We start from the raw sequence: 69865 nt of genomic DNA, 5'->3' as shown, positions 1-69865 counted from the left end.
AGTTCGGTTAAAATCCGATTCAGAACGGTTCCAGTTGGATTGGCGCTAGCTTCCTGCACAAACTTTATAGCAGTGGCGCAAAGTTTTAAAAATGGTTATGCTTGGTTTAGCGTAATTTTAACAAGACTTCTCGGAGTTCGTTGGACGCTTACGGTTAGAAAAGCGTTTAATATGCTAACGAGCAGTATTTTTTGCTGTTGTTGTGTGAAAACACTCGTTTTCTAGTTGGCAAAAACAATTCTTCCTTGTTAGCAGCCCAGAAACACACTTCCAGGATGCTGTCGGGTCGTTGTTACACATGAGCGTAATAAATATTTGCTACCTTGCCATCGGGCCTCGGGCTATGACGGGAATCATCTGCCCGGCAAGCCCAGAGCCGATGCATGTTTAATAATGTGAGATGATTGATTTCCTGTCGGCCCTCCCGAGACCGAGTGCGCTTCTGCCTTTAATCAATCCTGTGGTCATACTTTCATCTTGATGCACAAACTGGCAAACATACCCATACATCCTACAGTACGTGGCGCAAAAGATTCTACAGCAAAAAGAACAAGCCTAAACTTTAGGTTAAGTTGTCACTCACTTCGGGAGAAGACCGTACTTGAAAAAAATACAATCAACAAGCATATAAACACAGCAAAACTACTCACTCAAAATAATTAAACCTTTTTATGCTAAAAATATTTTAATGAAAACTACATTTATCAAGCTTGGCGTAAGAGAGGTGTATTTTGCCAACGCATTATATCTTCAATTAAATTTTAACAAACATAGCCTAATATTGCGTGACATTTTCGTCACGTGCTATTGCAACACCGCAACAATATTCTACACTTTGTGTTTTTTATTAGATATGAAAATGTTCAAACATTTATAAATGACCTAAAATCCTGTACGCGATATGTAAAAATTGCTCGTAAGTTAAGCATGTTGCCTAACTTTAGGCGTTTTGTGGCGTAAGTTTTAAACACTCATCGAATACTTATTGGAACGTTTTAAAAATATGTTAACGATGATAACAAAAATCAACCAGTAATGAAAATTTATATTCAGGTTAACTTAATGTAATACTACAGTTAAACTATCCAGATTATCCAGTTAGGAGTAAATAAAGTCAAAGAAAACCCAAAATAACAGGCCTAGAGCTCTCGAGGTTATTGTTGCATTCATATATTTAAAGATACATTTTTTTATTTAATTTAGACATTTTTACATCGAGCTAATCAAGAAATAGAAACGGAAAAATGTGCATTCGTAAGTAAACAATAACTTAATACAACCCTTCGAAAGTGTTACTATCTTGAAACCTAACATCCAATGCTCTTGCTTTAAGAGTATTCCTTAAACCTTAACACTGTGACGTGTGTACAATTTTATCCGCCACTGTGCAAAGGGTGCAGCAAAAATTTACATTACCTATGCTCTTTCACCGGACCGAAAATTTGCCGAAAAAGTGACTATCAATATTTTAACGGCATTAAATATGGATCCGTTTCTCTGTTTTCTCGCAACCGCGTTGATCACGTTCTTATTTTCCCGAGAATGCTGATCCTTCGGTGCGTTCGACTAGCTTTAGTTTTCTCCATCGACAAACCGTTGCATTTGACCGAACGCGGCCGGGTGAGTAATTTCATGGTTGTGCGATTCATACCATTTCACCGTTCCCGGTGCCGGTTGTAGCATGCTAATAACTCATTCAAAAACTCAATCAACCGTTCACGGGGAGCAGCTCCCGATCCCGAGCACGAATCGATCCATAGTAAAATGAGATCAGCAGTCTACGCCAGCTCAGTGTGTGTATGTGTTTGGTGTTACCGGGAATGTGTGCGAAGCGGGAACACTTTTTTGTGGCAGGCGGAAACAGATGGAGGCACCAACAACATTCATCCCTTGACCATGGTTCGCGGTTAAATGTGGGATGGTTTGATATAAAATTTACACCGAACAAAGCAATAAAAAATGTGCTGCCCAACAACTGGCCGTAACCGTTGTCGGTGGGTAGGTTTTTGGTCGAGTGGTTTGGGCAAAAATCCTCTCGTTGCATTTTCATACATCGCATTCGTTGCATGCGGGAGCTACGGGAAAGCCAACCTTACCAAACACATTCCCGTAAAACCGACCGCCATCACCACGGCCCGTGTGGCCCTTTTTGGGCATGAAATTCTAACGTTTGCTTCTTGTTGTTTTTTTTTGGTCATGATCATGATCTGGCACGATTGAGACCACCCCGTCCACCATCGTTGGAAGCCCAACCACCCAGTCACACAACCCAGTCAACAACAAACCCACCACCGACAATAATTTTCATTCAGATATTGATCTGTAACTTCTCATCCCACCCATACTTTGCATCCTTCAGCCAGGAAGAGGGAAGAGCAAATGGAAAATAAAGCACAGCATCCCTTTCTAGTTGCAAACACAACCACTAACACAAGCGTCCAGCTCGAATAACACACACGAGCAACTCCAAAGCACACAAACACTTGCAGCCGGCTTCTGCAATTTGAATGTATGCAATCCGCACCACACACTCCTACGCGCTCTTGCAGGCAGCAGTCAGAGGGTCGGTACAGTACCAGACCATTTTATTGCTCCCGTCCCTACGTTGTTGTCCCTTGTCCGTTTGAGTTTTTCTTACCGCTACCTCCTTGCACTTCCTTGCACTCCTCCTCACCACTACACCGTGTGCATGGTTTGCTGCGATGCAAGAGTGTGAAAGCAATTCCCGCAACGGAAAGAGATAACCAGCGATGGAAATGTTGCATTTCAGTTTCACTCTCTCTCTCTCTCTTTTTCACACATTCTTTCACAATCGATTTCTTCTCTCGCACATACACACATGTTGTTGGTCCTTTTCCGTCCACCCTTCAGAGGGATGGAAAACTCACACAGCCGCACATTCAGCAACAGTTCAGCGCCTGAAACGCAAAAGAGGAACCTCTGCCCAGCACAATGGCCGGGCCCGGCCATACTACGGGTAGGGAAATTTTCGACTTTTCCCAAATTGTTCACCCAGGAAGAATGCGAAGGAATTTATGTGTCGTTTGTTTTCTATCTTTATTTGCACATTTCTCTTCTTTTTCCGCTTGTTTTTCCACGAGGCAGAGAGTGTGTGGTAGAGGAAGTCCAGTTTTATCCAGTTATGAAAGCGAAAAACTTTCACACTACAATGGGGCTACTTAGGGCCATTTGACTTTCTATTATTCTTCTCAAATTGTTTCACTCGTCGCCATGGAGTGCAAATACAGGTTCTTTTTTCTTTTACTTGACGTAAAATGGATCGCGTTTATCATTCGTTCGACATTCGGATGAAATATCTTATCTGCGTTTGATGTTGGTACATTGGTAGAAGCGCATAATAAATCTTACACGGTATGCAACCTTTTTGCAAATCTTTATAGCGGGTGAAATGTAATGAAAATGCATACAAGTTATTTACAACTTATTTTAATTCCTAAAAAAAAAGTTGAATTTTGAAAATACTTGTAAAATGTGATTTATTTCTATTTCTTGCAATGAGTTGCTAGGCTGCCACCCTAACAAATTATCTTTGCACCTTAACATGTGTTAGTCAGCATAGAAGTTCGCTTAAATATAGGCAATTAATTCTTGTGCATTCATTTAGACAAAAAAAAACTTTAAATCAAACAAAGATAAGTTTGATTGATTGAATCTTTGACTATTTTACAATATTAAAAGTATTTTTACTATTATTTTCAATAAATCGATTAGGACTTACCCAAACAAGTTACAGAAACATCTTCCGATACCCTCATCATCACAGTCATTCTCCTAAATATAGGCAATTCATTCTTGTACATTGATTTTTCAATAAAAATGTTATCACCAACAAAAAAGTTTGATTAATTATGTTTTGAACTGCGTATGTTGAATGTCTTTTTGCTACTATTTTCAATAAATGTTTAGAGGCTAAGCCAAACAATTTATTCAAACATCTTCCGATACCTTAGTCATTATAATATCTCAGTATTGCATTTCATGGTACTATTTCGCAAATCTTTCAAACCTTTCTATTACAGGTGACTAAAAGATTAGAGATTTGATAAGATTTGCTGTTAGGCATCGCTTACTTAATTTTCCTACTGACACTGGAAGGAAGTTTATACTCCTCGAACTTATCGAATAATGCTAATGCATTGATTAACAACCATATTATACCTGTTTGTTATCACTTAGATGTGATTAATTTAATATCGCTTAACCAGTGCGCTGCATTGCGAATACCATAAAACACTTGAACGCTTGCACAAACTGGATGATTGTGCTTCAATAACGATTAGAGGGCAATATAAATCAATGTTAGCTCAACTGGCCCGTAGCAAACGCATTAGCTTTCTATTGCGAATTTCCCTCCCCTTGCCGGAAGCTGTGAAATGAAATAATTTTCACTCAACGTTTTAAATGCCATGCACTCCACCGTGCGTCGGGGGCTCTCGTCTCAAATCTGATGTACGTGATCTTTCGACACATACCATTAGCAGTGTAGGAAGGCGTATGGAATCGATACAATCTGGTATTTCCGGCATCCGGTGGGTATTATGATGGTACGAGGCACCATTCACCAGTGCTTGCCGGCTCTGACGTGCATGATGATGCACCTTGATGACTTTTCCGAACCGATAAACGAACGATACACGGTTGCAACATCCCTTCTGCTATTCTTATGTTTATTTATATAGCTTCTACCACTCTCTATCCCTCTCTCTATTTTCCTTCATCTTTCTCTCTCTATTCTCCTTTACTCTTTCTCTCTCTTTCTCTAGCATATTTCTATCGGTTCAAGTGTATATTTTATTGATTTATAATCATGAGCTCGAAACGTGAACCGCATAAGCGCTGTGTGCATATAAATGAGTAATGTGATCTCATGCATAACTGTACTGTGTTGATTTCTGTGAAACATAACCCTTGAAAGCTTGGTCCAGTTTTAGATTAGTATCGCTATCGTCAGAGCACACTTACCAGCAAGTTTTCACTGCGATCGTTGCGGAAATAATTCCACGAACGATGTACACTTCACAAAAGTGAACCAGCTTTCAAAAACAACTGCCACCAGTTTTGTGATATCTACTCGAATTGCTCATATGTGGGAAGAGTTTAATAAAAGAAAAAACTAAAATACACTTCCAGTGAAAGACTCATCAAGGGTTTACTTTCTATCCTAGCCAAGATATCATTTGCAGGAATATTTGATCCATTTTTCACCCAATATGGATCGAAACCCTGCTAGGCGTATCTGTTCAAATCAATGTACCTCCTACCTGGTAAGAGGAATGTATTAGGCCGTCGTAAGCAATTGAATCAAACAGTCAAAAAAAAGTTCAATATTCGTAGAAACATGTTGGTTTGACTGACTTTTAGAAGGCAAAATAAAGATTCATATAAAAAAACTCGCTTAAAATGAAATGAAATGAATTTCCACTATAATTTACATGCATAGCTTCATTTATTGTTATTATAGTGCTTTAAGACATAAAACATTTAAATTATTATCATTACTTTATATCGCTACAGCAAACATTGTTGGAAGTCTTATCGTTAAATAGAACGATTTGTTACGATGGTATTTAGTTTTTAATGAACATTTGACACTGTAATTACATTCTTTTCCTTTCACTCTGCTGCACTAGTTTTGCATCACAATTGTTCGAAACTTATCGCGGTAATAACGGTTATACATCAAACCGCTCGTTCTGTCCACCCGTTCGGGTGGTTTGATAAATTATTTAATGACTTACCACAACATCACGGTCCAATGAATGTGTTGCATCATGTAGCAGAGGAACAACTACAACAAAAAAAACCCGAAACAACCCACACCAAATACCGTCAACCGAAACAGATTCCCATCCAACCAACGTCAAGCGTGCATAAAATGCATGCAACCAAATCATCAACGGCACCTAACTGACCGCCATCATGTCCTATCGGTGTGGGCGCGGTACCAGGGCCACCATCAGAAGTCACCGTTTTGTGATCATGATCGCGATCACACACACACACACACCCTCCCTCAGCAAATGGTAACATCAAACAAGAATTGGTAGCCAAAAGCAACAAGAACAAAAACTCACTTCAATGTTTCACCATCAATTGGTTATAAATGTGCGGCACACCCACCGCCCACCGTGTGGTCCCTCATGGGCAGGAGCGTAGCCGTGAGGATAGCAACAGTGGCAAACACCCACAAAAAACCCCCCCAAACTGTCCTTTCACACACTCGCACTCTCGCTCTCTCCCTTCATCTATGTCGCCGAAGGGAATAATGGTGGAAGCATCGTAAATATTTTCGTTGGTATCATCATAACTTTGCTCATCGAGTGTAATGAGATAGGTGTGGGTAGATAAAATGTGAAAAAAAGGCTACGGAGCAATGTGCAGTGCCAAAAACCAAAACAACAGCATCATCATCAAACCCCAAATCGCCATCGCTGGGGCCAGAAAGAAGCAGCGGATGAAGAAATGTCCAGCATATAAAAAAAAACACTGCGTCGGAAAACTATATTTGTGCACTCGACTCCCCCCAAAAAAAAAACCCTCAACGAATCCTCAAACATACGTGCACACACACTCACACAAACCTACGCGTAGATAGCGCCATAGACCGGGTCCCAAGTATGCCATGGTATGGAAGCAATCTGTAGTATTTTTCGATGGAGACGCCTGGTCTCTCATACCCGCTGGTACTTGCATGGAGTCGCCTGGTAGCTCACTTCATGCCGGTGGCTGCGTACGTGAAATGGATGTAGTCCATTGCTATTTTAGCCTTTATGAGCAACATTCACACACACACACACATACATACATATATAAACCAAAACACCTACTCCGCACGCTGTCGATCGGTACATCGTTCGGCTAGGGCAGAAAGTTATTCTTGCTGCATCAGCTTGATGAAACGAAATTTATGAATGTTTTTCTTTTCCTTTCACCATTTACCGGCCTCGTACCATCGGTATGCTCGACCCGGGGAAGCCCACAGCCTTGCCGCTCCGTTCGGATGCTTGAACGGTGCAGTCGAGTTTTGCTAAATGTCGTTTCCTTCCCATTTTGCCCAACACCGTGCACCAAACCGCCGGGTTCTTCTGCTACCATGAACCAACAAAACGTTAACCGGTCGTTAGCGCATTGTCTAAATTCAGTGGAAAACTTTCCGAGAATGCTTCTATATGTTTTATGTATTCGACAAATAGCGTCGATGGTGAATACCTGAGAGCATTCGATTCGTGGCACCAGTTCGGTAGCAGCCATTAGCGTTTTGGTTGGGTTGGTTTTCGCTGGTACCGTCGCATGGGAATGGGGGGGAAAGGGCGTAGGCGGGCCTTTGATGACAAATTTTGTAGAAATCGTCCTGTGAAAGGTACCACCCGTGCGAAGGTTTCCGTCGATCGTGCGAGGGCGGTATTTGGGTCAGACTTTTTGTTTAGCGGTGCATGGTTTTGAAAGCTTTTTCTGCTGCTGATGATGATGATGAAGTGCAAAAATACGTTGAAATACCGACTGGGGTATTCATGCAATGCAGTTGATACAAATTCACCGAAGGGAAATAAATCAAGACGAGTTTCAGTTGCACATGAAGCAAATTTTGCGAAATATATTTTACATTTCACAATCAATTTAGAATAGTTTTTCATATGTGGTATTATTATTTCGCTTTTGAAATCAGATAAATGAGTCTGAGATGAAATTTCTCAAACCTCTTTTCTTCCCACAAAACGTTTTGTTTCTTAGATTAAGTTACCATCCAGAAAACAACAGACTCCTCCAAATCGTTGACCAAGCATGTTCAGTTACGCTTCGTCGGGCGTTACTCGTGCACCTTCATCGTAGTGATGCGAATTGTTCTTCCGTCTTTCCGGTGGTGGTTCACGGAATATGGCATGCTGCACCAAACAACCGTCCCAAGCAACTCGAGCAAGTGCAAGGAAAACCGTGTGCAACCAGCCGGTAATGTACATACCGAAATTTCTCACAACAACACAACCATCCATGCATTCGCAACCGAATGGGTTCACCATTTTTTGACGGTCAGTGCCGCAAACAAAAAAAAAAAAGATGCCAACCGTTTCGTCAAAAGCAACGTTTTGCAGTGTTTTGCGTTACGGTGTCGTTGCCGTTCCGGACACAGGAAAAGTGGGAAACCCCCATTCCACTGGAGCTTCGGCTAAGAAGTAGCAAACAGGAGCAACAGAGACCGATTGCTGAAGAAACCGAGCAACGGCAAGCACGCGAACAACGACGACAGGTGGTGAAAAAGTTGAAAGATAAAATACATCCGGATGGATTTGCATTTCATTTTTCGAAGCTCAGCGAAAAAGCTTGCACACTTGGATTATTCATGATTCGCCGAATCGCACCACATCGCACGGCCGGGATTGTGCTTTCAGTCGAATAATATATACAGCGCAACGGCTCCGTCCACAAACACTCAACGGGGAAAACGCATGAAACGGGAAGCAACAACAACAACAACTACAACAACAAATTATATAAATCCCTTTTCCCTCTCCGATCGTTTCACATCTTGGTGGGCCGGGTGGAGATTTTCCGTTTTACTCCGTTCGGCAACAAATCTTTTGGCCACGAAATCATTCAAATGTTTCATTAAAGCTTGTGCAACTTTCAAGCATACGGTATCGAAGAAAAACGAACACGGTACGATGAACGATGGTTCTGTCAGGTTCGCACTTTTATTGGTTTTTCGCGAGAACAATAGCAAAAAAAAAACAGACACACACACAACACAAAACTCGACGTGACGTGGTTGCGTAAATGGGAAACGCTGTAAATTCGATGCCATCTTAAACAAACGAGCCGCTCGTCGTACGTACCGGTCTGATCCGGGTCCGTGTTTGCAATGCTTCATACAAAATTGCTACATTTGTTGCGAACGGCGCACTGGCAGCCTGTCAAACTGTGCAAAATGGAACGTACGAATTGCCGGTTTATTAAAAATTGTTAAAAAGAATTGTATGACAACACAATGTTTTGTATTGGTAATGAGTTTTTTTTTTTATATCAGGGTGACTCGGTGATGTATTTGGTGACGATGTCAGTCTTTCACACGACATAACCAGTAGCAAATTTCATGTGAAGTAGCAAGAACTGACAATCCGACTGAGTCTTGCAAAAAATAAGACATGCCGAACGTAACGGCTCGTATGGAAAATTAAGATTGTTAATTGCTCATTATTTAATTTATTTATAATTTTTACTACGACATTACGGCCGTATTATAAGCTAAAGAAAGTACAACTTAGTCTATAACCTATGTTAGTCTGATATGTCATTTGCTATCAGACTTGCAGAAGTGTTTATCATTCATCAACAATCTTCTTGCCGGTACGAATGATTTATTCTTAGCTTCTGCGAGCGTCAAGTTACAAGTAGTAGGCGTTGATATAGCAAAAATGCTGCGGCAATCAACGCACACGCTGATTGCCTACCTTTAGGCGCTTATTTTATATATCGTACGCATAATGGTATTGTAAAAATCACAAAATAATCGACTTTAAAACACTTTTAACGTCGCAACCCGTTGGTGTATTTGATAAAGGCACTGATCACACACGTCAGGACTGAAGTAAAATCCCGTACGGACCGTTCCCTCGCAGCTTGGATTGACTATTCGGCTACTTGGTTAAATAAGTTGATAGGCCGTATCAACAGTTCTACTACAAAAAGAGAAAAGAAGACACTTGTATCTTCGCGCCTGTATCAAAACGCGCTTAACTTAAGGGAAAACATTGAACTAAAAACATAAAGACAATAAAGGATACTGCCAGAGACGAGAAATAAATTCAATCCTCAAACTCGTCAGTTGTTCGCTTAAAGGGCTGCTCGAACCCAATGGTGCCTACCCCATCTTGAGCTGCAGATTAATTTGGTGCCCCTTTTCGGAGCGTTCCTTCAGACGTTTCAGCAACGGTTCACAGTGAAAACACTACATTTCGGGCGTGAAGGAAGGGTGGAAAATATAGACCCTCTTAAAGTGGCCCAAAGATACGACGCACAGCTAACACCACGTGCGGGAAGAATATTTTGGCTAGAGAAAATGTAAGAAAAAAGCTAATCCACCCACACACAAACCCGGGCTGTGTTGCGAATACCCATCTGATACGGAACGGAGTAACAAGAAATGCTTAGAATTGTGAGAAATATGGCACGGGTGGGTCGTTTTACTGTTTCGTTTCAACATTTCTTAGATCGTTTATTTCCCAGCGTATTGCTTTCCTCGCTTCCTTCCCGTGTGTTTCTCTCTCGTCAACCATATTTTTTTATTTTATTTTGGTTCGTTTGCCATTCGGCGCAAAAGTTCGGTGCACGTTTCGCAGCGAACTTAGCAGCGAGCATCCCGCTCTCTGACCGAGCCCGTTTGCGACCGGTGCCGGTTTGGAGGGCACACAAGAATTGCAAAAGAAAAGCAATTTAACTTTTCTTCTTCTCTACCGGGGCCACCGGGGTCGTGCTTTTGAGTGCGAGGGTGAACAGGTTCCGAAGAAAACCAGTGAAAAAATGAGAGAGAGAGAGAGAAAGAGAGAGAACAAGACAATCCTTGCACAGAACAAAAACCATTTTGAACCCAACCACCTCGCAACGTGGTGGTGATGTGTGGTGTAGGTGCACCAAACGAAAGCTTCCATTTTTCCCATTATGTGTGTGCCTTTTTTCTTTCTGCATCACCATTTTTCGAACCAAAGCCGTTGGCCAGACCGATGTTTTAGCTTTTCGGATAGAGGTGCTCGTTTGGGGCTGTTCCCTTTTTTTTTCTTTTCATTCGGGCATTTCTCTCCTATTGGGAAAAGGCGTTGTAGCTTTCCTTCCATTTGTATTTCACAGTTTCAGTTTGCACTACACCACTCCCTGGCCAATCCCGGGGCAACACACACTCGCCGAGCTTACGGGTTTAATCTGCAGTCCCGGATGGAAGGATTTCTTTTCCTTCAGATGGATATTTTTAAGGAGCAAAGTTATGTGTGTGTCTGTGTGAGAGATCTCTTTTGCTCGTTTCTTTCTTTCGGAGCCAGCATCCCGAGCTGGCAGCTCGGAAATAGGAAACAGATGTTAAACGGTATGTTTTATGCTAGCGTTGAATTGAAGAATATATTTTTGATAGAGTTTGATAGCAGGCGAAGAGCAAAGAATTGATCTACGCGAGGATGGTGCTTTATGGTGCGGGGAAATTTATTAATTTTCCAACTCAAACGATGAGTAGAATGTAATTTCCAGCGAGAATGGAATGAATGTACCATTGAAAATAACTCCAAGATGAAGAGCTTTTGTTGAGGATTTGATAGCGCAAGAATGTATTATACTGAACGATTGCTTAACACCTACGAGGTATTCTGCTTTACAACATATAAAAATACAAAAGAAAAGTTAGAGCAAAAGAGTATTTTTTAATTGCTTTAAAATGTTCATCACTCATAAACTGCAAAATGAAAACATATAAAATAAGAAAATATTGAAAAAGTGAATTATTATTATTAAATAATCAAAAGTAAACAATGAGAAAGTAAAAACAAATAATAATATCATTAGTAATAAAAAAGCGTTTAAAAATCGCAATATAGAAAATATAATTTACTACATTATTTACACACGAACAACTTCGAAACTAAGTCGATTTGGATTATGCAGCAGAAATGAAACGGTTTGAATAGTTTCTCTTTGTTTTTCAAACTAAACGTATTGCCCCGATAAACCCACACAAGAAGCGTGCCTGCCGGGTAAGCTTTGCAAGCTCCATCCATCCATCCATAAAAGCTCCATTCATCAACTGGCGTTAGAACAATGGCAGCACACAATGCAATCCATTAGCAAGAGGAGAGACATTTGGTGCCGAACGAACCCAAATATCTACCGGCAGTGCTTGGGCACGCAACGTGTGGCCAAACTTGTACCGGGGGCAAAATGCTACTTGCAATGTTTGCAGCACGGCTTTTGAGAGGAAAATTTATCACTCACCAGGTCGTTCAACTATCGCTATCTCGAACACATTCCGTAAACGGGTACATGCTTAGACTCGAGGTAGAGGCAGTTATTTATTGTAAGACTAATGGTTTGATCTTTTTCTTTAAAGGTAAGAGCAATTGTATTTTTCTATCTTGATGATGCATTTCCTGCGTAAAGCAGCAATGTGTTATCTTGTGTGAACTACTAAATATTTTTAAAACCAAAGAGGACCAGTAGGACTTTTTAAGCAAACAAAATGAAACATTATAAACCATTCAACTCACATACATAGCCTCGTGAAATATTCCACCAGTCGAAGGAACCAATAAAACCAAACACAGAATAATCCATGCGATTACGTACTGTCCAGAAGCAAGAGAAAAAAAAACCCCAAACAAACAAACCAAAAATGCTGATTAAAATAAAATGCCTTGTAACGAATAAATCAACACCCCGAAGCATGATGCACAGCGGCCGAAAAAGTGCATTCATTCACGCTTCGGTTCCCTGCACGCGCGCCACAAATGAATAATGGGATTCAGCCGTTTATCATTCCAAGCTGGACAGTGCTGGCAGTGCGTGGACCGGATCGGACGCGAACCCGTCCCGTGCCCGGCGGGTGAAACAGTTGTCCGGCGGAAAAATGTTCGTGTACGCGTGAGCAGTTTACCAAATCCCGCTGCCGAAAGGAATTACACGCACGCAAAGGAATAAATTTTCCGCTCCGATGACATGTTTCAATGCGCCCATCTTGTGGGGTTTTCCATTAACCGATCGAATGCGAACACGGCCATCACAGGAAAGGGCAGGTTTGGAGACGCAAAAAAGGTCCGCAACACATATACAACAGCAAGAAAAAATACCATTGCTCAATAAAATATGCTCCACTAGCAAAACGCACAAATCCGTTTGTTATTGTGCCGGGACTATGATTTAAACTGTGAAGCTATCGGTGGGCAGTGTCGGCAGTGGATTAGATCCCTTTAGATCGGGGCAGGTTAAAGAATGGCACGGCAAGTGTACAGGAAAGATGGACCCAGCGAGTCCAGACCAAATCTAATTTCGTCCCACAAGCCACCACTGGAAGATGGTAGTGGCCACCCTCAGGGATGGAAAGCAAACATATCCTTCCCAGCAGTGCACAACAGTGACGCACCAACTTTGCCCTCCCCAATTGTGAAGGGAACCACCGAAATGGCGGAGCGAGACAAAGAGAGAACGAGAGAGGTAGGTTAAGCGCTGTTTGTTGTCGCTTCCGTTTTGCAACTGCTGGTTGTGTGCTATTTTCTGCTGACTTTGCATACGAACAACCCGAAACGGGTTGCGGTAGTGTAGGCGTAGTGCACGGCGGTAGTACTGACGCCATAACGCTGTGCACGCGCATGAATAAAATCGCAAATTCAACCCGAATGCAAATTTTGAAATAAATTTACAGAAAAATGTGTACCTTGCTGATGGTTGGGCCGTTCGGGATGACCGGAAAGGGAAACCCAAACCGTAGCGCAAAAGTAGGCAGGAACGAAAACCAAAAAAAAATAAAAACCATTTCCAAATTTACCCCACTGATGCTGATTTGTTTATCCTTTTTTAACCACACGGAGCTAGGCACTGATCGGAACCCTTTTTTCATGGCCACAAGCAGAATAAATATTTAAATCAAGAACAATAAAATAGCATAAATGATATGAGCTGCACCCGTCAATTCATGATGGAACTAAATGTGAAGAGTATAAAAAAAGCATAAAGCAAATAAAATGAACAGGAATTTAAATGTAATTTCAATGTTTTATGCTGATTGTGTACCTTAATGTCAAGTTAAGCCGAATCTTCCCTACACAAGAATGAATAAATGTAATTGATTCATTCAATATGATAATATTTGCTCTTATCGTGATTTATCTAACAAGTAAACGGAATAAACGAACTCCTTGCGCCTAAAAGTATGCAATCATATCAAATAAACGAATCCCAATCGGATCAAATCCCAATTGCAGCTAATCCTAACCTGATCGAGTCCCAAAACGATCGAATGCTACTTAAATCTGTCAATTGCGATCTAACCTGATCCAAATTTGTCCAGGGATTGAATCTTTTTGAATCGTTCTACTCCCGAATATCTCAACACCAAAACAAACAAAAACACTCGATCATACACCAACTACGATCCGAGTTGATCAATACGGAAGTTGTAGTGAATAATAAAGAGGATGATTGGACAAAACGTTTTTTACAACGCAAGCAGCCTTATGGAGATCGTTTTTGTGTTTTGGTTTTTGTGCTTCGGTAAAGAGTGAATTTAAAATATATTGGATATTACCAGCTGTTGTATACACCCAAGACGTTATATAATGCACAAATCATTCGGAGGAAAATTTAGATATCTAGACAAACTATTTTCGATTCGAGCAACTCTTCTTCTATCCTAGATTAAACTTCCTTCGGAGATAACACAAATTTATGCGCCTAAATATATGCAATTTTGTGTTTTATGAACAATCTTAATCCATGCAGTTTGTTATACGTCTTCATTATTATTCTATACAAAAAAAAAACATTTTCGTAAAAAAGATTACGCTCTTCCGTAAGTATCAATTCTACTCCACATTAAAGATTTTCACCATAACCACCTTTAACAAACAGCCGTGGCCATCGCACCATCTCAGAAGGCAACGACCAACGGTCATTCATTTCGGTAAAACCGGTTGTCCATTCACCATCAGCATCAATCCATGTTCCAACCGATGCTGAACATAACCGATGCAAAGTGACTGACCAGCCCCCAAGTGCTTGGGTCCAGTGCACAAAACAGGACCAGTCAACCGTAGCAGTTGTTACCAACGGAATACTTCCGGTGCAGTGTGCTGTTGTGCTTTCCGTCTCCCTGCCACGAACCATGGATGTTTCTTGCCGCGTGCAGCATTATTGGATTCGAAATTCCCGTGTTCCGGGATGCACCGCGACATCGGTTTTTCTGATTGTTGACAGATAGGCCGGACGGCAGTATTGTTGTGAGGGAGGAGATGCAAAAAAACCCCGTTCCAGTTCTCGCACTCTTGGTCATGCAATTGCGACCGTCACTCAAATGGCATCGGGAAGAAATTTATGAGCTAGCCGAGGAATGCTAGAAACGGGTAAAAAGACGACACAACATCAACGGATGGAGGAAGAAAAACAGAACTACGGATGCTACGGAGAGTACACCCACCGGGGGGACACTTGGTTCGACTCCATCGTTGCGCTGTATGTACCGCTTTTCCATGCTTCTATTTTCCATCCAAACCAATTCCCTTTAGTCGGTCTTTGCGCTTGTTGGAATGTTTCCACACCCATTCTCGAAAAACGAGGGAAAAACTATTTCTGAATCTGATTGTATGTAAATTTTTGCTTTCGGAGCAAGACTCTGCAAAGTTCCGGCACACTGGACAGGGGGTGTGTGTGTGTGTGCGTTCGGTGGTGGTCCGAACCTCATCAAATGCACTTGGAATCGGTCGGATCGTTCATCCCATCGTTCGGTTCGGTGGAAATCCTTTGCGCCTCTTGAGCGATAGACGAACTTTATACTGCGTCTGCACCGAAGAAGAAGGTGACTGATTTTGTGTCTGATTGCAGAAGCTCAAGTTTGATATTTCCATACGGATGAGCCGGTGACTGATTGTGCAAGCTGTCACAGCTGCCCGACGATGGGCGGAAGCATTAGAAGAAAGAGAAAAAAAACACACACACTCCACACTTTCGATGGAAAAAGTTATAGAGTTCGTTCGCCACAGTGCATGATGTGTTGAAAATTGAGTTTTCATAGGATACTTCCACTATCGTAAATGTATCTTTTATGACAGTCGAACATAGTCGGACGATTCTTATTGGTTACTGATTGGAAAGTCAATCTTTCATAACAATGCAATAGGAACGGCTTGATTCCGAGTATAAATTAGGGATAAGTTGTTTGGAATTTCACTTTGTCCTCGTGTTTTCCGTCAAATATTGATCGTTCATTTCACATTAATATTGTGCTGCGAGGAGCGAGATATTGCGAGTACAGAGATAATAGAATTAAATTTTAAGGACTAAATACCAATACCATACCATTTGCATTCTTGGAAGAAAAATAACATTACATTGCCTATATTTAGGCGTAGAATGTGTATTATGCTTTATTTATTTGAACAATGAGCGCTTTAAGCCTTTGTGCTAATTTTTTTAGTACTCGCTTGTAAAACTATCTTTTATAGATCGACTTTTATTGAACCTACTTTGAAGATAACTCAATATTGATAAAACAACAACTAAATAATCAAAATGTTTACATAATCCTATAAGTTTTGACGTAAATCGAATAAAAAGGTGTACCGTTTAGAATCAGTACGATAAATCAACTAAGACAATCTACTCCACACGCTACAATGTAAAGATTTTGATGATCGAGACTTTCACGGGAATGGGGTTAACGATTTAAAGTGTACGTAATCTAAAAATCAAAATAACATATTGCATAACTTTAGGCACTGTTAACGTAAGTAGTGTTAAAACCAAACCTATTCCTCTTTGACATTTTCCTTAATAATGCTTAATTTAATACACCATTCACAAAACCTTAAATAGAACAATGCTGGAACAACAATGGAATGCTTGCAGATTCGCTAGCATTTGGTAAATTCCGATATCAAATGCTATTAAACATGCATTTCAAGAGGCGCGATTCTTTTTTTTCCCGCTCTAAACAGCCTGCACATCACCCTCATTAGTAGCGATACTAAAGTACTTTGAACGTTTTTCCTCGATTCTCGATCTACTTCATAGCAGTTCCGAAACCAATGACGACATGCAATTAGATTCTAGCACAAGCAATTCCCACTGTCAGCCCGAAATCTATCTCGAAATCTGGTGCCTAAAATTACGATTACTTCCTTCCGTTCGCATTCCTCCCACCAAAAACGACATCTCCTGCCCGAGCTTTGCCGGTTTGCTTAATTCGATAATCAAACTTCCATTCATTTACGTCGAATGGTGGCATCCCAACCGTACCGATTTGGGATGGAACTCGGGGACGAGCAGGCACGATCATGTACGGGCGCTCGGTAGCGTCCCGGAACAAAGCACGCGCAACACGTCGCCTAATCGCATAAGCCTTTCGCCTTCCTTGCCCTCTCACATTCGATAATCCTTTCGGGCAAGAAATCAGAAACCTCCAAATCCACCAAAACACACACAACGGCTTCCCGTGAAGCTTCCCAACTGGATGTGCATAATTTGGTAGCAAATGAGATGTAACGGGTGGCTCCACCCACGGTACCGCTGGTTTATGGTAATGGGTGCATAATTGGGCCCAGGCGTTCATCCAACCGTGCACGCTAACATTGGTATTTGATGGATGGAAATGAAACATTTCCAATTTCGGTCGCCGGATTCGAAAAACGAGAGTGCTTAGCAAAAGTGCAGATATGGGTGTACGCGAATTTAGAACCACATGAACAACCATTTTGAGTATGAAATTTGAAATAATGTATTACAAAAAAAATATCTAACTCAAGCTCAATCACAATACAAAATAAAATTGAACAATCAGAAAATGTGGCATTATTAAATATTCTTTTGTCAGTGCCTTGATTATACATGTCAATAAATTCCTTTTTTTACACAAGATTCATAATTTCTAATACTAATTTTACTGTATTTAAATAATACCAGAGGAAGTTGTGCGCAAAATTTAAATAAGCCGCTTATTTGTACTAAAGCGTCAATAGTGATGTCGCCTGGGAATTAGTACAATGCTAGTGGCGCCATCTGTTGCGCGGTCATATCAACTATATAAGCACAGTGGGAAATTTGCGTTAATATTGTATTTCCGTTACTTCGACTATCTGCAGTCATGTAATATTCTTCTACTCTGCTCTTTCTCTCTTAACGCGTTTTTTTTAATTAAATCAGACTTTTTATTTAAACATTAGTAAGTTAAAATATAAGAGGATGTTTTAAAAAGGTTAATATTCTTAAAGAGAAGGTTGAAACTAATCGCATACCGGCGCGGAAAGCCTTGGGCTGGTTGCTTTAAACATGAAAATTGTTATCAAACAGGTTTTTTTTATATTATACTTTCTACTACCATTCCGTAATTCACCTGGACTTACTTGTCCTGATAGAAGAAGTGGCTATAAATTCCAAAGAGCAAAACTATGCGAAAAATTATCTTCAAACCTTGCGCGAACTTTGCGACACATTAAGTTCCCTTAGAGCCCCAACCAAGCTTATCAGCCCAATTAGGGTGACAATGACTATCGCCAAATGCCAGATTAATTGAATATTGAATATTTGAATTTCGAATTGAATTTCGTACAACTCAAACTGAGTCCATACATAATTCGTGATTACTTCAGCCTTTCAATTGTTTCACTCTGATACATCCAGCACATGACTCAGTATGTCCTCGATCAGCTCGTTCGCCATTCGGGAAATTTCTTCTTCCTCCTCCAGTGCCCCTTCACCCTCCACCAACCCATCATAGTCAAGCGCCGAGAAATCGCTTTCAGCCATCTCCTCTTCATCTTCTGGCAGCTCTTCCACTTCATTCTCCGAGTACGCAGTATCAACGACCGGTGGCTGCAATACGGCTCTATCGATTATACCATCGAGCAACCCATTGACTACCCGTCTTTCCTCTGGCAAACACTCCTCTTCACCCTGCACCGGCTTTGCTTTCCTTTCATCGTCAGCCTTCCGTCTCGGTCCCTCGTCATCCTTCCGGTTGTAGATTAACTCGTGCACATTTGCCAACGCAGTTCTCTGTTTGAACTTAATGTTTTCTCTTGCCGCGCGACGGAACAGATCGGGCAGAAGCATCTCATCGCCGAGCGATCCTACGATACTCCCGAGTACCTCGCGGTTTCCTGCCATGATATCCGCACCGGTCATCATTAGCGAACTACCATCACTGCGACGATCCGCTTCCTCGTCAAACTTGCGCGCCATATGGTGAATCTTTTCACGCATCTCGTCCACATTGTCCGCCTGCTCCAACAATGCGTTTTCTAAGTATATCGCCATCTCATCGCCACTGGGTTGCTGCCTGCGATCTCCATTCGGTGGTGAATTCTCAGTTTCGGACGACTCCCTCAGTTGACGTTCCCGTTCCGCCAGCAGATAGAAAGCCTGCGTGTTGCGCTCGTTTTGAAGGCGTGTCAACTCCCGCTCGAGCGTACTCATCAACGAACTCATCTGCGCGTGTGTACTACTCTCAATGAACTCGTCCAACAGCTGCTCGTTCTTCAGAATCTGCAGATAACGCTCACGAACACTACCGCCAGTTCTCTCCGTGCCTGTCAGATGCTGGCCGTCTATTGGGAAGAATTCCTCCACCACCGGCAAGCGATGGGACGCTATCAGATCGTCCATCAGATCGTGCTCACTGGCGTAATCGCGATGAATCATCTCTTGAGTCGCTCTACCCTTGATCAGCTTCTGCAGCAGAACCGCTTGCTGGTACAGGTTTTCGTTTTCTTTCTCCGGTGTCGGAGCAATTGGTGAAACGACGAGGCTTTCCGTTGGAGAAGAAACAACGATCAGACATTGTGGGATCGCACGCTCACTGTCCTTACGGTTGCGGAATTGCTAAAATAAAGTAAATTGTATAAACATTTCCAATGTCCATTAGTGATGAATTAGGCCGGATGTGTACGGATTCACATACCTTCAACGATTCGTAGAGTTTACGCAGGAAATTATCGGACCAGAAACCTTTCTGAAACTCACGGCAGACCTCTTTCGGTTTCCATAGCTCAGGACGCTGGTCGCGTGGGTTGACAAACTTCTGAGGTACTGCTGTCTTCTTATCCAGCTTGGCCAATCTATCAAGAGAAACATGTAGTAGTGTTGTGCTTAATGAACCATTTGCGAAGAGTCACTCATATGAATATTTAGCGAGGAGTCATTCGAATCAGAAGTCGACTCTCAAAAGATCCATAGATTCTTAGATTTATGCAATCTTCGAGATTCATTAAGATTCCTGAATCTTAATTAGATTTAACCAACCAGATTGTAGTGTAGATATCTTAAATTCAAATGTCATTTATGTTTCCCAGCAATACATACCCAACTTCAATCAGATTTGGATCATAATCATACGACTGTTTCGAGTACTTCTTCCGCGCTCCAGCCAGCGCTTCCAGTGCCAGCGACTCCATTGCATCCTGTCCACGGTGCTTCCCACCGTATCGTACACTCATCTCATGGCGCTTTCGCTCCAACTTCCGCAAGTTCCGCTCGAAAGTGGCCTCCAGCTTTTGCATTGCATGATTCCTAACCTGATTGATGCGCCGCTTGGTGTTCTCCATCTTGCCCTCCGTTGCCTGGTGTGTGTCCCGCTCACGCTTCTCCATAATCTTGGCCACCAGCTGCAAACGCAGCATCTGGTACCGATCGATCTGACGCTCCCGGGCGACCCATTCCTCCCATTCGAATATCTGCAGCACCAGCTTTTGCTGGCGCCATTCGTCCAGTGAGTCGCAGCTGCCCAACGCATACTCCCAGGTTCGTTTCCGACGGGCCCGTTCCACTATTTCCACCTCATTTACACCGGGGAAGCGCGTATGCTGCAACATCTCGGCCACGTACACGATTTCCGCCGCGGGCATTGCGTTATCCTTGAGGACGGCCGTCGGCATCCAGGGTTGCGTCTGGGCGGATGATTCGCGGTACATCGTTTGGGAGGCTACCTCCCGGAAACGGGGCTGTTGTTGACCGTCCGGGCCCTCCTCATACTCATCGCACGCACAGTACTCGTCCGTTCCTTCTGCCGCGCCGGGCACATAATCCGGTGCGTACCGTACATTGCATCCCGTCTCACCCGCATTCGGATGGCAGAAGAACTTTGCCCGTTCGGCACCGAGCACCTTCGACCTGTCCGGATGCTGCTGGTAACCGAACGAACGGATCGAATCGACCTGCAGCTCCGGATAGTACGGTAGCGGATTGCGATGCATCACATAGTGGTTCCGCGTCAACCGTGGCAGCTCACTAAACATCGACTGGTACACGGGAAATATGCCGATCGGGGCCGATTTGGCGAGCGCTGCATTATTCGCCCGGCAGACGTCCTTCCGGTCCGAGGCCACATACAGCGGGTCGTAGATATGATCGAAGGCACGCGACGGTCCCACGTTATGGCTGCGGTACGTCATCTCGTTCGGAATGCCGGTAATCGTTCACTTGTTCCGCTACTAAATACTAAAAGAAATTAATAAATTCCACTGCAAGAAACGATGGTCCGACCTTACCGCGGCGATGAATTCCGATGCACTGAAATACACCTTCGGACGGGATGGCTAAGGATTGTTGTACTGCTTTTTCCCGATCCAAAACTTTATTCCAGTGCTTCATTTGATCGATAAATAAACAAACACCCTTCACATTACCATAGCAACGGACGATATGGTTTGATGGGTTCAAAACAGTTGGCGGTTTAATGCGGCACGTTGGTGCGCAACACGTGGATAGCTGCAACAGGTGGTGATTATTCGATGTAAATTACATTGCATGAAGACTAATAAAGTAATTTATTTAAATAAGGTTAGGACAACTGGTAATATTAATTAAATTACTAATATGATTTGTAATAATAATTAACAACAAGTAAATAGGATAGTTAATGCCTCAGTAACGAACCATAAGAAACGAGATGTGTTCTCGAAATGTTTGCGATGGAGTCGCATAGCGTGAAGACAAAAACACAACAGGTTCGACCTGTTACGCCTGCTTTGTCTATATGGACGACTTAACAGGACTTTACGGGATGGGTCGTCCGGTGTCATTTCCATGACGTAACCAAAACACCGGAACCTTGCGAGTGTAATCCGCTGTACGACAGTGAGTTCTTCATACAGCTCGAAGCGCGCGTTTTGAATGGAGAAGTTTCCTCAAACTGTAGAAAGACTGTAGTTGGCAGCCAACATTCTAATCCATATTTCAACATCAATGTTATTGTCGTTGCTGACAATTAAAAGACCCATTATATGTGTTGACTGACAAAAACGAAAGTAGAATTGGTACACAAGTACAAGTAGAATTGGGCCAAGATTTACATGTTCAAGTTTACTTATTAATACAATAATTAAATGCAGTATAATTCTTTCACACATACCAACTCCCAACCCCGTGCAATAAAATGTGGTAACCGTAACCCGTTATAAAACAATGCCAACACGCCAGCATTATTGCACGTGTTCCGTTGCAGCGGCCGGAATAGATCGATGACGTCAGTACGGGGTAAGCATCGTGCGTATAAAATACCCAACAATCGTTCTTCCCTGACGAGAACAAACCTCAACCATTGCCATCACCGCCGCTCTGTTTCCCTCTTCCTTGCACCTAGATACGCATTGTTTCTATTGCTGTAGCAAGCTGCTGATTGCATGCTGAATATCCCACCCAGATGTTTTTCCATCTCGTACAGCCCAGACCGGCGTCCGATGATGAAACGCACCATGCTTTATCGGGGAATCACTTTTTTGCTCTACTTTCTGCGTTCATGCGAAGTTCACTATCATCTTGCGCCGTTCAGTTGCTGTTCAGATACTGTGCGTGTAAGGAACCTTTTCCATGTTTGCAAACCAAACTGCCGTTCTAACACTATTACTGTTATCCGCTGCCTAACGTCGCTACTACTAGTACTACAAATAATTGTGTAAATGTCACAGCTCATACGCAACCGTCGTTACAATCAAACTAAGAGTGATGGAATTAACGAAACTGTGTAATCTCTCCTCGACCGCAACCGCACCGTACAGTTGACACGAAAGCCAATGTTGATAATCGTTGCGTTAGAATCAGTATAAGAAAACATGTAGTATACAGCGCGTTAATTGCAATAAACAAAACCCCAAACAGAACGTTATCACGGTCGCCCAGAATTGATTCGGAATGGGTGAGCAATTTTTTTTGCTGCCACGATGCGGAGCTCCAGTGCGACAGTTTCACTTTCCCACTGCACAGTCGTAGCATTGCTGTGTCGCGGATCGGAAGTTGCGTAGAAACGGGTACTGCAGTCGCGTGGAAGTGCAAAGCTGATGCTGATAATCGGTTGAATTGAATGTGCTGTGCTATTTCTTAACCGTGCAGTGCAACCCTACGACCATTGCGTGAGATTACTGTGTGTGAGAAAGAAACAAAAGAAGCTATAAATAAACGGTGTGTGGAAGTGTGATCTTTACGCAAAATTATAGTGATCGCTCGATCAACGGCTAGATCGATTGTTGTCGATGAGTATGACAGAACCTACCCGTAGCAACGCATTACTTACTCCGAACGATGAAACGTCTGCGGAGAACACAAACGATAGCTTGATCCAGATGTCCTCTATCGATCAGCCGGAAGAACACGCAAGCGATCACATCGAAATGCGTTCGATTGACATTCTCGAGGATGGTGCGAACAGTTTGACGGAGGTGGACGGTAGACGCAAGACACGCGCGAGCCAGACACAATCGTACGACATACACAAGGGAATCGCTGCCAGTGCCATGGACATTTCGCTGCTGACTGCAAACGCTAACCAGCTGCGTTTGCTACTAACGTACAACGAGAAGTCGCACACGTTCGTTGCCTGCATAGCGTTGGTCATTACCTCGCTTGTGTTGCAGATTTTTGTGGCCAGCGGTGTTATCATTGTGAAGGTATGGACACCCAGGACCTGGCGTTTCTCGTTCGCTAAAGCGTTCTGTGCATTCTCTCTTCCAGAGCTACCCATCATCCAAGCCGAACCATCGTATTTATCAGCTCAAAGTGTGCACCTCCATCATGGTGTCCATCATAACGGTGATAAACATCTTAGTGGCTTCGTTAGTTATCACCGATAAATAGTGTAGCTCAATGTTCAGCAATGTACCAACCAAGAATGGTTCGACCATTGTACACTACTTAACTAGAGGCACTAAGCGTAGTTTGCATCGTAACGCCGTTGGCGGTGTTTTGCTTTGTGTGTTTCATTTCCACCATTAGCGTTAAGGCCACTTCCTTGCGATAATTAATAGTTCTTTTGCACGCAGTGTATGGTTTTGCGATTCCACCACAATACCAAACCTCAACATGCTTTGGTCGATTCATTCCACAACAAGCACCTCATCCAGAAGCAGCGATGACCAGCGCCACGGTATACAGAATGAAGCATAGCGATAACACTGCTAACCATCATCCTGAAGATGGAACTGCTCCGGTAGGACACGGCCCACCCAGAGCACCATCGGAAGAGTCAACGTACGATAGTGCGGAATCCGAGTACTATCTTGCGCTCAGCTACAATGGGTACGACTTCTTCCGGTGCGTCGTAGAGATTGCGCTCAGTGTATCCTTCCTGGCGGCAAACAGTAATCTACTGCGGCTGCTAATTAGCTTTAAGGAGACGGAATCGTTCATCGTGAGCGAGGTGCTGGTAACCGTTTCGATCGTACTGCAGATTCTGGTGGCCATTTCCATCGTAACGATTACGGTACGTACTGCATCTAGCGCGATAGAGACAGCTTGTCGAAACGTTACTAACACATGTTTTCCTTCACCTCCAACCAGCAAGTGAATGATCCAAGTCGATACGCAAAGATGAAAGCATGTGCCGTGACGGGTGCGATTATCATTTCTCTCGTAAATCTGTTGATCCCGTTCATGATCAACGTGGAACACTCGCGGATCGATTTTGGCGAGATCTATCGAAGTTTCGCTGAACATCCAGGACAATAGTTTAGCTAAAAGCGATAGAAGAAAAACTTATTTTAATAAAGCTTGAAGCATCATATGTAACTTCTTTTTAATCTTACCTGTTAGTTGTATATGATACGTGTTCATGCTGATGTACCTATCCGAATGCCAGCACTTCCAGCCGGAAACGATGTTAGGCTAAGTAACGCATGGTTAACCAGCAGTGCTAGAACATCGTACCGACCGGTGTGCAGTATCCCCAACCTTCACATTGGTACGCAACGCAACCGCGCAGCACCTTCTGCACAGTTGCACTTGCCCTTGGCTTACCGCACTATAATAGCACTCTGCATGTTTGGCTCGGGTTTCAGACGTTCCTCGACCACCGGTTCGTTATCACGGTGCGTACGGCAATCGGGCCTCTTGCAGAACCGTTAATTAGTCCGGCAGCGATAAGTGTTCACCATGACCAGGCCCGAACCGTCCAGCCGCAGCAGCCCCACGCGCGGTGAGCGTATAACGCGCTTCGATAAACCACATCACCACGTCGAACATGCTGGCAATCGGGGCGTGCGCATCTTCACCGGCAGTGAGAAGCAGTCGAAAGTGTTCTGCAATCCGGTGATCTTCAATCAGGAAGCAACCCGGATCCAACCGTACCAGGAGAACGATTGGGACAACAATGAAACGACACCGAACTATGTGGCGGATCGCATTGCAAACGGTTCGGATCGGAATAGGGACGCCGGTGGTTACGATGTCAGACGATCGGTGTTGGAAAATGCGCTTAACATTGCGTTTCTGGCAGCCAACTCGAATCAGCTGCGTCTGCTCAGCACGTCCAACACGGACCGGCAGTTAACGTCCACCTATCTGGCCATCTTCGCCCTGCTGGTAGTGTCGCTGATACTGCAAATTCTCAACTGTGTCGCCATGCTGATGATGTCGGTTAGTAGTGATCTCGCATTCCAACGCACCATTCATCAATATCAATGCACACAAAACTAAACCATCCGTATCGCTATTCACTTGCAGACGTACACCAGTCAGCGTTGGCCACTGCTGCGAACCCTGGCCTGCATTGCTGCCACCGTAATTGCGCTGTTGAATCTAGCCGTCGTAACCATGCTGAATGTTTTGCTTGAAACGGACTAACCTGAATTCCCAGTTTCGGTGCACACAATTCCATAAAGAGTTATCAGATTTGTTTGTTTCAAATTTTGTTAATTAAATGATCTCTTTCTGATTGTTATGTTTGTTAATATGTTAAAAAAAGACTTGTTTGAGCATGGCTATAAACTTGCTCTAACGTTGATAATCGAATAAATGTTTTAGTATACTAATGCTGTCTTAATCAATCTGTGTACAACTACACATACATTCGAAATGCGTAAGAAGCCATTTAATTGTATTAAGAAACTTTATTGAAGACTTCAAACGAGGAAACGACATGACCGAAAACATCACTTGGAAGATCTGAACACCTCTTGGAAATAATAAAATAGCTTCCAAACATGATAATCAGTTCTGTTTCTTGAGATTTAATCAATATCTATAATATCCGATCAAATCCACCAAATTTTAGCTGACCCTGAAATTGATAACAATTATTATTTAATGCCGGATTTCAAGAAGGTGGACACAGAGGCCATTCATTTATTTATAAACTGACCTCACATATTTCCAAGCCATCCTTTACGGGCTAATATAGCAAATCAAAGGACGATACACCTGATTTATTTTTATTGCGATAGACTTCCGTGTTCGATCGATGCATACATTAATTGAGTCAATTGCATCTTCATACTGTTCTGCTGCACTTCCGAACGATGCGGTTATCATAACACGACTTCTGCCCATGTAGAAGTGCAGTTCGTTCCGAAACAGCGTACAGAAAGGATCGGAACGGATCAGCTTTGTGAGGCAAAGGTGTACAAAAAGGTTTGTTTTCTTTATGGAAGTGAACCACCATACCCTTTTCCGGTTGATCAACGGTATTTAAATTTTGGTTTTCCTCAACATCGCAGTTTTGAACAAGTTTGTTGTGTCTCTTTCCCCAAACAGGCTACAGTCTCGGTACAATTTCATTTCTAATCGGTGCAATGAACAATCGTGACAAAGAGCAACCTATTGATTTCCCCGTTGTGTACCGACACAACGCAACCAATGGAGCAGGTGAACAGTACCGGAACAACATTGCTCGGGCAAATCCATTGTTTGGAAGAAGCAAAAGTGATCTTGATATAGCGAGTGGCAAATTCGAGCTCAATCCGGATGGAATTGATACCTCCACGAGCTCCAATACGGATGCTTCGTCGTCTTTAATTGCTCGTTCATCACGAAACTCGACGACAGCAGTTCCACCAACGCCACCACCACTACCACCAAAACCGATAGCCATTACCGGCATCTATCAGACGGACAGTGGCCGGCGTCAGTCTTCTATTACTCCATCGTACGATATTTCGAAAAGTATCGCGGAAAGTGCAATGGACATTTCACTACTAACGGCCAATGCCAACCAGCTGCGACTTCTCATTACCTACAATCAAGGATCGAAGACGTACGTCGCGTGCATCACGTTCGTTATCATGTCGCTGGTACTACAAATGATGGTCGCTATTACAATGATCGTTGTTTCGGTAAGTAGCAGTAATCCTTAAACTTTCGTTGCGACATTAATGAATAATTCAAATTTCTACACCATAGCTCACCAAACCCCAACGAGACGATCCGAAGCGGCAACGGGTGAAGATCGTAACGTCGATCGGTGTAGCGATAATAACGATGATAAACATCCTTGTAGCATCGCTGGTTGTTGCCGAACAACCTCCCAATGCTATCATCGCTTCTTCCGGTAGCGTGGTGGGTCTACTAACCAATGTTAACATAACAGACACAGCGCTCGGCGGAACGTAGAACGCTGCACGGCATGACCTTGATACTGCAATCGAAAATCAAACGCTATGTAATAGCTATTTGTATTACCGTAGAATGTTGTTGCACATTTTGCTATAAATAAAATACTTTTCTGTACCTTCAACTACATTTCCCTATCGTAAGAAGGAAGAAAAAACAATGTTTGCTCGTTAAAAATCTGTTGTTTACCTGAACAGTATTTTCAAAGCAACAATTCCGCGTAGAACCCTACAAATGTACTCCTCAGCACGAGGAAAAAAAGAAACGTCAGATGAACGTCAAAATTGACACTGTCAGCAGAAACAAGAAAAAGAACAAAGCTGGAACCAACATTTCGTAAACATTCAACACTTTTCCCAATTTTTCACGAAATTAACTGAAAGGTAAGCAAAATATTCACAAAATTCATGAACAGTGCAAAGTCTGTTAGCGTTGTGTTATCGTGTGGCATCATGTATGGGTATATTATTGTGAACAACCGGCAAACTGAACCCTAAGCTCGACATGATGTAATCCAACGTGAACATCATGCGGCAAACGCACGCTAGTCAACGTGCTCAAGAGCTAGCTAACTGAAGTGCATAAATTGCGCAACTTGTCGCAAATGAATACTATATGTAACGTATCGCAAAGCGTTCGAGATCACTAATTCCGGTCCGATCTGTTTCAGATTGCTTGGACAGTGTTAAGAGCACGGAACCGAATGTAAACAGGCGCAGAAAATTCCATTGACTCACTCTTGATAGAAAGCGAACATAAACATAAACATGGGTGGTGAACCAATAGTGCTCATCCTATCGACGGATGAATCCGTCAAGCCAGAAACCGTTATCGAAAGGATCCGTAAGCTGCCGAACAGTGAGGATCAAATCAAACTCAGTAAGGACCCACCGGAATGTATCGGTTATGCGTATCAGATACACACCAAGTATTACGATACGAAGGTGATCCTGTATGCACACGGTTCCGTCGAACTAGCCACAGTGCCGAATGCAATACTGAAACGGACGGAAGGAATATTGATCTACTTCAACGCAAAGGATCGTTCTTTCCTCGAGCGCCTTCCGGTGTACAGCACCTTTGTCCAGCAGAACGAGATTGAGTTCGGCATACTGCTGTGCTCTACGCTACAGGAAAGCAACACCGACGGTATTACTTATGGTGAGGCTAAGAGCCAATGTACCGTGCTGGATGTAATAGAGCTCGAACCGAATGCAGAAGACGCGGATGAAGATGTGGCGGGTGTAGGCGAAGCAACGGGTGTGGATGAATTGATTCAAGCGATGCATAATTATATTTGGTCCAATGTAAATATTCACCGGGGGAACCGAAACACGGTTACGACCGATGACGAAAGTTCTCCTCCGCTCTCTCCAAATCCAGCTGACAACGCGAGTGCTCCGATAACGGAGAAAGAGGAAAGAATCATCGAAGCCGAACTGAACGGATTCGAACGACTATTGACGGAAGTGATGAACTTCCAGCCAAACACCAGCAACTGGACGCGTAACGAACGGCTAATGTATGCGGAAGAGCTGGCCGAAATGTTCGACAACCTCGTAGAGGAAGACGACACTATCGGGCACACTTAAGAGCCTTTAGTTTCATCTCTACTTAATCGTGCATTCCGCAATACCGGGAGGTTTTACGGTCTTTAAAGTATTGCCTAAGCTTTTCTGTGACATTTAGTTTTCCTTATTAAGATTCACTCATTGTATTCTGTACGAACGAATTCGAATGGTTTTCGTTTAAATTATAATTTTCTTGAACCGATAACAATGTCTGTGTTACTATCAAGAATAAACAGTTGTGAATCTGTTAGAACAGAATAACAATAATAACCCATAAAGCGTTGAACATCATCCACCTGTTATAGATAACAATCCGATCCATTAACCCGTCTTTCAGCACTACAAATCCCCTGCATGATGATATTCAAACACTTGCCCCGGTTTTTCCCAACAACTTGCATTCGGTTCTATGCAACGGCCGAAAAGAGTGCCCTCGCTACCTTACGCAAAAAGACCGGCTACACCTTTGCCAACTGCAAGAAGGCACTCGAGCTACACAACAACGATCTGGCAAAGGCGGAACTGTGGCTTAAGGAGCAGGCTCAAGCGATGGGTTGGTCGAAAGCGACAAAGCTCGAAGGACGCAACACGGCCCAAGGACTGATCGGAGTGTTGGTACAGCGGAACGTCGGTGCCATGGTCGAGGTAAACTGTGAGACGGATTTCGTCGCAAGAAATGCCAGCTTTCAACGCTTCGTACAAATAGCGTCCGCTGCCTGCGTTCGACATTTGGACCATGTTGAGGCGGATGCCAACCTGACCAAGGTAGGACTAAACAGTGAGGCGCTGAAGCAGATCGTACTGGAGGATGGCAAATCGTTGGGCGATCATCTTGCGCTGATGATCGGTACGGTCGGTGAAAATGCTTCGCTAAACCGGGCCATATGTTATAAAGCCCCCGACAGCATACAATTAACGGGTATGATATGCAATCGTAATGCAAGTGAATACTTATAACTAATAGTTCTTATACATGTGTTTAGGTTACGTCCATCCCGCCCCTAGCGAGGAGATCCCGCAAGATGTGCCACTGCTTGGAAAGTATGGAAGCTTGGTAGCATTTAAATCAGACCATTCCACGGTACAGGAAGTCGAAGGCGATGAACTGAGCCCGGCCCAGGTCGCTAGAAAGGTGTGCCAGCACATTGTGGGAATGAAGCCGGAGCGTATCGGTGAACCGGGCAAGGATGAACCGGCAGCCGATAAGGACGATGAAACGTGTCTGATTCACCAAGAGTATCTGGTCGATCCGACTTATACCGTCGGGGAAGTGCTCGAAGCCAATCGTTTGCATATTGTCGATTTCCAGCGCTTCGAATGTGGTGATAAAAGTAAGTCCGAAGAACAAAACGTTCGCGCCGCTACGAACTAATGTGCACGGGACATGTTACCGCCGCCTAGTCGCTAATAAAATCAAATAAGGAATTCCACATTAACTGTAAGTATGTTGGTAGCGGTGTGAAAACCGCTTCACGTGTTTATGTCGATGACATAATTTGATTTCCTTAGTTTTGGGTTAGTAACCGACCTTGCAATATTGTAATGGAAATTTTCCAATGTTCCTGCGCTACGTTTTGTAAAACAGCGGCGTTGTTCAAAAGCCAACAATTAACACTCATCATCATGCAAATCCTGACAAGCTAGCTAAATATCTGTCGTAACAAAAACTCGTCTACATGGCAATAGTTTTCTTGTCGAGCGAACCACGGTGAAACGATCATACATACATTCAACGGGTTTCAAATGAAACATCAAAATTAACCCCTCGTTGGGTATGATGATAAAGACCCACACACACTGAACGAGAGCAAAGAAAAAAATCCCACCCATTCGCGGATATTCGGATACGCAAATAGCACCGGAGCCATGGTCCGGTAAACACGCGTTGCCAATTTACAGACGGACTCCCCGCTCGTATAGAAGTGAAGCATAGAGGAAGACGAAACCGCCTAACGCATGCCATGATATGCATATGGAATGTGATAAATGTATGCATGAAGGCGTACAGGGTGGAAAACTGCAGTTTTTTTTACGATCGTTCGGTGATAAAAAAGTGCTATACCGATAGGCAAAGGAATCGCCAACTGGACACCCATCGATGCGCGTAAATGTTTTAGGAGAAAAAAGAAATGATCATTGGGGGTTTTTTTCCATAACCCAGTGGTGTTGGATTAAAAAAAATCAGAACTAAATGCTCTCTTTTCTACTTCACTTACGCGCTTACCGTGTAAGCGTATTTCTTCGTACCAGTCCACGGTTTCTCGCGAACTTCAGTCCTCGCTAATCATATTATCATGCATTTCAGTTCCCAGTCAGGTGTCGACGATATCGCGCGGATTTTGATCGCAGTTCGTGCAGCTCTCGGATTACAGTTTTGTACTAAGCTTTTAGTTCACTTGTGCCTTTTTAGTTAAGTAATCGGTGGAAGATCGTTTGATCAACAAAAAAAACTACTTGTCGCACGTTAATCGGTTATTGGATGATCAATCCAATTCGATACGATCTTCTCCATGATGTGCCGTGGAAAGAACTGTAGTTACGGGTGTCACTTGAATGGAGCGATCGTTTGTTTGCTAAACAAATACATACACTGGAGGAAATAATTATATTTTCCTTTTCTGTTCTGATCGTTAAATTATCGAATGGACCAAAGTGCTAGAAAGTGAGAAAGTAACAGTTGGTAAAATTATGCAAGAATAGTTTATTATACTTTTCAAAAGATGTAAGTGAAACACTAGTATCAAAAGTAGAAAGTTTGTAAAACAAATCCTTTTATTGTTAACTGTGTAATGAAATGTGCTTAATTGTAATTTATGGTAAAACAGGTTATAACAAATATTAATCCTCTGAAATAACCACACAACATAGAATATAAAACCACTATGATCGTCTATCTATTATTGATTATTAAGAAGCTTATTTACAATATAATAATCAGAAAAGGGTATAAAAAGCAAATATTAACATTACGTATAATTATTACCGGCAGTGTATTGTTTGGAAACCACTGTTTATGGGATGCTTGTTAAGTGACAAATGAAAAGAAGTGTTTGACAAAAAAATAGTGTAACAGCTAGTACACTATTTGGTGCTGCTGCTGCAATGTTGGTACAATAAACACAACAAAATTAGACCAACATTAACCACGGCCAAGCCCGGGAAGTGTCGGATGTGAGTGCGCTTTTCCGAATCCACCACGGTCACCTACTATTGTTCCCTTGAGCCGTTGTCATCTAGCTGCACCGCCGTACCACACCGGAGCACGGTTAGCATGCCCGTGTCCACTCCCTTGCGGCCAAGCCCAGTTACTTTTGGGTACGGAAAATAAAGAACATCCCCCCCTATACGCTTACCTCAACCCCGGCAGTCTGCCGTCGGTGGCTTCCCTGGTGACGGATGGAATGCAAACCCAACAATCACTTCCCTTCCCAGGCGATCTTCACCACCAACTACACGGTTTTAGCGGGGCGTTTACGTTCTCCGGGTGTGGGTAAAGCGGCTAATTTGCCTTGAAGGTAACAACCCTCGCCACAAAAGCACAAACACTCTTGCGCACCAATAGAACGGTTCCTGTGCTCGCGTCGCCAGTTGCCGCTCGTGGCCAGTTTTCCATGCACCACGAACGCGTCGGATCGTGCGTGACAGTTTTCAGACGATTAGTTGAAAGTGAAATTCGCTCCCCGACGGTCGACGACGCTGTGACGCTCGTGCTTGGGAAGTACAAGATTAGCTGTACACAAGCGCATCACGGTGTTGTGATTTCTACCATCGATTAACGATCGCCAAACGATCGTTGTGCTGATTGGCAAAGCGGAAAGGGCGCTTTTATTTTTATCTTTTTCGTGGCTCGATAAGTGATTAAGTTTTAGTCCGGAAACACAAATCTAGTGAAATTTGGTAAATCGCTGGCGAGAAAAACAATCCGAGGGGAAACCGGTGTGATTATGTGGATGAAAGTGGATTAAGATTCAGAGGGAATACAGTGAATTAAAAGAAAAAGAGATCTTCTGTATACCGCGAACCAAAAATGATAAACAGCACTACATTTGAGGTAAGTCCAAGTAGTAAAGAAATGTGTTTACTAAGCTACTTAAACTGTTCTACGCCACGGTGATAACCAACCACACTAAACTTGTTAATAGCGAGCGACAAAAGATATTCCGATTTTTTTATTGTTTACCAATATGTTTAAGTTTATGAAACTGAAGCAAATACTTTCGTCTATTTTTTATCGGATGAAATGATTTTTGCAACATTTTCATAAGTACTCGTGTTAAAGAGTCTCTACGTGCGTGTTTAGTCCTTTAGTATGATATCTGCATGAGATTATAGAAATAAAAATTCAAGCTGCTCATAATAAATCATCCCTAGATGATCCCACCATCTACAACCGAAGTATTTATAAATTTACTTATTTACATATATATACATAATCGAACGTCAAGATGTACTTATAAGCTTCTCAATTATTGCAAAATAATTGAATAAAGTTTGTATAATCTGTTTGATCATTTTAGATATATTTATAATAACATTTAAAATGTGTCGAAATAACTTAGAAAACGAGTAGACCGCAATGGTTTACGTATATTTTTATAAAACATTTTTTTATAGCCCAAACAAAACAGCTGTTCTACACCACAATGTGTAAACCTGCTTATTGTGAATGTTTAACCCGGTGGAGAAAACGAACTTAGCGCAACACACAACCAGCACGCACCGGCCCGAGCTCAGTCAGCGCCAGCTGAACCATAAATTACCATTATTTAGACGCCTATTCATCACCATACCCCCACCAGCAGGCACCGCTATCGCGGCTTTACTGCACAAACTTCCGGTGACATCGTTCTGCTTCCACCCGTTACTTTCATTTCGCACAAACGGTGGAGCCGCGGTAGAGAACAAACAAAAACCAGAAAGCTCCACCACAGAGAATTCGTTGATCAAAAGAAAAAAAAACAGAGGGGAACAGAAAAAAAACAAGAACGTAATCATCCCCAGCTCATTGTGCCTATAGGGGGGAGGGTTTTTTTTTTTGGGTGGAAATAGCGATTGGTAGGTAAAACATTCACGTGTAACCGATGGATGGATGATGGGAACCAAAAACTATTCCTCCCAGAACGCATTCAAAAGTCAACCGCCACGACGGGAACAACCCATCATAATAGTAATCGGATGGGGTTCGTTTTTGGGGCTTTGGGCGACAACGTGGGGCGGTTTCAAAATGACGAAAGAACGCACGGCCGTAACAAATGAATGATTCATGTCCATCGTTGGAATTTGCTGTTTATGGTGGTACATGAGTGGTAATGTGCAGAACACAGATGATTAGGTGGAACATTCTTCTAGAAATACCCCAAAAATGAATGAATTCCATACAACGTTTATGAAGATGTCTTTATCTATTGTACATACCCTTGGAAGGACGGAATCGTATGATCTATTGTTGATTAAATCTGAATGAACATTCGAACTGATTGAATAACTCTGAATCTCTTTTTCCATGAATCATCCAAGACTTAAGAGATCCTCCACGCGGTCTTCAGTCTTCAGGACTTTAAGGAACTTGATCTGCTCCGAAAATTCATGAATCCTTTGGTAATCGATTCCTTATTTGAATAACTCTTTACTTAAGATTTTGAAAATTTGACTCTTCTCAAAAGATTCATTAAGCACAACACTAATACGATCGCTTCCAGTGATCTCCTGCATACATTCTTCAAACTACATCGGTAGAGCAAAGTCTGCCCAAGTTGTTGCGAAGACTCTGGTTTAAGGTCCCCGTTGATCGCTTCTTCAATTTTGCTTGAATGCCAAATGTAATGCAATAATGCCAAACCTTGCGGAAAGGCACGATCATACCCTTCGCCCTTCTTGGGCTTCGTTTACCCCATAATCTTCTGACGATCATTAGCCGAAGAACGGGGGAACCTTCTTCAGCCATCGACGACCGTTGCGCAAACATGATCGAAGCTCGTCTAACGCAGTCGCTTTTCTCCCATGTCGATGAAGCATGTACCAAACACCCCACACAGCAGGGCAAACAATCTCACGAAACCCAACCGTTGGCTTTGGCGCAATGGAAGAAAAGCTTGGCGAGTGACTACTCCCCTTCTAGCACAATACGCTCAGGGTTCGTTTGCGCACATTGAAGGGGGGCTGAATGTTTATCGTTTGCAGTCACATACAACAACGTGCACTAGGGTGCTTCGTGCTTGTTGTGGGTACGGTTGTGCACTCACCACCATCTCCAGGCCGGCGCGAAGACGGAGGTGGCGGTGATCCACGGCACGCTTGGGAAAAACTGCACCAAACGAAACAGAAAGGTCAACATAGCCGGTACGCTTAAACCATAATATGAAGTTTTGGTTAGCAAACCGCAGACAGTACGGCGCACAAATCGGGGCTTTTGGGAGTGTGTGACATACCGTCCCATCATCCCTAAATCGTGTAGATTAGACGCATCACACTTCGTCCACCAAGGGTGATGCACCGTGAAGCGCGCACGAACACGAGGCGTTGACAGGCGGAATGCCTAAATCGAATCGTGAACACATTCCTTTTTTTCCCCTTTTGACTAACGACCGGGCAACAAACACAAAACCGATGGAAATTCGTGTGAGAAGAAAACCATCGCGCTGCCGTTTTCACGTGTTTTCGAATTTTAGCGCTCTTGCAAGCAGCACAAGCGAAACAACAAAATAGATGGGATGATTACAAATTTCTAGCCTAACAACCGGTGGCCTTTTTTCCTTCTCGGAAGCTACCATCAAACCACCGGGACCACGGGTTGTCCTCCAGTTTCCAGCGCTAGAAGCTGTCGAAGAACGTTCACACGATTCGTCATACGATAATTGGTGTGGAAGTGGTGATGAACAGCGTCAATTCGTTGGCCAGCCAATGCTACCGTGTGCTGTTTCGGTCTCGTGAAACAAAAATAAACCAACGAAAAATGTTTCTTGGAATACCGTGCCTAATGTTAATAATTAAATTCGAGCGCTATTATTTATGCGTTTGGGTGAAGCCTCTGCTGGTTAAGCGAGAAACCTGCAACAGATTTGAAAGTTCGTGTTGAGTTTTTACTTGGAGTCTGAATGTAGCCGTTATCATTTGATACGATAATACTATAAAATCCTAACAACTCGCCGTAAAAGTTTAAGATGTATAAACTACTGTGAGTGAATATGTGCTGCAATAAAAAAACAATTATACTTTCGATTCGATTACAGTTAAGATCAATTAGTCTAAATTAACAATTAAAGTAACTTTCTACAGAGATTATACGTGAAGAAGGTATCTTAAGAAGGACACTAAATAGTAAAGAAACAAGAATACAGCCCCATAATTAAGCAACACACTTTGAAATAGATCACATCACCCGCATACTAGATTTGTACTATTTTAGAACACGGCTACTAAAATAGCATACGGATACTAAATAATATAAGGATACTAAAAGAGTATCCGAATACTTAAATTGTACGAACCTAGTATACGGCGGATTACTAAATTAGTATGCAGCTACTAAATTAGCAAACGACCACAAAATTAGTACACGACTACTAAATAGTATACGTATACTAAAATAGTACAAACCAAGTATACGGGGAAATAGAGCCACTTCATACACGCGATGTAATTTAGAGGCCGTTTTTATATACGGACTTTTCATCGCATTTCATCGAAAAGTCTCCGAGACAATTGTCAGCGGCACGGTGACGGTTTCGGTATTAATAATGGATTTGTTCTCCTCTTAGGAAAAAGCTTGTTGCAACATTGTGACGATTCAGCCCTTTCTTACAACAATCATTAAAATTACCTTTGTTGTTTTTGCTTTCCACGTTCATATAAACCATTTTCTATTCCATCTCAAGCGATCATCGAACGAAAGTGCTAAAGTAAATGAGCTTTCACACTCGGCGGGTAAACTAAATTTGCCTCTCTTTTGTCGCATTCGCTACACATTGCCAATCGTAATTTGTTTGAACTTATTCCATTGCCTGGTTTACAACCGCCCTAAACCAACAAAGCAATACACACACATGGAATATTTTCCCCCTCCTTAGGGGACGCGCAGGCCAGCAATAGGGGATGAATTATCTTATGGTTGTTTTTTTTTTATTTTATTGTCCGTGAATATCCTGCTAGCAATATAGAAGGAAAGAAAAAAAGGGAAGGGGGGGGGGGGGGGGGGGGTAACTTCGAGGCGTGTACGAAACAATCGCAAGCAACATTGCGGGCAAAATGCAAAAGAAAAGTTCCACAGTGCCGCTAAACAAACGACACCCGTTGACACGCATCGGCAAGATGGGGAATGCCCGCTTGCCCCCCACACACAATCCAGGAAGCAGAAACTGCATACTGGAGTGAAACATTTTCCTCCGTTCAACTTCCAACTCGATGCGCTCGTGTCGTGTAATTTACCGGTTCAATGAACTGGTAAAACAGAATGATCGACTTTAGGTCGCTATTGTTGGTTGCTTGCTTTCGTGCGGCGCTTCTTGAGCGTATTCTGAGGCGACGATTTTTCTCCCCATCTTAAACGGGGAACCCTTTTTCCCGGCTTGCGGGGAACAGAAGATGGCAGATACCCGCTTGCAATTGTTTGTGCGTGAGTGGAGCATTTTGTGCTTGTCTTGTCGCGATTAAACTATCATTTCTTGTCTGCGCGCTGCTCGATCAAACCGATCTGGCCGATCGAACTTTTCCGTAAAAACGTGATCACGAAGCGTAGAATGAAGAACGTACGATGGTAATAGCCGGCCCGACATGAAGAAACCCTCCGGACAGCCCGAAACGCGACTTAACGTCACACCGAGAAGGTACCGAACCGAAACGATCAAATCGCATTATATACGGTTCATTACTCAATCAATTTCGACCAACAGCTTCGAATCGGAGGGGGTGGGATAGATTAAAACCAAAACGTGCGCGAAAAGCCATCGGAAGGATGTGCCACAAAAGAAGGGCTCAGAAATGTACACCCGCGTGTGCGTGAACATATTTACGACTGCTGTACTCAGTGCTTCCAAGTAAAGGCGACTCCATTGAATCCATTGAATAAGCGGATTGTTTCGTGTGTTCCGTATCTTTTACGACTGCGATCATGTCGTGCAAAAGCGATCATGCTTAAGATTTATTTTAAACAGGCAAAATACATGGACAAATATTAATCTTCATATTCATACTCATATTCCAAGTTTAATCTAGTAAGCCTAGTAATTGTTGAATTCAAAATTATTCTTCATAAATGAATAAAAAAAACCTCACATGAACCTTATCGCGTTCTGGTAAAACGCTACTTCATCTTTTTTATGTTTTAATTGTTAGCCTAACTTAGGCGACCCGTTAGTGTATTTGGACACGACAGGAACGGTCCAAAATCCCATCCAGACCAATCCTCCGTACGCAGGACTTGACTATCCGGCTATGGGTAAATAAGGTCAAGGAAAGCCATAAATGGCCGAAGATTAAACGACCGACAAAAAAGAAGAAGAAGAAGTTAAACTAGATAAGGATTTATACCATAATTTATGTATAGAATATGAAGCTGGAATTAATAAGACCTTTATTAACAAAGTGTGTTGCGTTTACTATCTATAATTATCTATTGCAATTATTACTATCATAAACTATTACTGTACGCAAACTATTGCAGCCTGAAACGAATATGCCCTTGAACAAAGAGAAAAAAACAACCTTTAGACTGGAAGTGCCACAATTGCACCTATAAAATAAAAAATAATTCAATCACCCACAGGGAATTTCCAAACCCAAAGGCATCCAACGAATAGAGAAACCCCCATCATTATCATAATAAACCCTTATCGTTGCATTTGTCTCCCTTATCGGGGTACATCAAAGGAACATTTCTGCCCAGCGCCATAACATTCTGGTCTTTCTCCACAAAAGCCACCCTCTGGGGGATGCCCCTTCGCTTCCGGAGCCGCGCGCTATTTATGTATCCAAATGCTCCCGGAGGGTGGAAGGCTGACTAGCCCAACGCCGGACATATCTGACGGCCGAAAACGGATACGGTCGGTTTGTATGTCCGCTAGCGAACGGAAATCTGCAACCGAATCCGCCGATCTCGTGCACCATTTCCCCTGCCACACGAGCTGACCTAAAGCACCGAAGAACCTCCAGCGAACGCCATGGGATTAAACACAAAAGATCGGCAAAAAAGGCTTAGCAGTGAGTAAAAGAGAAAGATAGAGAGAGAGAGTGAAAGACATCTAACAAATTTCTCGGACCCGAACCCGTTCTTCGGGGCCACAGCGCGCTATAACCGTAACACCCCATCATCAACTCCATCATACCGGTGGAGCCGCGTTTCGGTGTTCATTCCGGTACCGTCGCTCGATACGCAACGTTCGTCGCTTGCAGCAGCGCGCAAGTCTTTCGTTTTAGTTTCGCACTTGGTGCACACGCTTGTTTTTTTTTGGTTTTGTTTTGTTTTTTTGGCATTATTTTTCTACTGCTCCGGGGTGGTTCTTTGCTTTCCGTTGCAGTTGCGCTGCAATTAGACTAATCGGTTTGTGTCGTGCAGTTAGTGTGGCGTGTGGCCCGACTGGTGGGGAAAGATAAAGGAAAATAAGGTTTTCCGCACAGCACTGAGGCATTGTCGTTGTTAAGCAGTCCTGTAGTATGACACAGCCAAGGGAGAGTCGGTTGAGACATGGAATGTTTCTAGTGATATAGATAATTTAAAAAAAAACACACACATATAAACGCACAGTGAACCGGTACACACGCGCGTTAGACCAATTCGGTGTGATTTGTGATAGCTTTACGATAATATTCTCCGACCAGTCCGCAGTGTTGGGCAGGTTGCTTTGGTGCGGTAATCCCTGCGAAAAAGAACGTTCCATCTACATCCACGGACGACCGACGACGACAAAAGGCAAACGACCAGCCAGGTGGAAACTCGTCAGCATTATCGTGATAATTATTCGTTTAGCAAGAGTGTGGTGTGCCTCTCGTGCAAAACGTTTTAGGTTAATTGGGTTTTGCTAGACCGTTTTTTTTATTAGTGTAAGCGTGAGAAACACAAAAAAAGGAAAGCGTCTCCACCCCAGCGTCAAGATGCAGATACTGGATATCAATCAGAAAGATTTTGTACGTATTGCTGAATTATTTAATTTATTTAAATAGTTGAATTTGTTTAACTGTCATTCAACATTTTAATCGCATACAGCAGCATTAGTAGTTGTTTTAGTATATTTTAATGTAGTTTAAATTCCTTACATACTGCTAGTTACCTTCATGTACTCTTTTCTTCATATAATAATTGACGCTAAACATTTGAAACCACGTAGGGGAGATCCGTGGTCCGTGTGGGATTTTAGACCGGTCTTGCCGTGTGAAGAAGGCGCTGTAACCAAATACACCACCGGCCCAAATGGTTTTAATAGTAATAGACTTTGTTTTAATTTTATCAATTTGGACAACAAATTAAAAGCAATGTTACACAAAGAACTTTTGTTAAATTACTTTAAATTTACAAATTTTAAAAGCTTTAAAATAATTTTACTCTCAATTTAATTCTGCTTCTTGATGTGGTTGCTTCTGGCATTTGATATATCCGGATGTGTCCGTCATGATTTATTCTATATCTATGATGTACTATCAAATGGCAGAACAGTTCTCTAATATCTAACACATGTATTCACAATTTATTCACATAATTCCCATGTTAATTCAAACCTTCCTACACAACAAAAGATCTTATCTCTATCTGTTGCCTTTCATCTTTCCTTTTAATACAAAACAAAAAACAACGTTGTTCTCATTGCGCTTGTAAAACCAGATCATTAAATTATGTACAGAATTGATGGGCTCGGAAACACGTCCACATCAAAATCGTTTACCCCATCATTCACGCACGCCTTTCGGTTTTCTTAAAGGGCATTTCCATTCAACACCAGTAAAACCCTTCGCGCGCTGCTGTTGCTGCCAGCCAAATCGGTGTAATGAGCCAAGTTACAGCATTTTTCTTTCGTCCCTTTCTTGTTGCGGTTCCTTTCTTTTTCCCTTTCTTTTGAAGGAGGACAAACCACCATACGGTGCGCAACACTTCCTTCTTTCTATGTTTTTTTCCCATTGCGCCAATTCCGCACGTCCGCCTACAACGACGGAACGGAATGGTAAGGAAATCATAAAACTTTAATCCTAAAACCAAGAGCGGCTTACCGGGGGGAATTTTATCGAAACACCACAAAGTACTCACTGTGTCTTTTTTTTACGACAAGGCAACATTATTTATGTGCTTGCTGCGGAAACTTGTCTGGAGGCGCACTGATGGATGGATGGTCGCATTTGCAGTTTTACCGGCAAATTGTAGCTCACTTTTATGAATATCTATTGTACCGAGCGGGCTTTACGTTGGATCCAATTTCTTCGGGCAACAATAGAGGAGGAGGAGAGAGAGAGAGAGAGAGAGAGAGAGAGAGAGAGAGAGAGAGTAATGGATTTTTTATTATTGTAATTTATTTTTTTCCACCCCACGAAGGTCAAGGTACTTTTAGTAACGTTTTATGCAAGTTTATCATCACTTATATTCCAAAGAAACGTTGTACACATATTAAAGTTTATTAAACCAAAATGTAGCTTATTAAACCTTCATAAGCATTTTATCCCATCCTATTACTAGATCTATAAATGACTTCAATGTTCTGTTTTTATACAACTTAAAAACTTCTTCGTCAAACCTCGAAATCGTTTATAAGCTTTAAAACAAGCACAAAAAAGCTTCCTTTTACCATGTAATTTGCGTCAGTAAGGGTTTGTCGAGGAAAAAAAATAGAATATTTAATCTTATGATGATCTATTGCTTTTTAACGTACTTCTTCACATGCATTTATCATTCCAAACTCAATCTAATATTCTTTTTTTCTCTCCTGTTTCTCCACCTTTCAATCGTGCTGCATCGTACAACAAATTCTTCGTCCACCATTATCTTTAGCTCCGTCGCAGTTTGCAAACTTAATGCGATTTTCAATACGGTATAGGTTGTAGAATGGCAACAAAAAGGGCCCAAGCAGGAAATGAATACCTTTCAATTATCTGCCAAGCTGAACGTGATCCACCAAGAGTTGCGCTATCAAGATTAGATTTTTCCCAGTCGTTTTCCGCTTTGTATAGTATTGATCTCGCTAAAAAGGGGAACCATTCAAATGCGCGATAGGATCAAGAGTGATCGAGAAAAGTGGCACTTTTGTTTCAGAAAAGCTAGAAACAGGACGTTTAAACGTTTAAAGTACTTTCTTCAGTTCGCTGTAACAAAGCTCACATCAAGTGTTTTCTCTGGAAGAAATGTACTTTCTTCTAAGCCACCTTCTCGGTGGAACTGCAACGGCAAGAAGCCCACCGCTGCCCATCATTTACCATTCGAAACGTAGAAAACTTACCGAATAAATTAAATTAAAAAACACCCTGCGGTGGTACGGGAAATGGTCGGCACGCGTAACTAGACGCATCCATTGGCGGCCTTTTCTCCTCTTCCGTTTTAACGGCCAAATTAATTAATGCCCCCGAAGCGTCTATCTCTTCAGGCAAACGATTTGCTTGCGCTCGATTACGCTAACTTCCACCGAAATTGAAAAAAAAAAATACTCGCCACAATCATTTTGAATAAACGTTACCGCGCAAGGGAAAACGGAAAAAGTTACTTCCCTCTAATCAGTGGGCAATGGTGTAGCTGGAGATAGACGGGGGATAGAGGGGGAGAAAAAACCAGACCACACCGGAAAAATATGTATATTTGCTATTCGTTTCGCTTCATCCCTGGTCCGATTTGCTGCGTATCTTGTAAAATCACCCGACAAATTGACGTTGATGATGGTTTACACCAACCGAACCGTCGTATTTATGCACACGAGATATGCCGGAGGTTTGTCGAATCGTTTCACATCTTACTTTCGTTGCGAATTTCATAGTGAGCTCGGTAGTTTTCCGGTCCGGCGGGCTAGTCGATAGGAAGGCAACCACAACGAAAAAAAAAACCCGTCCTTTACGATCGATCATAATTTAGCGCATGTTTTGCGCGGCTTTTCAACACCCTTGCAGTTGAGTGCATGCATTTTGCGAGCAGCAATTCGACAGAAATGCACGCATAACGCTTGAAATGAACGCATTACTATGCGTCATTGCAATGCTTGCCCCGGTACATGTGTGGATTAGTACACGATGAGCTGCCAGCGTGACAGGTTGCGATCGAATGCAATCTGGAACACATTGACAGGTGGGAAACTGATAGGAGAAAGTGAAAAAATATGTTTTAATCAAAAACATTGACGTGTGGAAAGATTGCAACATGGAGTGACAGTACAGGTGTGAAACATGTGGAATGTTTCAATTAGCATGTATTGATCATCCTGTACTGATTAAACCTTGAGACAAATTTCATTTCAACATACAACTTTCAATGTTATATTACTTGTTTGACATAATATCATTATATATTTAATTTCTAATAGAAACATCGTTAAATTTCACCAAATTGGGTTGCATGGCTTATGCGGAGTTGCAATATAAAATAAAATTGATCGTTTTGGATAATTAGCAAATCTAACATTTGTTTTCATTAGTTGATTTGTTTTAAATGAATTTACTTAATTAATTGTAACCTATTACTGCAAATATTTACTAATAACACCCTTAAATATTATAACTTTATTAGTTTGTTTGTTGGTTGTATAAATTATCAATATTAAATTATTATTTTAATACCAAATGGAATACTTCATAATAAGTTTTTGGTTTTGTTTTGTTAGATTTTATACATATATTTCCTCAATAAATTTTCCGATAAGGAAATAGACAAAATACAAAAATATAGTCAACACAATTTGAGTCTATTTGTAACTATTTTGTTACAAATCATTTTTGGGCTTGTTGGTTCGAACTTTCGGCTGTAACTAAGCTTAAACTACGAAATTTGCTAATCAGCTTGTCCGTTTCCAAATTTCTGTTTCGTTCTGTTATTTAAATTATGAAACTATTGTCTTCAAAATGGTAAACGCTTGTACTGAACCAGTAGATCCACTGGGTAGATCATCAGTTAATCACTTCAATCGAAAGTGGAAAACGGCTCGTCATGACGATTTCTCGAAGCGGAAAATTGCACTTGTTTTATTGCTTGCCACACGTATACCGTGCCTCGATGAGAAATCGGCTGTAAAACAAACGGAACAACACACTCGTCAACACCCACACCCCCGGACTCTGCCAGCAACAATCCGGAAGCCAGACAACGGCTGACGGACATGTTCGATGCAGATCGAGCGGCACGAGTGCAGCAACCACTCGCAAGTGCACTTTTGCACGCTGGCATGCAAATGTACAGATCGCACCTCCGAACGGTCAATGATCGCACCCGGCATTCCCTGCTCGAACGGTTGCATTGCAATGCAACTTTTTTTTTCTGCTCCCTCCCCATTTGCATAATCTCTCCTTCTCGCGCCGAGTTGGACATAAAGATAATGCGCTCCGTGTAACGGTTGACTGATGGAAAAGCAAACGTTAAAACAAAACCCCCCCAGCACTCAGCGTCAATATGCGAAGCGGTGGGATTTGAAATCGTCATCGGCAAGAAGGAAACGGTAGAAAACTTTAGGCCCCCCTCCGGGTGCGTGTGCAACCGGATCGGTCACCGAATGGAAATGACAGCTTCCATCATTTTCCCTTCGGTAAACCACAAGCTCCACGGGGCAAACCTTCGGTGAACGGTTTTCACAGTTACAAGGTTCCACCGCTCCCCCTCCCGCTAACAGAACCGAAACGAATTGAATAAATGAGCATGGCAGCATGGCAGGCCGACATTTTTTTTCTCTCCTCTCCCTTGTTGAGTGCCACGGCCCCCCCAACAGTCAACATCAAATACCGCCCTGGCAGCAGGTGTAAATGCATCATAATTACCGCCTGCAAAAGGTCATTAATACGCGTTTAAAAGGGGCCGGATAGGAAGACGAATCGTTAATGCGGTTGGCATGTACCAACAAAGGAAACACCCATCCATTAGAGGTGAAAGAAGCTTTGCTAAAAGATTATGTGTATGAGGCGCTAGTGTGCGCGTTTTTTTTTTTTTTGGGTATAAACCTTTCTTAGCACTAATAGCAGCGTAACGTACCAATAGCAGGTGCTATCTAATTAAAATCCGAAACCATAGGGTATCGGTTATCCGCAAAACGGCCCAATCCACACGAGAAACAAAGCGCTTTAAATCGGCCCGAATGAAAGTGACCAATTTACATAAAGTGGAATGGCCCTGTCCACGTGAATGGTACCCCCCCCCCCCCAGTTAAGGTCGGTTTTACGATGGAAAAGAGGTACGCAATAAAAGCTAAACCATCAATTATAAGGTGCTTTTTTTCTTGCGATGAAAGACAAAGATGATTTATCCGTTTGAACGGGCCTAACTGGGATTATTTATAAGCTGCTTTTCATGTGATTCTGTTATTTATGGCCATAAACAGGGCATGCATCATTAGAAGCACAATTTAGTATGTGGTAGATCAACTACTAGACGTACAGAATATATTGTTTGTAAAAAAAAAACCTAATACCTGCCTTCAATTTACTTACATAGTCTAGCATCATGCCGTACGCACTTAGTGGGATCAGTGAGAAATAATATACTATGAGCCCAGGCTTTATTTAAACCAAATCATCTCCGGATGGTATTGCCAGTATGGTCAAATTTGAAATATTACAATATATTCACGTTGACCGGCATGTCACCCACTTTTTGGGTGACAGTAAAACCGCTCTTCCTCCTGTATCCGATTTCCCGAGGAATTTCATTCAAAAAGGCTACGATGATCGTTTAAAGTGGTGAAACTATTCCACTCTATTATTTCTTGGGTTCGTAGCTCCTAAATGTATGCAATTGACTTTTCTGTGAATGGTTTTTAATTATATAACAGATTTTTCAGCAAGTTATTTCCATATTTTGTACACCCAGAACAGTCAACGAATCTGGTGGTTCACAGTCCGAGAACTCATCCATCCATTGGTGTTATGTTGTGCAACTTTGTTTCCCAATCAATACTAATTTACTGAGCAAACATTGTCACAACAATGGGTAGATCAATAGTCATCGGCGTGTTAACAAGACAAAGGAACACTAGGGTGTAGGTCGTACCAAACAATACCATTCTATTATTTCAATCCCCATTACCAACAGTAAGATCGCCCTCTACTCCAATTCCCCAACCGAAACACGATTTCACAGTTCGGACCTTAGATCAGCTGGAGCAGAGTGATCATTCCGATCCTTTCCAGCACAATAGACTCGCCCCAGCATGCAACCGAACCTAAAACAATCCTTTAGTGCCACACGCAAATGTCTCTAAATGGTTTCCCACAATGCGTTCCGAACTGAAACATTCAAACGGGAGACGCACCTTTGCTAAAGCCATCCATCAAAGTTATGTTCATCGTTCAAATGGAATGATCACCTACCGGTGGTGGGCCACATCCCACCGGCGGGAACAGCCACCGTAAACAATCGAGTTTTTTTTTGTCTTCTTCTGTTGTGGTATAGAATTTCAACCTTCCCCGATCGTACGTATTTTGCCCAAGAACAACGTCATCAGCATCAACCGTTCTCTTCCCAGTCATTAACCTCAAATCATGGTACATTGGTTCGGGGTTTTAAGGCTTTTCTTCCGCTAAGTACTGCATGTGGATCGAATTGATGGATTTTCTCTGCGGTTCTGTTCTGTTCCGCCCGTGTCGATCAGCCCGATTGCGGTAATATTTGGTGTATCTCTTCAAACGGTTGCGACAACGACTCACCGAAAATCCACCCCAGGGCATTGCTGATTTTCCTCTCCAGCGAGCCGTAACATCATCCGCCGCACGCACGGTAAACTGGTGTTGGGATTTTTTTTGTAGAACGGATGACATTCTTCTAACCCAGCTGAGCCATGTACTCTTTCCCATTTTAATATGCACGAGTACCGTACCTACAACGTCAATTATAGTAATGTTTGCATTGTCAACTGGAATTGGTGTGACCTACAATTCCTCTCTACATTCTAACGCTTTTTAACATCTTACCTTTTCAGGATCAAAAGCGCCCGGTGTACGAGGACATCAAAATTGATACCGCGTTCCGGAAGATAAGCCCACGCTCGATCGGCTTCCACATATGGCGCATCCAGCACGATCATGTGGAAACGCTACCGAAGGACCAGTACGGCACGTTTTACGACGAGTGTGCGTACGTTATCTACGCAGCTTCGCTGACCGGAACCGGTTGCGATAAGAACACGATCGTGAGTTAACTGTTGCTACTGTTTGCCAAAAACACACATGAAAACAAATGCCAATTTGTGTTGTGCCTCTTCTTCTCCGCAGAGTCGCGAAATCAAAACAGCTGGTGCGGCGATCGAGCGCAACATACACTTCTGGCTCGGGACGAACATTAGCGCGGAACGTTCGAAATCGGCGGCGTACAAAATTATTGAGCTGGATCTCCATCTCGATCACAAAACGACCCAATTTCGCGAGTCACAGGGACACGAAGGCATACGCTTTCTTTCCTACTTCAAGGACGATGGTATCGTGTAAGTGGAGAAAACAAACGCTCAACCGCTCTACAGAACAATATTGTGTTTGGTGTTGGATGAATCTGATTTTGGTTCATGAATCTGAACAAAATCTTTGAATTTAATGAACCACTCTGGATTTCTTTTTGCAAGATTCACGGCTCCTCAAAGATGCATTGATCCTCCAAGATTCATGAACCTGTAGAGATTAATAAATTCCATAAGATCCAGGAATCCCTTATGATTAATAAATATTAAAAGATTCATGAATCCCTGAACACTAATGAATCTTCTAAGAATCATGAATCCATGAAGTTGAATGAATCTTCTACGATTCAGGAATCCCAGAAGATTCATAAATCTTGAATGTTTTTTGTTCGTTAAACAAAGTCTAATCTTTGAAGATTGTTCGAACTATACACATTCGTGAATCGTTGAGGATTCATTAATCTTTCAGGACCCACAAATCTATGAGGATTAATGAATTTTTCGATAATTGAGTCATGATTTGAATGACTCATCGCAAAATTGAGTTCTCTAAAGACTCATTAAACACAACACTAAACATGATCGTTTGTTTTTTTAGTGTACATTCCGGAACTGATGCATCGTCGACGCCAACCGAACCGCGGCTGTATCAAATCTCCGGTACAGCTCCAAAGCGTTGCATTCAGCAGAAAACGATCAGCTGGCAGTGTTTCAACAGTGGACAGGTGATGATCCTCCAAACGGCACCGATCGTGTTCGTTTGGATCGGTCGATCAACCGGCTCGACAGAACGTATCTTTGGCATTCGGATGGGTGAACGGTTGAAGAAGCTGCACAACATTGCCGAGATCGCCATCGTCGACGATGGCTACGAACAGTCGATGAGTATCGCCCGGAAGGATGTTTGGAATGGGTACCTTAACCTAGCCAAGCGTTTCGTAAAGCCGATGCCACTCACACCGACCGTGGGTGGTGACACGCTGCTGAAACTGTACCAATGCGACACCGTCAATGGTGTGTTTCGGGTGGAGCTGGTTAAAACGGGCACGCTGGAGCAGGCAGATCTGTACGGGCGGGACAGCATCTACATAGTGGACTACTTCCCGAGCGCGATCTGGATCTGGATCGGGCGCAGCTCGGCCAAACAGAACCGCGCCGAAGCGATGCGTCACGTTCGGGGTTATGTGATCAAGAAGGGCTATCCGGCGAGCACACCCGTAGCACGCGTGATCGATGGTTTGGAACCGGCGGAGTTTGTAAGCCTGTTTCCCACGTGGGTCAGCGCCGATATTAACGGGAACACGGTGAAAGGCCTGTCGGAGAAGTTTGACGCACTTACATTGATACAGCGTCCCCGGATGGCGGCAAAGATTCAGCTGATGGATGACGGTTCCGGTGACATGACCGTGTACCAGATTGGGATCGACGAGGTGAAAGAGATTCCGCTCAAGTACGCCAAAACGTTCTACTCCGGTAACTGTTACGCGGTCCATTACGAGGTCGCATGCAGTACGGAAAATGCGAACGGTTCGCTCCCGAACTCCATCCGCAATGTGGTGTATCTGTGGTGTGGTTTGAACGCACCGCCCGAACATCGCACCCTGGGCGAAGCGTTCCTGAACGAGCTGTGCGAACATTTGAAAAAGAACGTTGTGCAGGTGCGCATTACGGAGGGTATGGAACCGCCCCACTTTTTGCAGATCTTCAAAGGTGCTCTTATAGTGCTGAATGCACAAGATCCAAGCCTCGAGCAAGGTGGAGGTGTGGTCAACCTGCGCAAATACCCGACCAGCTTCGTGCTGAAGGTGGTCGGTAATACGACGTACACCTGCAAAGCGGTACAGGTGTCTAGCAAAACGCTCTACTACCCGGAAGATTGCTACATCCTGAAGGCACCGGATAATGAGGTGTGGATCTGGTGCGGTCAGTACTCGACGGGCGACTCACGCGAAATGGCCAAATCGATCGCGTCCCAGCTGGGCGAGTACAATCTCGTCATGGAGGGCAATGAAACGGACGAGTTCTTCAACTCGGTCGGCGAGAAGTTCCTAAAGCAGCTGAAGAAAACGACGGCGGCCGGTAACATCATCATGCCGGCGGTCCAGACGAATGTGGCCCAAACGTGGGACCATTCGGTGATCGGGCTGTATCGGTGCCAGCTGCTGGAGGAAGGCAAGCCAACGCTGAGACAGATCTTTGGGTTTACACAGCAAGATTTAAGGCCGGACAGCGTCTTCCTGCTCGATGCCGGTAACATCGTGTACGCGTGGGTTGGCGAGCAAACGTTGCCCGAGGAGCGTGCCCAGTGTTGGGATTTGGCCAAGCAGCTGATCGCCTCTCATCCGGTGCAGCGCGATACGGCCATGCCGATCGCGACAGTTCGCCAGGGCGAAGAACCGATCACGTTCGTTGGCTTCTTTGACAGCTGGGACAAGAAGTATTACGAGGTGCGGGATACGAAATCGATCGTGCGATCCTGATTGAGGTAAAGTACACGCTTACTAACGAGGGCTTCTTTTCCATTTCCCAGACATGCGTGCTGTATGAAAATCTTCGCACTGCGATCGAATATCCAAATGGTGTCGGTGCAGGTGGACGGATTCCCGGTGCCCCGATACCCGTGCCCCGCTCATCCGTACGAAGCGACGATGGCAGCAGTGATGATTTCGATCGATACCAAAAGTACCCGCTCGATATGCTGCGCGGTGATCCGGCCAACTTACCGGCCAGTGTCAATCCGACGCGTAAGGAGATACATCTGACGCATGACGATTTCGTGACCGTGTTCAGCATGACGTACCACGAGTTCGAGGAACTGCCCAAGTGGAAGCAGGTCGAGCTGAAGAAGCAAAAGAAACTGTTTTAAGGTGTTAGCACAATAGCAGCAGTATTCCAGCTTAGGAAAAATCCTCTTACAAAGGTCTTGCGCGCTCTAGTGCATTTTATTTATCCTGTGTCGTTAAGTTTACTTTTTTTTCTTTATCTGAAATTTTTAATCAAGGCAAAATAAACGTTTACGTTACACGTTTCTCTAAAACATAATGTAAATTGGATTTTTTTTATTAATGCGTTGTTACACACATAAATATTGAAAGAAGGAGTCGTAATTCTCGATTAATGCACCAAAAAAAACATTGGGGTTTTTCATGATAAATTCAACCTCAGATGGAATTCAGTAGCGGTACCATCGTGTGAAGACTAGCGCCAATACCGAGTGTATGCTACGCTATTTCAAAATCAAAAGGAAACATGTTGAACATTTAATACGTCAAAATCATTATCAGTAGTAATTCTTACACAAAAGAAATTTCCTTTTAAACTTCTTTTTATTTTGATATAAAAAAGTGTATATACTTTTATTACCGTATCCGATGGAAGTTCGCCTCACATTGCTTTTCTTGTCCGAGCATTTCCATTGTTGGATAAGTCGACATAATTTTGGCTATTTGCTTATAAAGTTTGTCTTACGCTATCCGCCGACTTCTCGTCTTGCCAAGCCTTCCCCCCTCATCCATAGTTGATGTGTTTCACAGCGTAAATGCAAAAGAACAAAACGATCCTCGAATAGAACTTTTCAATAAAACTAATAAAATAGCACATTCGCACTTGAATACATGGATAGATCTTTATAGAGTTACAGTACGGAAAATGATTACGGTAAAGATATTGCATGGAATATTTGGTTTTTTGCTATATGATACCGTTGATACACTTAGGCTAACTAATTTGCTCGAATCGCATCAATTTCCTCTATACTTAAAAAAACCACTTGCACGACGGAAGATATGGAGAAGAAAGAAAATCTTTTAAAATTGAAAGCATACTGGTCGAAACTTCTAGCCTGATAAATTTAGTTTTGTTTTGTGCCACAATGACTTTGGTTTAATTTAATAGTTACGCTTTTGCACACCGCTTAACTGTCGAAGCAAAAGTCGTAGTTTTCCGGCTCCGGTGGAATCGTGGGCGGATCCTTCGAAATGTCCACCCCTTCCGTATCGAGCAGCCGGAGCTTGATTTCCATCGAAAGCAACGTTTCAAAGTCTTCCTCCTGCTGCTTGCTCGTCATCGGCTGTCCGAGCAGTGCGTTGATACCGTCCGTCCAGTAGTTGAACGTGGCCTCATCCGGGGCGATAAAGTCCAGCGTCGTTTGCTCGCTACTCTCTGGCACGAGTGAAAACCCAAGCGGTGTGGACGCTTTCTTCGAGCGCATCTCCTTCATGTGGGGACACTCCTTCCCCACCAGCATCTGGCGGATGTCGATAACGGGCAGCTTGTTCGAGAGTTCCTCCAGCGTTGGGACCGTCTTCTCATCACAGTCTCCATAGTGGATTACCTTGTGATTGGGCGAAAGCCTCACGTACCAATATTTGTCACGTTCGCGCTTACCGCCAGAGTATTTGCAGAAGCGTGTCCCCACGATCAGATATCCCAAGCGCTGCTCTTTAATTAGTGCCCGTATTTCTGGCGTAATTTTCTTCTTCAAGCTCACAATTGCCGATGCGGTCGATTCACACTCCTCGCGAGAGGTACGCTCCTGCTGTCGCAGCGTCGTGATGGTGTTGTACGTGAAGGTATGAATCTTCGCTTTGAAGTCTTCCAGGCTAGCCGGTCGCCCAACGATGCTGCGTACGATCTGTTCCCGTACCACCGAAAACACCTTCACGAAATCTTCCGTCGTGGCACGCATGTCTTTCCACGTCTTGTTTAGCACCACGATGCAGATGCAGAAAAACTCCTCGAACGGGTGATCGTGCGTGAAAAACATGGGATAAAACTCTTGCCCCTGCTCGGAAGGAGATTCACCGATACGGAAAATGTCACACAGCACCTTGACCAACTCAATGCTGGTGCGCCCGAACGGACACTCGTGCTCGTCCGCCCGGCAACTGTTTTCGTGCACCACCTTTGTGTAGCTTTGCGTGTAGTTGCGAGCGAAATAGATCATACAGTCTAGGGCCAGCGTGCCGGGAGGTGTTTCGAAGAAGTCCTGCGCCGGATTAATGTCACACTTAAAGCCAAGCTTTTTGTAGTGGCTCGAGTAGGACGAACCGTGCTGACGTCTGGCGGTCACATCCGGCATTGGATCGACTCCGTCCGCCTCGAATGCTATACGCCGTAGTTCCTTTATTTTCTCCTGCGCGTCCTGGTCCTGTACATCCATTGCGGTTTTCATGCGTTGCTCCAACAATCCCAGCGTAAGCGTCTGCAGCACATACAGCTGGTGTGCCATTTCAGCACCCATTGACGGCGTTATGACGCTATTGATAACGCTTCGGTACTGTTTAGAGCCGAGCGTTGCCGCTAACAAACGTCGCTTCGTATCGTCCGCCTTGATGAACAGCGCATTCAGCAGTGCGATTGCATTCTGCTGCACCTGCGTCCGAGACGCGTCACGCAACAGCTTCAGCAACGTTTCAAGCGTTATTTCCTTCTCCACCAGCGCATACTTGTTGCTGCTCTGCACAATATTCTCGAGGATGGAAAGAGCCGATTGAATGATTTCCGGCTTTGAAGGCCCATTTATGAACGCCACATTACGCATAATGAACGATGGTTCGAGAATGTCCCACGAGATGGTACCGTGCTCCATCAGCTGTACGAACGAGCAGAGCGCTAAATCTAGGATACGTTCTTCACAATCAGTATCCTCAATCAGCGCAATGATTAGGCGTAACCCTTGCTCCTTGATAAACTCCAGCGCAAACGTGTTATCCGCACTCAGCACCTGCAGCTCCTTCAGTTCGGCCACCTTCTCATCGTCGGTGCCGCTTCGCAACTTCTCCAGGATATCGTTGGTCGTTTTCGAAGGAGAAAAACGCAACTTGAGCACCGTCCCATTTTTCACCTCGTTCCGGTTCTTTTCCGTCACGTAGTTGATGCCATCGAACTGAAGGGCGTAACTTTCCGCATCCGGTATGCCCCACGAGCTGCAAAGGTTCTGAATAATCGCACTGAGCGGTTGCCGCTGGTCGAACTCGATCAGCTGCGGGTACATCTGTGGCGTGTTGTCCACGTACTCAACCGCAATCTTCACGATGTGACTATCCTTAATAGCTGGCATTTTGCTGTGTTTCGGCAACATCTACGCTACTGCTGGCACACCCCTTTCCTTACTAGCACACCGAACCCGACAGGGTGTGCTGGCCCCCGTTGCAAGTGGGGCGGCAAAAGCTAAACGAAACGGATGGACGAGTTATTCAATTGTGACACCACTTGTTAATCGCCTTGTTTTTTACCAAATGCAAGGGACAAACTTTCGGGAGCAAGAGCCTTGATATCAATACTTTATCTGCGGAGCTAAACGAACATGAATTCGTTTTCTTTGGTGTCACTTTTTTAAGCCAATCAAGCCTTGGCTAATCACAACAATTCACTTTGGGACACCCGCGCACCAATTCATTTGACAATTTTGAATGTTTATTGGCTTTTTTTTTTTTTTGATTATCAAAACTTGGTAGCTGTATTTGATTGGCCTGGCAGGATGTCTGGCTCATCATTTGAGGCTTTTGTAAAGAATTTTTATGATTCAATTTGTTACAAAAGGATTGATTCATCAAATTCTATGAAAATTCGCACAATGGGATTGAACGAGTTTCACGGACAAAACTTTCACTCATTTCCGACACTTTTGACGGCTGTCAAAGCTGTTAGAAGGACGCGAATAAAAAAAAGAACTCAACTTTTGTGTGCGGCACTGAATTTCGATTGTTATTACAATAAAAAGAACAATTGTTGCCAGTTTGTACTACTTTTTCGATTCTCCTATTCGTGATATACGGATAATACTCGCAGCGTTCAAAACAACTGTACAGCTGGTAATATTTCCTGGCGTTCGATGAAACTTTTCTCTGTTCGAACTCTTCACTATGGCCGCCGGTGTTGCTTTTGTACCCCCTGCAAAAATCAACAACGTTTGGCTGTGCTCATGTGTTTGACGGCGTCATAAACCGTGCTATTTTCTTTCAGTAATGCGTCGTAAAGCAAGCGGCGGTGTGAGTACACCGGAAAAATCGACACCACGTCGTTCCACCCGTGGTCGCGTCCGTCGCTCACCGTCGAAATCCCCCGAACCGGAACCGGACACCGACGACCGGGAGTATGGCGCTAGTGCCAGTACGCAGGATGAAGAGAAAAACAGCAGCTCGGAGGAGGAAACTACTAGTCGCAAAGCAGGTGCGAGAGGTCGCGGTGGTCGCGGTAGAAGTACGTCTTCACGCCGTAAGACAGAAGAAGCGACACCGTCTCGCACTCGGCGTAATAGCCGCCGTGAAAAAGAAGTGCAAGAAGAATTGCCTCCCGAGCCAGCGCAAGTAGAAGAAAATGGAGCAGAAAATAAAATGGAACAAGTCGTCGACCAGCCGGATGCGGTCGACACAGCTACGACCGAAGAGGTGATGGAACCGATTCCGGAAGAGACTGTTGAAGAGCTACAATCTTCTGAGACGGTCGAACCGAATGTGGTGCAAGACGAACAAGACGGATGCGAAACAACGGCTTCTGTACGTCACGATGAGCGAGAGCACGAGGAAAGGAATGAAAGTCCCCTTGCAAAGGCAGAAGATTCGGAACCAGAGGCGAAGGCATCAGAAGCCACCGTAGAAAAGGTAAGTCATACAAATGGTGATGAAGAGGAGAAGGAAGAAGAAGAGACAGATGAAGGCAAGAACAGGCCAAGAGTAAATGAACCGGAAGATGCTCGCGATGATAGCAAAACGGTCGTTAACAATCGTTCTCGAACAAGGCAAGAAAGCGATTCCAACGAAAGTGGACCAGAAGAAGAAGAGCGAAGGGATGAAGATGAGGATCCGAGAGCGGCAAAAAGAAATGAAAGGGATGCGCCGGAACAGGAACGCGTTGCAACTGCAGAAGAATCGATGGACGCGGACGCTGCCACGTCTGGCACCGAAGAGGAAGCAAAGGTTACTGAGCCTTGCGGTAAACCACGACACCACGGCGATCAACATGCTGCTGAGATAGATCGCTCAAAGAAAGATTCTGTCACGGTACCGGACCCGTCTGAGGGTAATGTGACGCATGTTGCTCATCCTAGCAAAGAGGAACAGAAGGAGGAGGAAGAATTGGAAGCGGGCGAAATAAAGGACACCGATCAGAATATGTCGGAATCGAACGCCAAGGAGGAAATCACTGTAAACGAAGCACCGCGTATCCGGCCCCTCCAACGTAAGCGTCGTTGGTTATCGTCAAAGAATGCCGATAGCAAACCAGCCGTCATTACCATCTCAACGGATTCGTTAAAGAATATTATTTCCGACGTGAAACCTGTCCCGTTGTCAGATGTAAAGCTGGAATCCTCATCGGAACCAGAAGGTGCAGACGAAGCAGCAAGTGCCGACGAAAACGAAAAAGATCGCGTGAGACGCAAGCTACGTGAATCGAACGACTCGTTCACACAGTTGCAACAGCAACCGTTACCACAACGACAACGCTTATCTAAGTCGGCGGAGAAAGAAAATATTGCTATCGAAGGTACAGAAGCTGATACCAATGGTGATGCTTCGGTGGTGTTAGCTGGTAAACAGAAGGTAGCTGCAGAAAAGATTGCTCTATCCCGCAAGATCAGTATCGTAAGCGATGATGGAAGTACAACCGGTACAACGGCACCGGTCGTTCGACCGCCAAGTCCCGCAAAGCATCTTACGAGCAATATATTGTATATCACGAACTTGGTGCGACCGTTTACTGTGCTGCAGCTAAAGGGATTACTTGCAAGGACGGGCAAAATCGTAGAGAACGGGTTCTGGATTGATAAGATCAAATCGAAGTGCTATGTTAAATACGAAACGGAAGAGTAAGTAGCGCTTTTGTTGTATAAATTTGTTTAGCAAAATTGGATGGAAATTTCTCATAACGTTTCTCCTTATTTACAAAACAGTGAAGCAACGGAAACACGTCACGCTCTTCACGGCATCCGTTGGCCGATTTCGAATCCGAAGTGTTTGGTAGTGGATTTCGGTAGTGAAGAAGCGATGGATAAAGCTATCCTTTCGACCCTCGAAGATGGTGCTCTTCGTGCTACCGTAGAAGGTGCAAAAGAGGGAAAAGAATTCGGTTGGTCACGTGATGCATCCAAGAAAGAGGAGGTATGAATCTTATCTTCTCAAACATCCGTCAAAGGTACAGTGTGAAAAATATGATTTCGGTCTATTATTTTCCACAGACTGTACGTCGCGTCCGTGAATGGGATCTTGGCAAGAAGGATGCTTTTGATCAGGAACGGGAAGGAAGGGGAGGACGTGATCGAGAGCGCGAAGGCGTTGGATTGGCAGACAAGGACAAGGGAGCAGAACGGACGGGGCGTGATCGGGAACGTGGACGCGAAATGGAGGAAGGACAACGTGATGGACGAGGCAATCGGGCCGATGGTGCTCCTGGTGACCGAAGTTTAGAACGAAAGCGTTCTTCAGAACGTGAATTTGGTCGGGAAAGAAGACGCAGTACTAGTGTGTCACCAGGTAAGGATAAATGGAACCATGAGTTGAACGTGATCGCTTTCGTATGGTATTTTTAGTTGAGATGAAATATTTCATGGTCTCCCAAGACTCGAACCATATAATATCATTTTATTTCCCAACAAATTACCACACGAGGATTACCACAATAATCGACATCTGCATTACATTTCCACGTTTCCCCTTTTTTGTAGCGAGAAAATTCAAGAAGAAGGAAAATGAACCTCCAATAAGGCTGCTAGACGATTTGTTCAGAAAAACGAAAACGACACCATGCATATATTGGTTACCGCTCACGACTGAACAGGTAAGATTTATGCTGTGTGAAAATTATAACTATGAATAGTACTTATCTGTTATACAACACTCGAATGCAGATTGCCGTAAAGGAAGAGCAACGACGTAAAAACATGGCCGAACATCAGCGCCGTGTCGAGGAACAGCGGAAGCAGGAGGAAGAGCGTGAGCGTGAACGGAAGCGCGAACGGGAACGTCGTGACCGCGAACGTGAGCGAGAGCGCGAACGGGACCGCGAGCGTGATCGCGAACGTGATCGCGACCGCGATCGCCGTCGGTCACGCTCCCGCGAACGCAGCCGTGACGATGGTGGCCGGCGCAGGCACAGATAAGAACATTTTTTAACAAATTTAGCTTCATTTTTCAAAAATCATTTTCCCTACCGGCTTTGAGCATAAAAACCAGCGGAGGAGAAGAGAAAGAATATGGGAAAGACGCAGTTTGGGAGAGTTTTTAATGTTGAATAGCAGGAGGAGTAATCATATTCCTAGGAATGGCCTTAATTCGAAAGGCTTCAAAAAGATCCAAGAAACATTGATCGATAGATGGATCCATTAATGCACATTGGTGTACACTAAGGAATGCATATTTGGATAGTGAATAGAATAAGCACATTAATGTTATGCCTTCTGCATCCTATTTGCGCGCATGTCACTGTATGTGTGTGTGTCATATTCACTTTCCTGTGGGTATTTTCTCCCATTAGGATAATATGTTTGATAGACAGGTAGCAAAAAAGAAATTCGAATATTTCTATGGATAGATGATCTCTTTCCTCTGTACCTTAAAATACTAGTTTCATGTACAGATTCATTTGTACGAAACACGATAGCCTAATACTATGGATCACTTGCTCTGTTCGTAATCGTTCATGTATCGATTCACATGTTTGTCAATGTTTTCGTATGCATCGATACTCAACCGAAATCGTACTGTCCATTTTATTAGTCATAATACACCAGTTTGTAATAATGTGCAAGATTTCTTACAAATGGTAACTATTCATTTGACAGTGTTACATTCTACATCCACCTGTGCGCGTCGGCATGTTCTTTCGTATATCTTCTCCTCCCTTTTACTTGAACTCTTTATATTATAAGAACAGTCCCTAGATGATAGCAATGATTGAATTCTGGACTTTTTTCGTATTTCCATCCATCGTTTGGGAAGTTACTCGCTTCGCCAGGCGATTATGACAACTTCACTCTAACAAAACAAAACAACACAAGACATTGGAAAAAAGGGTATTTAAGATAGGTCCTAACCGTGGCAGGATGATCCGATTAACTATTGAATCATCCGGTACGCGATGATCGTTGATTGCAAATGCTCCACAATATTTTAGAGATATAGACACCTCCGCCACAGCCAGGTTTCGTAAACGCTTACGAAGGAGCAGGGTCAATCAGCCAATATCCCTTCATCGATAATACACCGTTCATGCAACATCCCGAGCAGCTATAGTTTGGTGCTGTCTCCAGTTTCGTCACAAGCGTAAGGATCAATGTGGTAAGTCACAGTTAAACCCTTACCATTCTACACTGTACTAATTATGTTGTACTTTCGCTATCACAGACGTCGGAATGCTAAGTGGACAACCGTTAGACTATCGCTTTGCTGCTGGTTCTTACAGCTGAGACATCTGTGCGAATTCAGGATACATGACTGAAGGAGTTCACCAGTAGTGCAGTATGAGCATCCATGTGGAGTACCCCAAAAGAAGAAAAGAAAATCAAAATGCGGAATAAGTATTTATTTACCATTTTTCGTCCTGACGGGTTCAACTGTTTCGGATACATGCGCACACACGACCTTGAGCTCTTGTTTGGGTTGTAGCACTACGATAGTAAATCCAAAGAAATTCACTCTCCCAACCAAACCGTTTAGCTGCACAACAGCATTACACTGTCTACTGTTGCTGTCTATGGCTACCGTCATGGTAAGATTATCCATCGGTTCTTGTTGCATAACTACCAACAAACCAAGCGAAAGCACCCAACCCTATCTTAGATCGGTAACAGCATGCACCAACCTGCAATTGTGTAAGTGTGTCAAAGCATCCAGATGTGGTACATGTGTCCTTTCGGAAAAAGAATTTAACAACTATGAAATGTAAAATAGCATGAAATACACCTTTTACTTGTCAAGAAATTTTATTTCTTCTATTGCGCACAATGAAAGAACCACTCCAAGGTAAAGAGGATATTCCATACAGATCGGTGAGATGCTCGTTCCGAATGTCGGATATCCTCGCTGTCGGATTAAATCTTCCGACAAAGGTCCTCATTTGAAAACACGATCATCTTCTTTATCTACATTACGTAATAAGTTCGTGTAACTTCAACTCGTACTTTGCCAACTAAAAGACACGTCTGTTGAGTTGGGCATAATTAGCATGTTTTACAATTCTTTGTCTGCTTTTAAGTTCATGGTTTAAAACAAATACATTTGGTTCTATTTCCCTACAGTAGTATTGTCGATCATACTGATCATCGGATTCTGAGTTTACATCCCTTTCCGCACGGTAATATTGTGGGACGGGACTGACGGGATAGTCTTGTTAGCTCTTAGGTCAATGGCAGTAGTTACACTTTGGATGGCACTTGATTCCATTTATACCGCACCGACAGCCACCGGTCGTGTCACCTTTCCCGGCCGGTCCCCAGCGATGACCGCGCGTTACCCAGCAGATCTCCGTTTTGCACATGGAGCACTTGAGCCAATCGCAGCCCCACTTCTTCATCACTATCACCTGCAGAGGAATGATGGAAAGAGCAGCATTATTTGCGCAATGTGCTTCTTCTTTTTGTGTAAACGCAGTGCTCAGAACTTACCTGACAGGTGGGACAGTTGAGCGCTTCACCCTTTTCGATCATCTCCTGCAGCATTGCCTTGGTGCGTCGCGCTTCTATGTTAGTATCACAGTCACTGTTCATGCGGTCCTGGTACTGCTTACAATCGAGCCCGTCGTGAATAACCTGTGTAGTGATGTAAATGTCACACTGTTAAGATGCACCCTCACTTACTGAGTCACACTGAGCAATAGACCTACCCGACAGGTAAGACAGTTTACGATCCTACAGACGGGGCACTTGAACTGATTTACATTATCCTCGTAGATGCACCAACCGCGACAGTTCGGCGTCCGACAGTGGAACGTGTTGTCGATGGTGCTTTCCGCCTGCTGGATTGATTTGGCCAGATGTGCCTCGTACAGTTCCTTGCTGACAAGAGCTTTTATTTCGCGTTGCTGCAAATACCAAATTGAGCGGCTTTTGTAGTAAACCATGACATCCAAGTAACCACACATTTGTCACCTACCTGTATGACACTTTCACAGCTGTAGACGGCGTCACTGTACGGGCAGCGTATCGCCGCATCCTCACTGTACTGGATCGTGCTGATCAGACACTGTTTGCAGAACGAATGCAGACAATCCCGCAGCACGATGCCTTCGTACGGTTGAAACGCACCGAAGCAGATCGGACACTCGAACGGCTCAATGTTCGCTATCAGATCCGCATTGTCGAGGTTGACTAGCTCAGTGTAGTGATTGGGCGTTACCTCCGTCCCGTCTTCTGGCAGCGCGAGCCCATTACGACCGAACCGAACTGCTGGTGCTTTGTCTCCGGAGGAACCTTTTAACAGTACCGCCCGCACGATCGGACTAGCCGTCGTTATAATGGGCCGTTCCGGCTTAACCATACCACTCGAGTTGGGATTGAAGTTGTCCACACCACGGTACTGGCTGCGGGTAATGTTCGGACTCCGGTGCGTGGCCAACGCTGTCATCACAATGCGGTTCTGTTCCGGAACTTGAATGTGTTCCGGTCGTGTGAGATCGCTGGTGCGTGGCTTTGGAACTGGAGGAGACGTAGGCTGTAGTGCCATTGCCGGATGCTTGCCCACCGTTACAGCCGCACCCGTAGTGATCGCTTTGGTTTCTTCGTGCAGTATGTTAAATATGTCCGAGGATTTCCGATTCGAGGAGATCCGATTTAGATCGTTTCGTGTCTCTGGTGGGGGATTTCTGAGCTGGACGTGCATTGCCGGTTCTTTTGTCTTGCGTCCCGGTGCGAGCGGCGGTTGCTGATCCAGGAAGTGCGTCAAATCTTCGGGCGTGATCGTGATCTGTTCGGGCGGGGAAGGAGCTTTATGATGGACGGGCCGTGCCTCGGAACATGCCGCACATCCGGGTCGGTCGAGTGGGTTAATTAATGTGCACATTGGACAGGCCCATCCAGTATCACTGTTGGAGGAAGTACATTCCTTCACAATTGGTTCGCTGTTTGGTTTGGCAACCGATCCTCTCGGTGCAGCGGTAGGTAATGCTGCTGCACCTGTGTAAGAAATGAAAGGCAGGACAACGTTAGCCACTCTACTCTACACTCTACATCAGTCGACACCAGAGGAGGATCTTACCAAGAACGGTTTCATCGTTCTGTGTATCGGAATGCTCACCATCCGATTCGGAAGATACGGACAGAAGCTTTATCTCGGCACTGCTGAAGCTTTGCTGCAGTATTAAAGGTGGCTTGTTATCTCTAGCCGGAACAGGTGGTTGCACTATGTAGACGAACAGTGTACGATCGCTCGTTTGTATACCGTAATCGTAGAGCGTCCTGGCGTCATCCTCAAGCGGCTGATCATCACAACGCCAGCGTTGCACTGCCACCGGTATCTGGTACTCGTTGCATAGCTTTGCTTTCAGCTGGGCCAGTGTTGCGAACCCAGCCAACGTCATCCGAATCGGTCCCTTGTGTGACACCTTATCATCGATGTAAACATTCAGACTGTCAAGAAAGAACACACAAAAGCCTCAATTTAGTGAAATCTCTTGCTCTAACCGCACATTGAAACCTCCCTACCTTATATCAGTCAAACTGCCAGACGTTGTGGAAGTGGGCCGCGTAGGACTTTGCCTCGTCACCGATAGGGACACCTTCATCTTGGCCAGATCCATCGCCAATTCGGCCGCCCGATCATGGGCTCCTTCGCCGATCGCTTGTTCCAGATTGCGCAGCAGCTTGTTCAACGCTAACGTGCCGGTGCGGCTAATATTATTCGGCGAGTAGAGTAAGGTGCTCCGGAACCGATCAACACCCTGCTGCGAACGCAACTGGACGGATAATTGTTTCAGCTTCTCGTCGTGTTGCTGCTGTTTTTCCATCAACGACTTTCGGTGGCGATCTTGCAGCCGGGGCGATAGTGGAACACCGGAGGGTCTGGGAATGGAACTCGTCTCGCTACTTTGAGCATGGCGCTGTCCACCACTAGCCGCACGGACAAACTGTTGCTCGTCCATCGGTTCGTAGTGCATACCCTGTACGTCGTTGGTGAGTACCAGCGTGGATCCGGTGGCAGGTGGTTGTTGATTCATCTCAACCACCGTCTCCGGAATCGTGCCTCGCAAACTATCCTGATTGATGATTTTACTCTCCACCGGTGGTGGCAACTTCACATCGGAGTCACTCGTACGTCTCGGGAAGGATGTCTTCCTAATAGCCCCAGTGTTGGGCGAAGATGTAGGAGTTAACTCCACAGTCGGCGTAGAACTTATCACAGGCTGTTCCTTTCTGATGCCATCCTCGGATAGCGGGAAAGGTGCCGGGGACTTCCGAGCAAGTAGAGGACTTCCCATTTTTCTCGGCGGAACCGGGCTGAGACTCTTGGTGCTGATCGGAATACCCGAGGTAAGGCCATTTTTCCGCTGTACCAAGGGAGAATCCCGCTTAAGGCTACTGTTGTTGCCACTGTTGCTGGGTGGCTTCTGCACCACTGGGTACTTCTCCGCCAGGGCCTTCGCGTTCATCGCACGGATCATCTCCCGCAGGCGTTCCTTCTCCTTCTCGAGCGCTTCCTGATCTTGCTGTTCTTTGGTTTTTGGCGCAATGACTTCCTTTACCATCGGTACCGATTCGTGGTTGAGTTCCGGCTCCACGATTGCCCCGAACCGTGCGATGCGTGCGTTACGTATTTCCTCAATATTAACTCGATCTTTCGGCGCGTAGTGTTTATTCAACACTCCGTACACCGTATCTTCCTTCTCCGTCGTAGGTTCTGGGGAGGCGAGCGGTGCAACATTGGCCACACCGTGGCTTTCTTTAAGCTTTTGATCGTCAAACTTATTGGTGCTATCATTACCAGCGGCACCATTATGATAGCTCTCGGGAATGGCATTAAAGTTGCGATAAAACACGCTCGTGCCGCCATCTTGATGGGGGCCACGATTCAGTAAACTCTTAACGCCCATCTTCGGCGAGGCGAGTGGTTTCGTTTGACCGTAGCTAGGCTTTCGCTGCACCATTGAGGCCCGATCGTCACCGTTTCCGCTTACCAACAGCGTACCGTTGGTGACCGGTGCTGGCTTCGGCATAACGTACTTCAACACTCGCTCCGGCTTCTTCTCCAAATCATCGCCGCCATTTTGAACCATACCGGATGGCGTCTGTTTCGCTGCCGGTTGCAGTCGTTTGGCGTCGGGAATGGGACGCTTCAAAGGATGGTTTGGTCGGAGCGGAGGTTCCTCGAGAATGCTGAGCTTGCTGTCGTAGGGTTTGATGCGCTCACACGCTTCACAAATAATGCGCCAGTTCGGATTCTCCAGCGTGCAGTACGGACAGTTCCACAAGCCAAGCAAATTCTTGTCGCTTCCCGTTTTCGCTAGCCCGTTTGTGGTGGCCGACTGACCTTGGACGTCCGGACCATTCGTAGTCGGCGGTTGCGTTGAGAGAGGTTTCTCACCAACCGATGCGTTAATGGCAACTGATTGACTCGTAGACGAACTGGCTGAAGACACCGTGGGAGTTTCCACGCCGAAATAATCTCTTCGCGCTACGAACGTACTGCTCACGGTTACCTTCCCTGCCACCGGTACGCTTGTCGCTTCAAACTTCGATATCAATTCTTTGGCTGATTTCTGCTTGTCGCTCGATTGTTGGCTCTCCAAGGACTGCGTCCTGGAATCGGTTCCATTGCACCGATACTCGTTGTGCACGATTTCCGCCGCCTCCCGGTCCAGCTCACTGATGCTAGGTATTCCGATGGCCGATCGTCGCTTTTCCGCATCCCGCTCGCGCCTCTTGGTATCGTCCGACTTTTCCGTAATCTTTGCAAACAGGTTAAACTTCCCAACGCCACCGGTGAGGGAAGATGATGGACTGCTGTTGGCGTTGGTACCGGTGTCTTGGTGCAACATCGAGTTCCTACAGTAGCCCACCTCCGGCAGATCGTCAGCGGTCTCTTTCGCCTGCTTCCCGCTGCCTGCTTTCCGCTTGTCGATCGTTTTCAATATGATGTCCCGCTTGAAGGGTAGCGAGCTTTCCTGCTGCCGGATGCCCGATATTGGCCGTTTGTACCATGGGCGTGGAGAGATTGGCGATGTTGGTGGTTGGGGCTGTGCCGGAGCCGGCTGGCCGCTGCTCGATTTAGCACTGGCAATGGCTTCCGCGTACAGATAGTCGTGGATTGGGGATCGAGTTCCATTCGCCCGGTTAAACTGTTCCTCCATCTTCATCACATCGCAAGGATCGTCCGCGTTGATGGATGTTGTTGGTGTGTCCGGCGCTTTCGGTGCCGATTGCACCTTACGAATGTTATCGATCAGCTGCTGCTTCTGCTCCTCCGTCAATCCACCGGGCGGTGCACGTTCTTCCGCGATATTGGGCAGCGGAGAAAGTGGTCTAATGAACGGTAGCGGCATGATGATGGCGGACGGTTCCGGTACGGTGGTGTGTTCCTTTGCCAGCAGCGACAATGGTCGACCTTCGATGATCGCTTTGATCTCTCGATCCTCCAGTAGACTCGTGCTGGAAGATGCTTCGTTCAGGAAGGGGGTCGTTGGAGACACTGGTGGGGCCGGTGCAGGCCGTTTCTTGCGCGAAAGTGTCGATCCGGGTGAGAGTGTCCGGTAGTTGGGCGTACAGGAGCGGGTGAGTGTGCTCGTGGTCGAGGATGCCGTATCGGATCGATCGAGTGAGAGTGGTGGTGGCGGTGGAGCACGCCTTTTACCCTTCACGTGTAGGTACGCCCCAGCACGGCGATCTTTCGAGCTGTCGCTCACCGTCCGTCGGTGGCGTCGTGCGGAGGGATCGCCGATCTTAAGATATTCTCCAACGGAAGAGAACTCTTGAAGATCAGCTCCGTTCTCTAGAGTGGCGGATGTGCTGGACTTGGTTGCACTCGTTGCTGGTAAACTAAGGTCCGTGTACACCGTACGCTGGTTGTCACGTGTAAGCGTTGCGTCCCGCTGGTCTCTCGCCGGACTATCCCGGAGGCTGGCAAACAGTCGATACTTTTTGCGCAACGTTAGCTCGTACTTACGATCCAGCTCTCGAGCACGGTCTCGCTCGGAGCAACGGCGCTTGTAACTATCCGTGTACGGGCCGGGCTGTATCGTGCGACGAATCTCGGGATTACCTTTCGCGAGCACCGCCTCGTAGCAGTTCGGTGGCACAAAGGCGAACCCGTTGGTGGCTGTGCTGAGAATACTGTCACAGCTCGAACTCTTCGAAAGGTTGTTGCAATCAATCACCGGTCCGGGGCTCGGCGATGAACTGTGCGTACCATTGCTTGCCGACTGACTAACACTATCCCCTGCCGTAGTGGTTGAGCTCCTGCTGCTCGTGCTGTCTACGGTGCGCCGACTCACAATCGTACCACTTCCGGGCGCTGTATCCGCGGTTGTTGAGGAACTCCGTCCTACGCTACCAGCAGCATCAGACTGGTGCACCGTAGACCGCTGGGAACGTTGGTGGCGTGGCTGAGCACTTCTGTCATGCAGTTCCGGTGTAACCGCTGAACCGCTGGCGCTGCGTGCGAGCGCACGTGACTCATCCCGTCGGAACCAGCGGAAGAATGACTGAAAGCCGCCACCACCGGTGGACGATGTGGTCGAGGCAGCACTGCTAATGCCGTTCGCACCGTTGTTACTACCCGCCGTTGTCGAACCGCGGGAGTCAGGAACATTTTTGGACTAAAAATAACAGAGCGAAGGTACACGTGAAATTAGAGAAGAGGAAGTCGCGTAAAGTGGTGTGGTTGAGCGATTCTGTCTGGGGCAAAAGGTACTGGAACCATGGGTTGCATGGGAATCTTTATTTTGGGAAGAAAAGCAAATGGGATACAAATAGAAAATCCAGAAAAACCAGTGTATTAATTTCCCGCCTTACAGCCATCGGCTCATTCCGCCGTAATGAGTGTAAATTGAACGGATTCACTGTAATGTTGTGGTAATAATTCGACCTACCTGCACCGACGACTTTTTCGACTTGGCCCGTCCCGCTTCTGCCTTGCTGCTGCTGCACCCGGCGTACGCGTTCACAAGCACTTTGGCACCACCATCGGATTGGCGGTTCATATTACACGCGAATCCGTCGTTCTCTCGGGTTCCCCTTCGACGAATCAAAGAGGTGCATTATTCTATTAAACCACACACCGGCAGCCACTTGAGACAGGGGATGCTCCGGATGCGCTGGGCGGTGTGTGCGTGTGTGTCGGATCTGGCTGATATGGGGGTACTGCGTGATATGCGCGGTCGATTACGTCAATTTGGGTTGCTGCCTCGGGACCATCAATCAGCCGCTTGAGTGTCCCTTGGTCCCGTGGAGTTCTACCATGAAAAGAATATACAAACTGCCATCAATTTACGGGCTCTTGTGTGGACAAACGAAGACGAAAGAAGCAACAACCCTGTGCGATGTATACAGTGCTCTAAATAAAAATAGAACCGCCATGATATTTTTTCTGGGGACATTTTTGAAATTACCGAGCCTTTGCCGAGCCTTGTATTGCGGCGTTAAACTGCTGGAAAACAAATTCTGGGTCCATCAAAGGCTCCCCAAACCAACAGGGAATCACCACCAAAGTTCCGGCTCAAATACAAATCAAATTCTTTTCGTAGATCGTGCCAGTAGTATTGCCAACCATCAGGAACTTTGTATCTTTCGGTCAAGTTTTTCGTTTCGTTTTTGTTATTCACAGCTTCACTACAAATTCTTCACTTTTCTTGTACCGTGGGTTTACTCTATCCTCCCACGTGTGTCTGTACGGTCATCGTGGCTGGGACTTTTCAAAAGCCGTCTAACCTACACTATGTGAAAAGAAGATTTTTCCAACCGATTTCTCTGCAAAAGAGATGGTCTGCATCGTAGTAAATATTGATTTTTACCTTTTCGCCCAAGGTAAGATTCTCCGTTCGGCTCATTAGTGCTTGATTATCAAAACTGTTCGCTAATTTTCGAATAAAACTTTCCTAAGGTTTACTGGTTTCGATTGATTCAATACTAAACTAAACTTCTGTCAAATATTTCAGTACAATGTATGGTTTTCATTAATTATATGGCTTAAATATGAATGGTTCTCAAAAATATATTTAAGATGAACGAGTTAAAAGAACAATTTGTTCTGGTACTTTCAAATATATTCGGCACCGTGTATATTTGGACTAATAACTCAACCTCCGTAAACCCCGTTTGGAATCATCTGCATGACCTCTCGTGCGTTCGCTCTGTTGTGTTGAAATGGCGACGTGTGCTAAATTTACGTCTGATCTTGCGAATCGCTTCTGCCTTATGAGTAATATTTGTACCACTTACAAAGCGATCAAAATGTACGTAAGCTGGAAGCTGCAACAAAACGATCCTCATCTGTCTCCCCAAGGTTCGATGTACTACCAGCAGAGGCACGATGCGTTTCGCAGGGATTGATTTATGACCCGACGGTTTCCAGCGTCAAGAGAACCTCGTGGATCCCAGACCAGATCGGTATGTGGCGTAACAGTTTCATATCCTTGTATCATCCTCATCATCATCATGCACGTCAGCACATGCGAGAATCCGGGATGTATAGCGTAAAAATGATGGTACATACCTAAGGCATCGTAAACGCATACCGCGTAGCACACATGGCCGGTGAATGCTCACATATCTACTGCCCGAGCACCGGTTAAGCGGCGAAGACATTGCATTAGCGGGTGTACGCACCGCCATCACGAGCATGGGAAAACGCCGCGGTGCAATGAGTTGTCGCAAAGGGGACACACACAAAAAAACCCCACCCCGAACGAACAGAAGTCGGCTTCGTATCACATCACCGGTAGATCGGTTGACGAGAGGGACAAACGACGGGGTCGACGCGCAAAAGGGGGCGACAATGTTTAATTATAAATTTCCAAATGCCGGGATTTTAGCTTATGCTGCAAGTTTTCAACTTTTCCGTTTTATCTTACCGTGCGCCTTTCGGGTCGCTGAGAAATGCCAGTTTTGTTAGGGCGTTTGTTATGGTTTGCCCGAAGAAGAAGTACTACAAAAAAAAAAACTGCACAAAATGCATTTCCTTTTCGCCTCGTGCAAACATCCGTCACATCGTGGTGTGTAAGCGCATGTGTACCGAGATTTTAAAGACTTCATTTTGAATAATTGATTCTGATATCTTTCATCCGCTTTGCTGTCATAGCGAAATAACGATTTTACGACTAATAAATGGTTTCAATTTGTGAGTACACAAACGAATGTACGTTGGTGGGACGGTAAGTGTAGATCACCCAAGTTTAAGATGACCGTCCAATTTATTTATTCAAGGGTTTGCCCAAATCTTTGTGGTTCCTCCCCCTTGTACCGAAACACGGCACGATCGTTTGCCGGATAAACAAACAAAGTTGGGCTACCACAATCCATTAAACCGATCGCCATTTTCCACAAACAAACGCAAACTTGATGAGCACTTGCTCCAGCTCCCTACCTGCGAAGGCCACGAATCTTTCAATCACGGCTTGGCCGAGAATGATTTGGTGTCCTTCAAGTGAACCAAACTATTCGAGCGTTACAGGAAATGTACGGCTTTGCAATCCAGTGGTTGGCAAATTATCCAGCAAAGAAGAGACATGCTACGCGGAAAGGGAAATATGATCAAGAAAAAAAATTACAAACTTTAAGTTAAAAGTTGATTAGCTTTACAAATTTTTCGGCTTTAAATGTGATAGACGCTGCAACTCCATCAATAGTCCAGCTATGCGATGAGACTTTCTGGGTTTGATAGCTATCAGAGCATTCGGATAAGGAAAATTGAACGCTCAAGGCTCTTCGCTGGAACTTGCAAGAATCAGCTTCAAAACATCTTTCAACTTACATGCACATGTAAAACTGTGGAATCGATGGAGGGAATGGAGCTGTTGCTCCGCCATCTTCTCCAGGATCTGCCACGTGTATTTTGATCAGTGGATGATTTTCCTATTCAAAATAATTAGTTCTTGCAAGAATGATACAAGTATTTATATATAGGTACTCTACAACTAGACAAGAATTCATTGTTAGCCTCAATTGTACATTGTAGTGTTGTATTTAATAAATCTTTACAGAAGTGTCTTTCATATGCATCTTTGCATTCACATCAAGAATCAATTCTCTTAAGATTTATT

General features: G+C 44.3%; 10 protein-coding genes across 10 annotated transcripts; 7 read left to right on the top strand and 3 right to left on the bottom strand.

Moving 5' to 3' along the window:
- Positions 1-18360: 18360 nt before the first annotated feature.
- LOC128714935 (cilia- and flagella-associated protein 91-like) lies at positions 18361-21146 on the bottom strand. The gene is made up of 3 exons (XM_053809818.1): positions 20059-21146; positions 19658-19814; positions 18361-19578 (listed from the first exon to the last, which is right to left on the bottom strand). Exons 1-3 carry the CDS (start codon positions 21144-21146, stop codon positions 18361-18363), a joined length of 2463 nt encoding a protein of 820 aa, XP_053665793.1.
- A 2076-nt stretch (positions 21147-23222) lies between these two features.
- Positions 23223-23823, top strand: LOC128715279 (ninjurin-B-like). Its single transcript, XM_053810160.1, has 2 exons — positions 23223-23636; positions 23701-23823. Exons 1-2 carry the CDS (start codon positions 23223-23225, stop codon positions 23821-23823), a joined length of 537 nt encoding a protein of 178 aa, XP_053666135.1.
- Positions 23824-24097: 274 nt separating this feature from the next.
- On the top strand, positions 24098-24693 carry LOC128715263 (uncharacterized). Its single transcript, XM_053810144.1, has 2 exons — positions 24098-24448; positions 24526-24693. Exons 1-2 carry the CDS (start codon positions 24098-24100, stop codon positions 24691-24693), a joined length of 519 nt encoding a protein of 172 aa, XP_053666119.1.
- Positions 24694-25116: 423 nt separating this feature from the next.
- LOC128710953 (uncharacterized) lies at positions 25117-25806 on the top strand. Its single transcript, XM_053805817.1, has 2 exons — positions 25117-25599; positions 25687-25806. The coding sequence occupies exons 1-2, from the start codon at positions 25117-25119 to the stop codon at positions 25804-25806; spliced, it is 603 nt and encodes a 200-aa protein (XP_053661792.1).
- A 799-nt stretch (positions 25807-26605) lies between these two features.
- Positions 26606-27570, top strand: LOC128712202 (uncharacterized). Its single transcript, XM_053807098.1, has 3 exons — positions 26606-26645; positions 26716-27293; positions 27361-27570. Exons 1-3 carry the CDS (start codon positions 26606-26608, stop codon positions 27568-27570), a joined length of 828 nt encoding a protein of 275 aa, XP_053663073.1.
- A 1928-nt stretch (positions 27571-29498) lies between these two features.
- Positions 29499-30513, top strand: LOC128713554 (elongation factor Ts, mitochondrial). The gene is made up of 2 exons (XM_053808415.1): positions 29499-30060; positions 30125-30513. Exons 1-2 carry the CDS (start codon positions 29499-29501, stop codon positions 30511-30513), a joined length of 951 nt encoding a protein of 316 aa, XP_053664390.1.
- A 9713-nt stretch (positions 30514-40226) lies between these two features.
- LOC128713759 (villin-like protein quail) lies at positions 40227-50549 on the top strand. The gene is made up of 5 exons (XM_053808626.1): positions 40227-40259; positions 47213-47422; positions 47505-47713; positions 48282-50130; positions 50214-50549. The coding sequence occupies exons 1-5, from the start codon at positions 40227-40229 to the stop codon at positions 50547-50549; spliced, it is 2637 nt and encodes an 878-aa protein (XP_053664601.1).
- Positions 50550-51596: 1047 nt separating this feature from the next.
- LOC128714392 (engulfment and cell motility protein 1) lies at positions 51597-53765 on the bottom strand. Its single transcript, XM_053809266.1, has one exon. The coding sequence runs from the start codon at positions 53763-53765 to the stop codon at positions 51597-51599; it is 2169 nt and encodes a 722-aa protein (XP_053665241.1).
- Positions 53766-54651: 886 nt separating this feature from the next.
- Positions 54652-57782, top strand: LOC128713067 (apoptotic chromatin condensation inducer in the nucleus). Its single transcript, XM_053807931.1, has 5 exons — positions 54652-56492; positions 56577-56784; positions 56862-57156; positions 57348-57460; positions 57531-57782. The coding sequence occupies exons 1-5, from the start codon at positions 54652-54654 to the stop codon at positions 57780-57782; spliced, it is 2709 nt and encodes a 902-aa protein (XP_053663906.1).
- A 2217-nt stretch (positions 57783-59999) lies between these two features.
- On the bottom strand, positions 60000-66808 carry LOC128711813 (uncharacterized). The gene is made up of 7 exons (XM_053806699.1): positions 66698-66808; positions 62319-66424; positions 61873-62243; positions 60772-61790; positions 60503-60700; positions 60285-60428; positions 60000-60202 (listed from the first exon to the last, which is right to left on the bottom strand). Exons 1-7 carry the CDS (start codon positions 66806-66808, stop codon positions 60023-60025), a joined length of 6129 nt encoding a protein of 2042 aa, XP_053662674.1. The 3' UTR covers positions 60000-60022.
- Positions 66809-69865: the final 3057 nt, after the last annotated feature.

This window comes from Anopheles marshallii, chromosome 3, assembly GCF_943734725.1.
Source record: "Anopheles marshallii chromosome 3, idAnoMarsDA_429_01, whole genome shotgun sequence".
Classification (NCBI taxonomy): Eukaryota; Metazoa; Arthropoda; class Insecta; order Diptera; family Culicidae; genus Anopheles; species Anopheles marshallii.
This window is presented reverse-complemented; position numbering and strand designations above follow the sequence as displayed.

Bases quoted from the DNA above. Each gene is read 5' to 3' on its own strand.
- LOC128714935 (XM_053809818.1), bottom strand. From the start codon at position 21,146: ATGACGTACCGCAGCCATAACGTGGGACCGTCGCGTGCCTTCGATCAT. The intron at 19,815-20,058 runs GTATGTATTGCT...TTCTCTTGATAG, and splicing joins CCAAATCTGATTGAAGTTGG to ATTGGCCAAGCTGGATAAGA. The intron at 19,579-19,657 runs GTATGTGAATCC...ACTTTATTTTAG, and splicing joins AACTCTACGAATCGTTGAAG to CAATTCCGCAACCGTAAGGA.
- LOC128715279 (XM_053810160.1), top strand. From the start codon at position 23,223: ATGAGTATGACAGAACCTACCCGTAGCAACGCATTACTTACTCCGAAC. The intron at 23,637-23,700 runs GTATGGACACCC...TCTCTCTTCCAG, and splicing joins GCGGTGTTATCATTGTGAAG to AGCTACCCATCATCCAAGCC.
- LOC128715263 (XM_053810144.1), top strand. From the start codon at position 24,098: ATGACCAGCGCCACGGTATACAGAATGAAGCATAGCGATAACACTGCT. The intron at 24,449-24,525 runs GTACGTACTGCA...ACCTCCAACCAG, and splicing joins TTTCCATCGTAACGATTACG to CAAGTGAATGATCCAAGTCG.
- LOC128710953 (XM_053805817.1), top strand. From the start codon at position 25,117: ATGACCAGGCCCGAACCGTCCAGCCGCAGCAGCCCCACGCGCGGTGAG. The intron at 25,600-25,686 runs GTTAGTAGTGAT...ATTCACTTGCAG, and splicing joins TCGCCATGCTGATGATGTCG to ACGTACACCAGTCAGCGTTG.
- LOC128712202 (XM_053807098.1), top strand. From the start codon at position 26,606: ATGGAAGTGAACCACCATACCCTTTTCCGGTTGATCAACG. The intron at 26,646-26,715 runs GTATTTAAATTT...TTCCCCAAACAG, and splicing joins CCTTTTCCGGTTGATCAACG to GCTACAGTCTCGGTACAATT. The intron at 27,294-27,360 runs GTAAGTAGCAGT...TCTACACCATAG, and splicing joins TTACAATGATCGTTGTTTCG to CTCACCAAACCCCAACGAGA.
- LOC128713554 (XM_053808415.1), top strand. From the start codon at position 29,499: ATGATATTCAAACACTTGCCCCGGTTTTTCCCAACAACTTGCATTCGG. The intron at 30,061-30,124 runs GTATGATATGCA...ACATGTGTTTAG, and splicing joins CGACAGCATACAATTAACGG to GTTACGTCCATCCCGCCCCT.
- LOC128713759 (XM_053808626.1), top strand. From the start codon at position 40,227: ATGCAGATACTGGATATCAATCAGAAAGATTTT. The intron at 40,260-47,212 runs GTACGTATTGCT...TTACCTTTTCAG, and splicing joins ATATCAATCAGAAAGATTTT to GATCAAAAGCGCCCGGTGTA. The intron at 50,131-50,213 runs GTGCGGGATACG...TCCATTTCCCAG, and splicing joins GGGACAAGAAGTATTACGAG to ACATGCGTGCTGTATGAAAA.
- LOC128714392 (XM_053809266.1), bottom strand. From the start codon at position 53,765: ATGTTGCCGAAACACAGCAAAATGCCAGCTATTAAGGATAGTCACATC.
- LOC128713067 (XM_053807931.1), top strand. From the start codon at position 54,652: ATGCGTCGTAAAGCAAGCGGCGGTGTGAGTACACCGGAAAAATCGACA. The intron at 57,157-57,347 runs GTAAGGATAAAT...CCTTTTTTGTAG, and splicing joins CAGTACTAGTGTGTCACCAG to CGAGAAAATTCAAGAAGAAG. The intron at 57,461-57,530 runs GTAAGATTTATG...ACTCGAATGCAG, and splicing joins TACCGCTCACGACTGAACAG to ATTGCCGTAAAGGAAGAGCA.
- LOC128711813 (XM_053806699.1), bottom strand. From the start codon at position 66,808: ATGAACCGCCAATCCGATGGTGGTGCCAAAGTGCTTGTGAACGCGTAC. The intron at 62,244-62,318 runs GTAGGGAGGTTT...CTTTCTTGACAG, and splicing joins GGCAGTTTGACTGATATAAG to TCTGAATGTTTACATCGATG. The intron at 61,791-61,872 runs GTAAGATCCTCC...TTTCTTACACAG, and splicing joins GAACGATGAAACCGTTCTTG to GTGCAGCAGCATTACCTACC.